Genomic DNA, 72,089 nt, shown 5'->3' with positions numbered 1-72,089 from the left:
AAAGTATTTGTTTTATTCTACAAAGGTCTTATAAAATAGATTTCAAATTAAAAATGTCATCAGAAATAATGAAAGTCATATATTAAAATAAAAGCAGCTACTTAAAAACTCTTTAACTACTATAAAGCATACAATACCTGAAACATACAGTGCCTCATGTTATTTAATTTGTTATAACACGAGACACTTTATGTTTGTAGAATTACTGATTCAGAAATTCTCATAATATAAGTTATTGTATAAGTCAAGTATGGCATTTTATAGCTATATTCTTAGAAAGCTTACGTCATTTACTGTGATTATAAGTTAACCCACAAACCTGTGCGACATCGTTGATAAACTAAACTCTTCCTTAGTGAGCCGGAGTTACAGCACATTTGTGGTTAAAATATTCATAGTTAAGAACTAAAGCTCCACTTCGGAAGAAAAGTAATGCAACTCAAATGAATCATTTTTACGGAGAGTCGTGTTCATAGCTGACTAACTTGAAACGTTGTTGTCAAGCTGTTTCTATGGTAACGCTTACGCACAACGGAAGTAGATCAAATTACGGTGATCAGCTTCATTATCTGATAGACATTTCAGTACACGATGGTGTTTATATATAACGTTACAAATGATTACTACTAAATGAGGGTGACAGTTTAAGGTAAAAAAATGTGTTTGTAGTATTCTGTATCATTAATATATAAATCTTTGCTTCATGATAGTTGATTGAAATATCCAGTAAACAATATAACTTAAGAATGTAATGTAATGGAATACAATAGGATATTGACTGTTGACAGTAACGAAGAAAAGAAGAGGAACAACTAAAACCCTTTAAATTCGTCAGTTTATAAATTGGGAGATTTGTTTATTGGATTATGGGTGACCCTAAACGTCATATAAATTAATGCGACTACAAACAAAGTCGTTTTATAGTCTCTGTTGTAAATTACTGTAAGGAGAGCGAGCTATGCTTCCTGAAAATGTTTACACCTATGGTTTACACTTCGAAGTTGTAGGACTAGCAGTTCGTACAAACTAATTTTGTTACCGTGTGGTAATTTAGGAACTGCGTTTAATAGTCAATACACCGAAGAATTCAACTTTATTACAAGAGTGAGAGAATAAACACTATTAATTCAAAATATTATCTCGAAACTTTCAGGAACATACAGTTGAAGTCAGAATTATTAGCCCCCCTTTGAATTTTTAGTTTAATTTTTTATATTGCCCAAATTATGTTTAAAAGACCAAGGAAATTTTCACAGTAGGTCTGATCATATTTTTTTCTTTTGGAGACAGTGTTTTATTTCGGCTAGAATAAAAGCAGTTTTTATGTTTTAAAAATATTTTAAGGTCAAAATTATTAGCCCCTTTGAGCTATATATTTTTTGATAGTGTAAAAAACAAACCATTGTTATAGAATAACTTGCCTAATTACCCTAACCTGCCTAGTTAACCTAATTAACCTAGTTAAGCCTTTAAATGTCACTTTAAGCTGTATAGAAGTGTCTTGAAAAATACCTAGTCAAATATTATTTACTGTCATCATGGCAAAGATAAAATAAATCAGTTATTAGAAATGAGTTATTAAAAATATTATGTTTAGAAATGTGCTGAGTAAATCTTCTCTCCGTTAAACAGAAATTGGGAATAAAAATAAACAGGGCGGCTAATAATTCAGGGGCTAATAATTCTGACTTCAACTGTACATGCGAGGTAAGGTGTAGTTTAGAAATACACCCCTTGATGTCGCCAAACACAATATTTTAATTGTGTTTCGTCCTTAACTTTGTTTGAGGAGAGTTCACGAGGCTTTAAATAATAGGACCTGTGGTGCTAAGTAGTCTACAGCATTCCAATAATATGTCTGAAGTATTAGGTCAAAGGCTATATCAGGTCATGTTTCACTTTGCTTCGTACTGCAGTGTTGAAAATGCAGGATTCCAATGACATTGGCAAATAATGTGTGAACTTTAAAAGTAAAGCTTAGCCTCAATTGTCCTCATGCAAACCTGAGATTTACTGAAATATCTGAACTGATTATTATTTCTGCTCAAAATAGCAGTATGAAGATATGTGTGTGTCTTCATGTCACACTGGAAAAATGTGATTTCCTTCTAATTCCCATATGAGAAGCAGGTTCAATGACATTCCTGCAAGAACAACAGCTGAATGAAGTTCACTGAAAAAAAATATTCAAAGACGACTCCTTAAATTTTCTAAAAAAAAAAATAAGTTAAGTGGCTGTAAACAATTTATTTGGGTTGAATTTAAACAAATTAAGTTGAACATTGCTACATTTAATTTGTTTAAATTCAACACATAAATTGTTTGCAACATTTTTGCAGACATAATTTCTTTCCATTTTTATATATTTTTAGTTTATTTACTTTTAGCTTTTTATTATTATTATTATTATTATTATTATTATTATTATTATTATTCATAATTAATAAATACTGCCATTACTACCATAACACTAAGTATTTCACAGAACAATAGGGTTTCTTTAAACAAAACTTAATAAATATGTTTTTTGTTTAATGAATGTCACTCAGCAGTTCAGACTTTAGGACTTCATTATAATTTCTACTTTTAAATTCATATAAGCTAGAACACTGAAAGAAATGATGTCTGCAAAATTTTTGCAAACTATTCATGTGTTTAATTTTAACAAATTAAATTTAGCATTATTCAACTTAATTTATTTGTTTAAATCCAGCCCAAATAAAGTTTACAATCACTTAACTTGAAAAAATTTAGTAAATCCAAGGAATCATCTTTGAATATTTTTTTTCTTCAGTGTAGTCAAAAATGAATGTTTATTGATGCTTTCTGTTTCAATAAAGTAACTTTAAACTAGGATTTTCTGTTAAGTGTTACATTTTCCAAAAGGTTTTTTAGTAAAATACATCTAAAATTGTTATTTTAAGAAATTATTACATTTGGGAATTAAAAAAATGGTTCCTATAGAATTGCAGTAAAAAACAAAACAAAAAAAACTCTATTTGAGGGGGAAAGCTTAAGGGGTAGTTCACCCACAAGTGTTTCTACACCTTCATTGGTTTTCTGAAGAACACAGGGTATTTTGAAAATTGTTGGAAATTATTATCATATTCATTAACATTTAAAGTGGGGGGTTATGGAAAACAGTGGCTATATGTCAGAATCTTTCAAATATCTTCCTTTGTGTTCAACAAAAATAAGAAACAAACATGTTTGGAACAAGAGGAGGGTGAATATGATGGCAGAGTTTTAAGTGAATTGTCAATTTAAAGAGTGAAAGCTCTTTCAAGTTTGTTTTCCAAAATTTGAAATATCATTACAATCACACATTGCATCTAAGCTGAAGTCCAGATTTTAAGGACATGACCCTTGCAAGACCTTCTCAGACCCCCGAGGGGAAACACTGGAATATTAAGAAGCTTAGAGAAATAATCAACGTTCAACTGGTTTACATAAGCCAGTTTGAAACAATGTGAAAACTCATATGATATTTAATTGCTTAAGATCATTTAAACCAGACGACTGGTCCATGTTTACGAGACAAAACAGTTAAGAAACCTGGCATTTATGCGCTAAGCGTGTAATACCAGCACAAAGCCAAGTGCAAACCAGAGTTGGGAGGTGGAAACATGCGGGGCTTACCAGGATAGCGCGCTTAGTGCAGTCACAAGACCCGACCATCCATGAACAAAAACGTCCAGGCGTTTATTTCACTGCTCGGCTACATTTAAAGCAAGTATATTTGGATACGTGAAGGTTCCCCATCCTTTCCATGGGGTGCGTGGCGCGATGGATATCTCCAAGAACATTTACGCGTCCAGCGCTTTGCCAGCTATGATTATTTTAATAAACCGCATAGAGGAGTTTTGAGACACTTTTTATAGTTATCTGAACTTATGTGATGAATTTGAAACGAAAGGAGGGGCGAGTGTCAAAGGAACTGACCACGAGTTGAGAAGAAAAAAAACTAAGGGAAAGATGTCTACATTTGCCACCCACACGATATCGATTGTATTACATTCAAGAAGCTTCGCACTTGACGTATAAAAACAAGACGCATGTTCTCAAGAAAGACACGAGACAACAGGAACTTTTGGAAGATATATTTTTCTCTGGCAACTTTGCGTCTACATCATTAGAGGCAGAAGCACCTACCAATATATAATCGTGTAAGTCTCTATTTATTTTAGCCTCTGTGTGTGTAATTAGTGATTACGCTGAAGTGGATCATTTGTATAATTAAGGAAATTAAACGTGGACAATGCGCAATGGTTAGATTTAGGTTACCTCTAGGTTGTGTTCATTTAAACATTTAAAATTTTATTTTAACGTTTATTTTATATTTAGCTATTATGCATTTATTTAGTGTAGATATGTCGTGACTTGTACACAAATCTGCCTATGATAACGCAGGACCACTGCGCCAATTTTGCCAAGTGCGCATTTACGCGCGTATCAGAACTTTGAGGCTATACGACGATTTAATGACTTGCTTTCCTGTTTTGTTCGTTTATCAGTCTGGAAAGCCATGCGGGCTGAGAAGAGATGGCACATCTTGTTGAGTATGATTCTTTTGCTCATCACCTCCAGCCAGTGCATGGACAGCAAGGAGGTAAAGGAGTCGGAAAGGAAAACTCTGCTTAATCTAATCCTGCAAGTGATCGGGGAAAAGCCCGCGTCCAGACGCGTCACCAGTGGCCTCTACTCTGTATCTCAAGATGTGAAGTTTTCCTCGCGTGAAAACACTGCACATTTGCCCAAGCCGGACAACAGCAGACCAATAGGTAAGCTGATTTGAGATCAGGTGATAAATGTAATCCTGGGCATTACCTCCTTCCTGTTTCTGCATATCAAATGCACTTTTAACGACTAATCGCTGACAGCTATTCATATTTAGTGTTGATGCATTGCAGTGACAGTAACATAACCTGTAATATTTGGCTCAATGTTAAAAGTCCAGTTTAAAAAAAGCTGTGAAATTGGATTAAGGGACACTCTTTTGATCTACAGAGGGTGGTAAAATGACTGCTTATGGTCTTGTTAGGCAGATCACATAATGCTGAAATCACCAGCGTAGATCTAAGAGCTGCTCAGAGAACGTTTATAAGCTTGGGAAATCATGGAGCTAATTGTCACATGTAATGGTGTGCACCTTTAGAAAACTGTGCTAGTGTGCTGCTGCATTTCAGTGGAAAAAATGTTGTGTATGCCTGAAAATGTGCTTCATGCATAACTCTTAAACTATCTGGGTTGTTTATTAATGGAACAGTTCACCCAAAAATGAAAATTCTTTCATAATTTAACCACCCACAAGCTCTCTTAGATGTGCATGAATTTCTTCTATCAGATGGGCACAACTGAAGTCATAAAATAATATCCTAATGGCAGCGAATAGTGTATAAGTTGTAAAGCTCTAAAAAGCACATCCATCCATCATAAGATTAATCAATACAACAACAGTGGGCTTCACGGGAGAGTCGATTACAACATATGACGTATAGTCTACGTTATATTTCACTTGACTCTCCTGGATGCGTAAATGGCAGATGCTGGCAGCCATGAAAAAAGTTGATAGAGTATTAAGCATGGATATTTTATCCACACAAAAACCCATCATCTTCCTATATAAGAATATAGGAATCACATTTGTAACATGACAATTTATAACTTTTGTAATGTTAATGTATTGTTTAGTCACATTCTGCTTCTGTATGCCTACAAACATGGATTATTTTCAGAAAATGAGAGATACCTGTAATTTTGGGTCATTTGCTTTCTTGTTTTCATATTCATTAAGATGTTATTTCACTCCCCAAAAATGAAAATTTGGTTATTAATTACTCACCCTCTGTCATTCCAATGGCCTAAGATCTTAGTTTATCTTCAGAACACAAATCAACAAATCAGAGAACTCAGAGAAGTCCAGAAAAGGAACTAAAAACATTATAAAATCTTACCATGTGACTTCAGAGGTTAAACTGCAATCATACAAAGCTTCAAGAACACTTTTGTGCACCAAAAGAACTGTAAAAATGAATGTTTTCTCCTCAACAACAGGTCTTGGTGAGCATTTTGTGCTGCTGACTCTTATGACAGTACCTTGTACTGCCCATAGAGCTTGGGAATCATTCAAATTTTATCGATTCCAATTCTTTTTCTGCCTATCGATTTAGATTCTCATCGATTCCCAGTTTCGATTCCATTTAGTTCACATTGTACTACAAATACTCATATTACTGTAATTGAGTAGTTTTTATCAGCAATTTTAATTAACTAAGCAGTTTTAAAAATGTGTACTTTTACTTTCCCTTGAGTACATTTTTTGTGCAGTATCAGTACTTTTACTCCACTACTTTCCTTCAACCTGCAGTCAATACTTTATTTTTTTCTTGTCTATGGGGATTAGAAAAAACAGTTCTGTGATTCCTGTCCAATTAAATCGTACATAGAAGGTAAATCGCATCATAATAAAACATGAGCGATTTATAATTGAAGCAAACAGTTTGAAAGCATTAAAATGCCCCAAGACGATGTCCAAAATCTTAATACGCATTGACCAAGAGACTGTTTAGATGAAAAGATGACAGATATTTATTGTATGATGACCGAAATGGCCTTAAACGCCCAGCAGGCACAAGACGTCAACATGACATCAGATTGACGTTGTTCCCCAACATCATGGGCACATTGCATTTTGTTTGGAAATGAAAATCAGGTTGACGTCAGAACCCAATGTCAGGCCTACGTCAGTGTGTAATGTTCAACCTAAAATCAACCAAATATCAACGTCTAATAATGTAACAGTTTGACAGTGTGTAGACGTTACCATTATGACGTCTACCAGACATTGGATTCTGATGAATAAATGTCAGTATTTGATGTCAAAATGACGTTGTTTTAAGATGTTCGCTCAATGTTGGATTTTGGTCACTTTCTAAAACAAGCTAATATCAATTAAATATTAACGTCATTTGACATCGTTATTAGACATCAAAATAATGTTGTCCTTAGACGTTGGCTAGACATTGAATTTTGGTCACCTGAGATCACAACTTAAATCTAACCTAATATTAACGTCATATAATGTTGTGTGCCTGCTGGGCAATAACTAAATGCATTACAGAATGTTACATTTACACAGTTCCACAAATTACATGTAAATGCATCAGCTTTTTATAGCGTGATACTCATTACTCTTGAGTACTTTTGAAAGGTATACTTTTTACTCATACTTTGAGTAATATTTACAACAGATACTATTGCAAGTAGAGTAAAATCATACTCAAGTAAACCGAAAGTATACTGAAGTATACTGAAAATCATACTCAAGTAAAAGAACCATTACTTGCCACTTTTACTTGAGTATGATTTTCAGTACTCTTTCCACCACTGCCATTCACACCTGGATTTTAAGTGCATTTCTTATGTCCACTTTCAATCAATTTCAACCAGATCTTTTAGTCTAATACTGCAAAATACTAATACTACTTTATTCATCAACTAATGAAATGATTTCCGATCACACGTTATTCTGTTTTACAGTTATAACATGGATATATGATTTAGTTTAGTAGCACAATGCTTGGTCATGTTGGTTGTGACACTTTAGTTATTTCAATAATTGCACTTAGCTTTGCCATTATTTTTTACTAGGCATGGGGCGATAACCGGTTTCAAGGTTTACCATGGTTTGGAAAAGTCAGGGTTTTTAAAATGACAGTTTTCTGTTATACCGTTCCTAAGGTATATGTAAGATTTACATGTTTTTCATAACTATTTTATTTAGTTTTTTTAGGGCAACAGTATCTGCAGCAGAAAAGAAATCTTCACATCAAAAACTACTCATCCAAAATATTTAAAATATTTGTTAAAATAAAATATATTGTGTTACCGTGATACTGTGAAATTTTTATCCAAGGTTATCATACCGTCAGAAGCTTATACCGCCCATGCCTATTCTTTACCAAATGTAGCCACACTTTTGAGCACCTCCCATGGTCCATCATTAGATTAATGTTTAGATTATTATTCAAGTTTTGGTAGCTCATCAGTACAGAAGGTCCAGCCAGATTTCCAAAAATTATTTAAAAAAAAGTGCACCCAGAAATTGAAATATAAATTTTATAACAAGTATTCGATTCTTAAAGTATCTGACTCCAGAATCTGAAAAACCCTAACTGCCCATTGTAAACAAACACTCTGACAACGTGACAAGAAAGAGAATAGAAAACACTAGCAAACAAAGACATTTCTACTTCTTTTGGCACACAAAAGTGTTCTTTGAACTTTGTATGATTACAGTTGACATTTTTGGTTCTTTTCTGGATTTTTAGCATGCTTAAAGTTATAACACTTGAAATATTTATTGGTGTAACTGCCTAGTGTTAAATGTCAACTACTGAATGGCCCATGTCATATAGCTGACCAATGTGTTTTGATGGATTTAGAGATATTTTAGAATTTGTCCAGCACTTGAGAATAGTTTTGTATTTGATGTTATTATGTGGTTTCATCATTGCTGTGACACCCCATTACTTTGACGGTTTAAAAAAGTGACAGTGACAGTTTTCTGGTCGGCCTGATTCAGAGCTGGGTTCTTAAACATCCACAACAAAAGAAAACAAAATTGATGTGCATTTTTATACTTAAATTGTTTGCCAAAGGACAAATTACACCCATAAACATCTGCAGTCTCTGATCTGGATGACCTTTGAATGAGTTTGCTGCCTTTTCAAGTTTTGCAACGAGACTGATTTTATTCCAATGAAGAAATGCTGGTTTTAAAATCCTGATACTGATATCATGATCCTTTACATAATCCAAAACAGCCAACACGGTGTATGGTGTACAATGTGAATAATAGACAATCTGAACAGAACAGCCTATAAGTATAGGCATTTAGTCATGTTATGTAAGACTCAGGTGCAACAACATGCGTATGGACTGCGTATATTTACACTGATAGGTGCTTGATAATGCATCATCTTGACAAACGTCTAAAAATGAAATGACCCACAAGCGAGGTATACACATAGACATTGTAACTACAGAAAGTCGCTGTATTTTGAATGAAAGAGCAACTCATTCATAGTGCAGTGTCGGTTATCCTGTGTTCTGAGGCGGGTTAAAATTAGCCGCTGCATGGATTTGTAGACCTGACATTGATAGGCATTACAAGTTTGCATGCAATAATCTCCTTACTCCGATAGGCCGGAACTGATACTGTATGGTCTACATGCTGGGACATTGTCATAGGGTCGGCAGGCCACAGATTGTGCATAATTAGCAAGGACCCCAAGCCTCCAGCAGATTTACTGAGTGCTGGATTATCAGTCTGGGATTGCGTTCTTGCATGCATGCTTCAAACAGGGCTGTCCATCATTCTTACGTCAAGCATGTAGTCACCACTGTCAAACATATGGCGTATATGTGATTATAATAAGTTATATCATCATCTTAATAGGGGATGTTTTCCGAGAAGTTATTGCACATTTGTGTTACAGCTATTTATAGGTTTGAGATCTGATAGACTGTTAAAAGACTGTTTGTAAATTCGTCGTTATACACTCACCGGCCACTTTATTAGGCCACTTTGTATGTCCAACTGCTCATTAACGTAAATTTCTAATCAGCCAATCACATGGCAGCAACTCAGTGCATTTAGGCATGTAGACATGGTCAAGACGATCTGCTGCTGTTCAAACTGAACATCAGAATGGGGAAGAAAGGGGATTTAAGTGACTTTGAACGTGGCATGGTTGATGGTGTCAGACGGGCTGGTCTGAGAATTATAGAAACTGATGATCTACTGGGACTTTCATGCACCACCATTTCTAGGGTTTATAGAGAATGGTCAGAAAAAGAGAAAATATCCAGTGAGCGGCAGTTCTGTGTGTGCAAATGCCTTGTTGATGCAAAAGGTCAGAGGAGAATGGCCAGACTGGTTCCAGCTGATAGAAAGGCAACAGTAAGTCAAATAATCTCTGAAAGCACAACACGTCCAACCATGAGGTGGATGTGCAACATCAGCAGAAGACCACACCGGGTGCCACTCCTGTCAGCCAAGAACAGGAAACTGAGGCTACAATTCACACAAGCTCACCAAAATTAGACAACAAATAATTGGAAATACATTAAGTCTCAACAACATGAAAGCATGGATCCATCCTGCCTTGTATCAACGGTTCAGCTGGTGGTGGTGGTGTAATGGTGTGGAGAATATTTTCTTGGCACACCTTGGGCCCATAAGTACCAATTGAGCATCGTGTCAGTGCCACAGCCAACCTGAGTATTGTTGCTGACCATGTTCATCCCTTTATGACCACAGTGTACCCATCTTCTGATGACTACTTCCAGCAGGATAACGCGCCATGTCATAAAGCACAAATCATCTCAGACTGGTTTCTTGAAAATGACAATGAGTTCACTGTACTCAAATGGCCTCCACAGTCACCAGATCTCAATCCAATAGAGCACCTTTGGGATGTGGTGCAATGGGAGATTCACATCATGAATGTGCAGCCGACAAATCTGCAAAACTGCATGATGCCATCATGTCAATATAGACCAAAATCTCTGAGGAATATTTCTAGTACCTTGTTGAATCTACGCCACGAAGGATTAAGGTGTACTGTAGCTAATAAAGTGTCCGGTGAGAGTATGTGGGCTGAAGTCATATTTTCAGGTTTGCAGACATTTTAGGAAGGCTGTCAACGAGACAAATATTTACTAAAAAGATAGTTTGCACCGCCTAATAAAATTTACCCTATATTTAGTCCCCCTTCACTTGTCACAAGCATGTTTCATTTTCTTTATTCTGTTGAACACACTGTAAAAAATATTTGACAAATTCATGACAACAAATGTTTTATGTTACTTTAACTTATTTTAATAAGCTAATCAGGTTTCATTCATTCATTTTCTTTTCGGCTTAGTCCCTTTATTAATCCGGGGTCGCCACTGCGGAATGAACCGCCAACTTATCCAGCACATGTTTTACGCAGCGGATGCCCTTCCAGCTGCAACCCATCTCTGGGAAACATCCATACACACTTATTCACACTCATACACTACGGACAATTTAGCCTACCCAATTCACCTGTACCACATGTCTTTGGACTGTGGGGGAAACCGGAGCACCCGGAGGAAACCCAACGTGAACGCAGGGAGAACATGTAAACTCCACACAGAAACACCAACTGACCCAGCTGAGGCTCGAACCAGCAACCTTCTTGCTGTGAGGCGACAGCTAATCAGGTTTCAATTTTTTTTTTTATAATAGGTTTAACTTAAATAGTTTTAGTCTGTTTTACTAATGTAAGTGTGGAGATGGCTAGAAATTTTCATTGGATTCAACTAAATTTAAGCCAGTAAGATTTTTTTACATTGCACAACAGAATATATTTTGGGTAATGTTAGAAACTGGTAATCATTGACATCCATAGTAGAAAAAAACAAGTGTTATGGTGTCAATAGTTACCAGCTTCCAACATTTATCAAAATATCTCAAGTTTGTGACGAGTGAGAATGATTAAATAAATTATTTAATCTTTGGGTGAACTATGCCTTTAAATATGCTAATAGTAGAAGTCAGTGAGAATTCTTTATACAAATACTGTATGTCTTTATACAGACAGTTACTGTAAGTAAACAGACTTGAAGAATGACTTCATGCCATGTGCTTGGCAGTGTATTTAGTGACTGAGCTGGACTCAAGCTGATGACATAATCATTCCCAGACTAAATACTATACACTGAATCACATCCAATGATACAACACAGTAGTATTTTTTTTTCATACATATTTATGTCAGAAGAACATTTAAAAAACAAAAGAATTCTTCAAAGTAAATTTGCAGTACAATCAAGACATGTATAAACTCCAATTTGGTCTGATTGTAACGTGTCCTTTTTAATATTCATAACTCAAAATGGAAAACTGGCAGTTTATAAAATAACTTGCAGTCTTTTGTTTTTCTGCTTGAGTTGTTATGAATGCCGGACATATTTTAAAGTTGGCAGTGACATTGTCTGTGTATTTTTAAACTCATTTACCAATTTGTGTGCCGGAAAGTGTCCGGTTTTCTGTTTAACCTAACCTGAAGCAGACTTTAAAAGTATGACGGTAAATCTAAAAGATTTTGAAGGCTGTCAAAATATGAAAGTGATTCTTTTTAGGAAACAAAAACAAAATAATAATGGTTGCCATTCACTAAACATGCATACACACAAAATTGTCTGCATTTTCGAAAACAAATTATGCTTCACTGAAAACGTTTATACTAAAACATATACAAAAAAAAAAAAACGAAATCGCATGTACTGTATGCAAAAGCACATACTCCGGATGGCAAAATAATCATGTTAGCAAGTTTTTCTTTAAGGCTGCACTATGGAGTCAATCTAGGGCCATATATACTTGCAAAATTAAAAAGAAAGTTTTGCGAACAAAAAATAAAGTATTGAGCATATAAATAAATAAATGCAAATCTCTAAAAATCGCAAAGCAAAAATTTATTTAAAAAAAAAAATTAATTTTGATAACAAAATTAAAGAACTGCAAAGGGAAAATTAAGGTGAGAAATAAAAATAAATTTGCAAATAAAAAAGAACTGCAAATAAAAATCAAGCAGTGCAAAAAAAACTAAATTATTTGCAATAAAAAAACGATATATATTTACAAAACATTTTTATAGCATTGCCTTTACAAAACCCATCCAGTCAATTGCAATGCTCATTTTGATTAGCTGTTTAGTTAACTGTGAGTTTGCAATGCTGTTTTCACTGTGCACTTCACATTTCTGCGGATTTCACTTTGTTGCAAATTACAATTTTATTTCTCAAAACTTAATTTTCCCTTTGAAATTCTTTATTTTTGTTGGCAAAATTAATTTTTATTTAGCAAAAATGTATTTTTGCTTTGCTATTTTTGGATATTTGCACATCTTTATTTGTTTTTTGCTTAATACTTTATTTTTTGTTTGCAAAAAATTATTTTATTTTGCAACTATATATGGCCCTAGATTGACTCCATAATGCACGATATTGCAAAAATCTGACATTGCGATATTTATTGCGATATGAATATAATCATTTCACCAGATGACTTGAATAGCTCAGTTTGGAAGGAACTTATATATAGGAACAATATTTTATATTGATTGGGATGATTTCATAGGCCAGATAATCTGCGCTAATTTAGCTGCCTTTTTTTTTTTTTTTTGGAGTCTAACTTTATTCCAGTATAAGTTGAATAATCAAATTCAAGTTAATAAAACTGTATAGTCTTCATTGAATAAAAGATAAATGCAATATATTTTCATTGCTATCATTTCTTGAACACAAATTATTTAAAGGCCCTGAAAACACTATTTCACTCTATTAAGGTTAAGCTTCACAATCACTCAACAAATATAGTTCTAGGTCAGCTATTGTTCCACTCAAATTTCCTGAGGGATGAATAAACTGAAGCTGAACTTGACATTACAGATCCTGCGATGCGACTATTGCGAATGATCACATTGCGATATCGATGCTGAAACAATATATTGTGCAGGCCTATTCTATTTCATTTTAAAGAGTTCACACTTAGATATTGCTTGATATTGCTTATGATATCAAATTTCATTTAAACAACACTCTTCCAGCAGTTGATGCTCGCATCCAATGTCTTATTTGTTATGGGGGGCATGCATGAAATGTTCCTGAATGAAAGTGAAAGTGCCAAACTGCAGATAAAGTCCACAAATTAATAATGAAACACCCGAAATTACATGAAACTCAGAAGAAAATGTGGATAGCGTGCTGACACAATGACGTTAATCGAATTATGTGCTATAACCTTAATCATTTTATTGTCTTATTCAGATTTAGGCAAATAACTCAATTACTGATGTCCATGTAAATGTAGTCACTGTCATGGTTTCAGTGTATAAGTGATTTAAGCGTATATAATTCAATATCTAGTCATGTCAATCAAAAGCTTTATGCTTTATACACAAGGCAAAATATTAACAGTTTTTTTATTGTCTGTCTTTTTCAGAGATTGTCGCAAGAGATATAAGCATGAAAGACAAATTTATAGAACATTTTACAGGTAAACAAAAACCAATTTCAACATGTTTCATTTGCAAAGATTATTCTTGATGTGAGGCTTTGTATCCAGCTGTTCAGAATACAGCATAAAAACATGCTATTCTTACTGCTGCAGCATATGTTGTGAAGCATATTTGTGAAGTATGTGAATTGTCCTGTCTGCAATTGCTACATGTACATTGTGTAATTTTGCATCCCACTAAGCGGTGCACTCGACCTGACCTTCCACTTCCTGTGTCAAGAATGATAACCAAAGTACTATCCGCTTCTTGAGTCGTTATTTGATTGGGCTGCCAAAAGTTTGTTCCAGTTTTACACAAAACCGGACTGCAGAAAGTGTCAAGATATAAACTAGACACCATTTATTAACTCACATACTCTACAACCTGATAAGGCCATTTTAAAATATAAAACATTGCCATGTGTGACCTATAAAATGATAATTCAGGAATATTACCCATTTTTGTTTTGATATTTTTAAAAAGATACTTGACCGTATTTATAGTGCATTCTGTGCAGTATTCAGATCTAAATCTGTTTACATTCTCATTATATGCCACTTTTCAAAATTGTCTCATTGGAAAAGCATTTTCATTCTGATAACATTCTGAAAAAGGTTGTTTGTTCTTTATTCAAACTACTTATTTAAAGTAATTTGAATCAACAAATTTGCAAAAACTAATAAGTTAAAGGTGCAGTAGGTGATCTGTCAAAATGCTAACCAATAGCATAATTTCTTTGAAACACAGTCCCAGTCTTGCCAACTGTTTTCAATGAAAAGGCAATAAGCTTTGCCCGAAAAGTCCCTAAAATGTTGCTAGATTATGTCATACGTCAATTAGCATATTACTGACATCATTATGTCCAAATGTTAATGTTTGTTTAACAGCCTATGGTTAATAAGGGGGTATTTATATTTGCACTTCGCTTTATGTAAGCATGTCAGTTTAACTAAATTTATTGCTGTTTGAATACAGTATATCAGTATAGATATGTAGTGAATTAGACAAGTTCCGAAACTGTCACTAAAAACTTTGTGATTGTGAACAAGAAAAGATTAAACAGTCAAATTAAACTGTTAAATTTAAAACAAAGGAGAAGCAGATCGGTTTGGCTATATAAGAAAAATACCTCAAACACTTAGTGCTAAATCATTTGCTGTCAGTACGCAGAGGGGTGATTTGCTCTCAGGCTGCAAACGGAAGAGACTGCTGTACAAGGAATGGGCCGCCTGTCAGTGCTCTGAGAATCACATGAGAATCTATAAAAATTGCCAATAACACCCAAAAAAGTTGCTAGATTTGTCGCTAGTAGCTTTTTTGAAAATTTGTCGCTAGAGGGGTCTGAAAAGTCACTAAATATAGCAACAAAGTCACTAAGTTGGCAACACTGCACAGTCCCTCCCTGCCGTCTAAAGCCATGCCTCCTGAAAACACGAACGTGCACCTTAAAGATGGCAGTAGGCAACCTACTAGTTCATGTTATTCGCCAGTTAAAAAAACTTTCCAGTACTTTATAATACTATAGATCCGAACGAAAAACTGTATTATATCTAGCACGTTTCAGTTATGCAGCAAGCAAAACCTGTCATAATGTGCAATTTTGCTTCCATGCAACGATCACTCGTCTCACACTCTCACGCGCTTTGTCCTAAAGAGACTACTGTAGTGGTTGGCCGGCGGCGTGCAGGAATTACACGTATTTATACGTAGCCACACTTACCAAATATTAAGAGTAGCATGGTAAACAATATAGGGAGCGTGTCACAAGTTGTCATTGTGCAAAAATGAACTAATGTAAATATAAAATCAACTTCACCTCAGTAAAGGCTAAGCGGAATAGCGTTATTTACTGATGTTTTGTTATTAAACTTATTGTTATTAGACATTACTGATGCTGTAAAAAGGTCGCTTATGAAGTTGAAAATAGGCGCATCGATATTTCACCTGAAGATTTCAGTGACTGAACAACACTTTCGTGCATATAACCCATTCATAATACAACACAATCTATATAAGCTTTGCGAGACTAAAATAGTTTTAAAACATTAAGTAATACTTTAGCCATGGTGTTGTGTTTCCTCCAGCGTGCAAAAGTAACTCCAATATTGATTCAGGATTTTAAAAAGTTTTGATTCAGCATTTGTTTTTACTGCTGTCACTCTCTCTGCTGTGTGCACGTAATCACGGTGCACATGCACACGCACATGTCTGCAGGAGTGTGCAGATGAACAGGAGTGTGCAGATGTACAAATCTACATTTGTTGACAGACAGTTTGTGCGATGTATCAGAATAATGGAAATTGTCAGGCAGTCAAATTTTAATTGGATGAACATTTTTTTGTCTTATGCCTTTCCCAGAATATAAAAATACATTTAAATACATTTCGATAATTTACTTTAATCATTACTATTAGAGTGTTTGAAGAGACTTTCAACCAGCACAACAAAAAATGTTTTTGAAGACAATCACCTACTGCACGGTCTGCACCTTTAACTTATTTCCTTCATGTTGTCCCAACACAGATCGATTGTGTGGAACCCAGCCTTTTCTACAGTAAATGTAAAGCCAGTCAAATACTATAAGTTAAGCTTGCCGTGAGCTGACCTAAATAAGTTGTTTTTAAAGCCTCTTGTGAAATACATTAGGCCAAATGTTAGCCAAATCACATTTGAGATGATTAATCGTTTCAGAATCTTTGTTCACTTACGATAATTAGTGTGAAAATCTGTTAGCCGGAAACTCATACAATGAAACTTTGTAAGAGCTTTGGCAGAATCGGAATCATTAAGTCTCTTGCCCTTGTGATTGCATGTCAAGCGTTGGCATTCGCTAATTCTTCTTCTGGGTTTCTGCACATGTCAAAAAGTGACTCCGTTACAGCAACTCTAGCGTTTCAGCACATTTACCTAATGAGTGAGCAGACATTTTGAATTCAGAGGGATCAGAGTAACTAATCCATAAAACCTTATCATGATTGCAATCTTTTTCCCAAGCAGGACCAGTCAAGTTTCCATCTGAATGCAGGACACATTTCCACAGAATTTATCACAACACAAGGGATTGTTCCAGACCGACATGTATGTATATCTTAAACTTAATAGAAATATCAATTGTGATTTTTCTGCTATGAAAGATGCACAAAAATAATATATATAATGAAAATGTGCTTTTTATTTGCTCACAAAATGTACAATTTTTTTCTCCAAAAGATTAAGCTGAATCTGTGGTCCTTGGTGATTCATAAAAAATGACTAAACAAATACTGGCAAAAATAAATAAATAAGCAAAGTTTATTTAAAAACTAATTTCTAGAGGATCACGTGCTTATGCTTGCAGCTGGTCCCGCATTATCCAATTTATGATTCACCAATCAGACGATTCCTAAGCCACTATAAATACCCTGAGTTCCATACTATAGTCATCTTCATTTTGAAGAATCCCCCCTTCCACCCCTACTCCTCCTCCTTTCCTAGATGGGTGGCACGGTGGCCCAGTGGTTAGCACTGTTGCCTCACAGCAAGAACGTCACTGTTTCTAGTTCTTACCAAGCCAGCCAACGTTTCTGTGTGGAGTGTACACTCCCCTTCTCCCCATGCTCATGTGGGTTTCCCCCGGGTTCCCCGGTTTCCTCCCACCGTTCAAAAACATGCAACTTAAGTAATTGACTAATCTAAATCGGCACCATAGACATGCTCCTATTAAGTAGTTATCTCTTAAGAGCAATCACTATCTGTTCATTAGCTACTACAGCAGGGGAGATCTACTGTACCTAAGCTCAAACTCCCCTCTTGCCTTGCAAACGGGAGGAAGCCCCAGGCTTGAAAATCTTTATCAGTTTTATCAGTGCTTTTTGTTCAGTACAGCCACTGTTGGATAGTGTACGCAGGTAATCTGACTAAAGTCATGTAGGAGTGACTGTCGGGCACATTCTAAAGTGAGTTCAGTTGACCTTGAAGATCTGTAGAACTGTTTAACACAGTAAGGTCTAATTTGGCCCGACTGGTTCATCCAGTTCACTATAAAGATGAACCGGTTCAAAAGAACTTCACTTCATATGACCTAGATGTATGTAGGGATTAATTTTGTTTTGCCCAACTTGCTTTTTAGATTCTCGTAGTGGTGGATTATGAATCACCACAGAACATGGTTTCAGCTAAACAACAGTGTACTGGAGAAAAAAAGTCTACATCTTTAATGGATTTGATTAACCTAAATATTCATACTCACAAAGATGCCCAAACTAGGGCCCACAAGCCAAAGCTGGCCCAAGGTAACCTTTAATTTGGCCCCTCATGCCATCTGAGAATGTTTAGAGATTGATTTCAAATTTTATGTAACCTTATACTTATTTGTTTTATTGTCAAGCTACAAAAAAGCTATCTGAAATTAAATGTTTTCATGTAAATGGTGTAAATGAGATTTATTTTAAAATGTGCATACCACAGAGAGAGGACAGACTTTGGTGAGCGAATCAAGGCAAAGGCAGATTCTGCTTGACTAGTGTGTTCAGCACTGAACTCCACTGTGTTATAAATGTGATTGTTTATGTTTTTATTCCAATAATTTAAGTTATAAAAGTTATACTGCATTAGTTAATACGATTCAAAGTAATGCTTTTTATTTATTTTTTTTAATGTTATGAAATAAATTAGGAAATTACCAATGCCGTTTTAATGTAAAATAGTTTGGTATATTTATCTTTGGCCCATAGCTATCAGAGATATTTGGTTTTTGGCCCTTTATTTAAAAAAGTTTGGTCACCTATGCTCTAGAAGAACTGTTCTTTATTAGTTAATTGCCATCAATGACTAATGTTAACTGAAAACTTACATACAATGTTTACCATGCATTTGAATTGAAATGGCTCATTATTATTTAGATCCCAATGTTCTTCAGATATCTTTTGTATTTTGTAACGGAAAAATGTGTAGAGGTTTGACATGACATGAGTTGATTAGCACAGTAAATGTTGTTTTTTTTTATTTTAGGATGAGCTGACCCTTTAAAAAGACATGAAATGTGTTACATTTTGATCCTAATAAATCAAAAGTTTGCTTGTTTGTTTGTTTATTAGTTTGTTTGATAGAGGTTTTAATAACGCTGCCTGTTTCTATTTTTCAAAAGTTAAAAAAAAAATAGTTTTGACAGGGCGTTACACTAAAAATGCTCCTCCGCCCTAAGTCCTCATGGACTTTGTGTGTTCAGGAGAGGTTTACATTTTTCCACTAAACAACACTTTTCTAACGGGCTGTCTAAACTGTTACTCTGTTTAGAGAGAGTAGATGTCCAACCTAATCAGGGTCCTTCAACGCCGTTAAATTCTGTATTTTACAAAACAAACCGGAGACAAACTGTTTGCCCAGAGTGAGGATCAGATTTATATTTTGGGTCACAAAAGTTGCCTGATTTCCCCTAGACATTGGTTATTTTGTTTAGTTTTTTCGTAAGTAAAAACAGTTGTGTGTTTGTGGCCAGAGATGTTTTGTGAACTTGCTCCATGACCCTCCTTCTCTGGTTCTCCACGGAGTACGAAGTGTTGTGAAACTCAACTTTAGATACCGTGGACGTTTCTTTCATAAATAAGGAGCTATGAAATATTGCAATGTAGTAGTGAAAAAGTGCAGAATGTGTTTAGGGATGAGATATTATTTGGTATGCTGGGATTTGTAAACAAGTTCATGCAAAACCGATAACCGACCAGCTGTATTTCAGCACTTGGCAGCCACGAGGAACTCTGGGAATGGCAAAAGCATAATAATTCATAAGAAAATCAGAGGTTTTGTCTTCCAGAGCATTTTTATGGCTTAAATGCTCCCTAAACTGTAGTAAACTTGAAACGTGATCTGTTTTTATGTACGGTAACAGCGAATCCAAAGCCATTCGTTACTATATACTGTCAAGATACTTGTGTTTGAGTTCTACTTTGACAATGTCACTCTTAAACAGAAATGTAGCTCTACCTTGAGAGAAAATGATGGTGACAGTGTTTGGAAAAGGTCAGCAATGGGATGTTCAGACTTCACAAACACCATTAAGGGTGGAGGCATGTGGTGCTTGATCCCACACAGTCATTTTAGGCCATCAAGTACATTATTTGGGCACAGATTAAGCTATTTGCCGGGATCCATCTAACCCTTAGCCATGTTCGCATTCTTTACGTCATCCCATGATGAGAGCTCCACTTAAAGCGGAATTTCATCAGGGCGTTTCAAGTGCTGACGTTTGCTTCATGTCACGTCACGGCAGAAGCTGCGTTTCATCCCTGTTGTCAATGTCTGTTTAACATTCTTGCTTCTTGTCTCTGACAGATTATAAAAGATGTGCAAGATTGCTAACAAGGCTAGCGATGAGTCCCCTTTGCACACAATCATAGAAAATGCATGTAAGTACAAAGATTTGCAGATGTTTTGAACTATTTTTAAGATATCCAAGTGGAATGTGTTTTGTATTGAATACAAAAACCTGTTGAAAATACTTTTTTTTTAAAAAACTAAGAAAAAAATTAAGTGCACAGCATTAATGAGTGCACCCATTTAGAAATTTTGTATTTTTATCCATTTCACAGTGAATATATAGACAATATACACTTACCGGCCACTTTATTAGGTACACCTTACTAATAACGGGTTGGAGCCCCTTTTGCATTCAGAACTGCCTAATCCTTCGTGGCATAGATTTAACAAGGTACTTTAAATATTCCTCTGAGATTTTGGTTCATATTGACATGATAGCATCACGCAGTTTCTGCAGATTTGTCGGCTGCACATCCATGATGCAAAACTCCCATTCCACCACATCCCAAAGGTGCTCAATTGGATTGAGTTCTGGTGACTGTGGAGGCCATTTGAGTACAGTGAACTCATTGTCATGTTCAAGAAAACAGTTTGAGATGATTCACACTTTATGACATGGCACGTTATTTTGCTGGAGATGGATACACTGTGGTCATAAAGGGATGGACATGGTCAGCAACAATACTCAGCTAGGCTGTGGCATTGACCACAGCTCAAAGGTACTAATGGGCTGAAAATGTGCCAAGAAAATATCCCCCACACCATTACACCACCATCACCAGCCTGAAGGCAGGATGGATCAATGCTTTCATGTTGTTGATGCCAAATTCTGACCCTACCATTCGAATGTCGCAGCAGAAAACGAGACTCATCAGACCAGGCAATGTTTTTCCAATCTTCTATTGTCCAATTTTGGTCAGCCTGTGTGAATTGTAGCCTCAGTTTCCTGTTCTTAGCTGACAGGAGTGGCACCCAAGGTGGTCTTCTGCTGTTGTAGCCCATCTGCCTCAAGGTTGGACGTGTTGTGTGTTCAGAGATGCTCTACTGGATACCTCAGTTGTAACGAGTGGTTATTTGAGTTACTGTTGGAACCAGTCTGGCCATTCTCCTCTGACCTCTGGCATCAACAAGGCATTTGTGCCAACAGAACTGCCACTCACTGGATATTTTCTCTTTTTCAGACCATTCTCTGTAAACCCTAGAGATGGTTGTGCATGAAAATCCAGGTAGATCAGCAGTTTCTGAAATACTCAGACCAGCCCATCTTGCACCATCAACCATGCCATGTTCAAAGTCACTTAAATCACCTTTCCTCCCCATTCTGATGCTCGGTTTGAACTGCAGCAGATCGTCTTGACCATGTCTTGACCATGTCTACATGCCTAAATGCATTGAGTTGCTGCCATGTAAGTGGCTGATTGGAAATTTGAGTTAACAGGCAGTTGGACAGAGGTACCTAATAAAGTGGCCGGTGAGTGTATACACAAATATACTATTGTAAATCCTATAGAATGACAAAATATAGAATAGATCAATATAGACAGACAAGCCAGCCAGCCAGCCAGCCAGCCAGCCAGACAGACAGACAGACAGACAGACAGACAGACAGACAGACAGACAGACAGACAGACAGACAGACAGATAGATAGATAGATAGATAGATAGATAGATAGATAGATAGATAGATAGATAGATAGATAGATAGATAGATAGATAGATAGATAGATAGATAGATAGATAGATAGATAGATAGATAGATAAACTAATAATATTTGTATTAGTTATATCTTCCAATTAATATTAATAATAAGAATAATTGCGTATTGTTATTCTCAATGTTTGTTTTCCAAAGCAAGAAATTTGCAGCATTTGCACTAGCATAGTCTGCTCCCGGTTACTGTTGGGAAAGTTTTGCATGTTTCTTTAACTGAAACCTTAGATGAAATATTGAGTAAGATATAATGTCAGTTTAATCATGGCCATCTGCTACATTTGGAGGCATGCAGTTAATGCACGGTTCACGCAGGCAGAAAACAACTTCCAGACATCTTCCACTTTTGACTTTGCATTGTAACATACATTCCTCGATGAACCAACCACTTTGAAGACAAAATACATAAAGTGATGCGACACTCACTCGTGGGGCCGTGTTCAGGCAATTTAAATGCCGATTTAATTTAGTATGACTTTAAGAGATTGATTTTGAACTTCGTGTTTATGTCTATTAATAAAACGCAGTCCACAAGCTTGGATCTATCAGTTTTATACAACTGAATAAGCATGTATTGGACTGCATAATAAAATGATGAAATAACTGCATGTGTCAGAGACTCAAGCATTACTCATTTAATTCCTAGAAGCATATTTAGAATAATTCAAGACCGAACCAGCGCTCGAATCAGTCAGTCCTGACCTGTGACATCATCAATGAAATGAGACATTCAAAGAACTTGTTAGTGAAAGGTGAAAGAATCCATTACCAATGTGAACGTCAAATAATGCGGCTGGTTTTATTAGGTTATGATTACTCTTAAGCCTGTTTTTCCTCCGAATCAATTAGAAATGAATAAATTGCCTTTTATGAGGTGAATCAGTGATTTCCATTTAAGTGGAGAGAAATCTGAAGTTCATTGTTTCTGTGTTTGACAGTTTGACTCGCTGGAAACTTAATTTTGTCACTTTTATAACTGCAGAAAGTACAGCTTTAAATGAAAAGAAAGATGTGTTATTGTTAAATATTTAACACCTAATTCTCTATGCGCCACAGGTCCTGAGGATATAAAAGAAGAAGCTCTGAGGATTTTGGAGTCCATTATTTTTTTCCAAGGAAGTGCCTTCAAACCACTGCAATTAACTGTCGTTGTTTTCATTTACTGTCATTTCCATTTCCAACGAACGATTGTTCTGAATGAATACAAATTATCATTTTTTGCTTATCATAATTTATATGTTTGTGTTACGATGCTATTGAAATATAGTTTTGTTTAATAGCTTTGCTTTTGATATTATGAGTTTTAAAGAAAGTATTATTTATCGTTATTGCCAGTTATTTATTTAAATGATGTGTAAATATTCTGTCCTGATTACCAGAGAGGATATTGGAATATGTATCTCATTAAAGCCGTCGTTACTATTAAATATATTTCTGTTTTGTATTGAAATGTATTATTTTAAATGCAAATCTACATATACGTTATTTCAACTAGGGTTGGGTCGATAGACGATACCATCATCCATCGCCGATGGCTGATAGACATCACAATGCTGAGCTGGCATCGCAATCCTCTGCCCCTGTCGCAAACCCGCTTGAGAAAAATAAACACTTAGGCCTTGTTTAGACTAATACATCTTCATTTTAAAATGGCATTATAGAATGAAAATGATCCACGTCCACACTGGTGTTTCATCTAGCATTTTTGAACAGCCCTCCATTCACACTATACCACTGAAATTGCACATCCCGTGACATGGCAAAGATCAAATGATCATGGCAAAGATAAAATAAATCAGTTATTAGAAATGAGTTATTAAAACTATTAAAACTATTATGTTTAGAAATGTGTTGAAAAAATCCTCTCCCGTTAAACAGAAATTGGGGAAAAAATAAACAAGGGGGGCTTATAATTCAGGGGGTTAATAATTCTGAATTCAACTGTATATTACATGGGAGACTTGCTTTGTTTACCAATGTATAAGTGGATCTAATTGGACTTGCATTGTAAACATCAAATAACAGTTAAAAAGATATTCTTTTTTATTTCATGTATTAAGTTTTTAATTACGATACTGCCGAAATCATTCCACATAAATCCGCAGATTATCTATAAGATTCTGCGTAGAAATAGAAAACAAATTCTGCAGATTCTGTGTGGCCCTAGTTATGGGTAAAACAAAGACCATGCGTGTTAGGTAGTTGAAACGGTAAGGTACAAATAATTAATTCGTTATGAATTAATTAATTATTCATAAATAGTTCATTCGCCGCCACCTACGACGACAATGCCATCGTTCATCGCGATGTTTCACATTAGACATCATACGATGCCAAATTGGTCGACATCGCCCAACCCTAATTTCAACCATCCATAGTCTTTACGAAATGATCAACATTTCATACCATGCTGTCATTTCCATGATATCCACCATTGGCACTTAAAGAACTTCAAACGATAAATTATTTCAATGACAAAAACACATTGTTTGTTTGATAACAATGGTAATATTGCACTGATGCTTTGAAAGAATAAAATCATTCAAGCACAATTATTGCTTTTCTTTTTTATTCAGATGCTCATTATGAAAAGGTTTGATGGGATGATAGATTTCTCTGAAACATTCCTGGTTGTGTTTAACAAATTATGTGAGCTTGAAATTATCATACTTTGGGTCTCTTTGTTTAATGATCGATTAGAATATGGATTGTCAGCTCTTATGAAATGTTCTCCATTCCGGTGATTTGAGCAGATTTCTTAATCGCTGACAATCCTTAACTTCTGTGTCAGGGGAGACATAAAATCATAAATCTCTCAGAACATTAAGTGTCATTCATAAATCCCACCGGTGGCCACCAGGCAAGTCTCTGTCAACCATGAACGTCTTGTTTAACTCAGATGCTTACATGCTTGTGTATGTAACACATCTTTATAACGCTTTTTAATTACACTCCTCTATTTTTGAGTGAAAAAAGGATTTGCAGTTGTTTTGATGGCTTGGAGTTATAGCTTTATAATTGTTTAGCAGGATTTAATTAAAGTAACGTCTCTGTTTGTTTTCGACATCCATACAGATACAACATTGCTACAGTGTGTCTTTAGCACTGGAGTAAGATGACATCCGAGTCTTCACAAAAAGCACATAAACAAGAGTGGACTCATAAATTAAGCAAATAAACAGATCTGTTCTTGTAGTAGCTCTAGATACTTTGGAGATCAACTAAGACTGTGGCTTTATCTCCATCTCCATCATAATCAAATATTTACCTCATCTTATGTGGGTGGTTATTAACACAAACACGAAATACAGCCCTAATTGTTGTTTAGAAAGTGTCATAAACATTTTAAAAGTGGACACTTGAAAGCTGCGCCAGAACTCACAGTGCTAGCTCAAGTTCTCACGACACCATGTCTCTCAAAACATATCAAAATAATTAGCATCTTAAATGTCTGACAGGATCTTGTGTTAACGGACACATTTTTCTTTTGCTTGTTTAAAAATGAAATATTTGTCATTCTTATGGTTATCGCTGATCTCTGAGCTCCATTTATAATGCTAATTTGTATGACAAACAAAATGTTTTTTTTTGCTGTAATGCCATATTAAAACCATTTTTTGTTTGTTGTTCTGTTTAAGTGAATGGATCTTAACAGAACTGTTCACTTAGAGTCATAATGTCCAAGCAATTTGATGTCCAAAAGAACCTTGTTCCACTTTTTGGAACATGGATGATAAAGGTTTATCACAGAACAATCAACATCAATATTTTTTTTAAGTGTGTACACTGACATTTACGGTTTTCAAGAGATTCCACTGTGATTTTCCCCAAATAATCTTTTTGTGAACATTTCTTCAATGAATTCAGTTTGAAGACCAAACTTCTCCACTTCTAAATAGTTTTTTTGTGATATTATTTATATATATTTAAGGTTTGTCATGAAACAATCAATGGCAATAAAATTCTTTAGATTTTTCACACTAAAGTTGTCACAATCTGGTGTTTCTATGTGTAGTTTTCCATATGTTTGTTGTGTCAGGTGATTCCCAAATTGTGCTCCATTTGCTCTTTACTTGCTTGTCGTGTGATTCCCTCGTTCTGTTTTCCCCCGGTTTGTTAATATTTATTAGTTCTTTCTGTGTTTCACCCCTGTTTTTTATTAGTTTTATCATTTATTCATTCATTCATTTTCTTTTCGGCTTGATCCCTTTATTAATCCGGGGTCGCCACAGTGGAATGAACCACCAACTTATCCAGCAAATGTTTTATGCAGTGGATGCCCCTCCAGCTGCAACCTATCACTGGGAAACTTCCATACACTCTCACATCCACACACATACACTACGGCCAATTTGGTTTATTCAATTCACCTATAGCGCATGTCTTTGGACTTGTGGGGGAAACTCACTCGAACACAGGGAGAACATGCAAACTCCACATAAAAATGCCAAGTGAACCAGGCGAGGCTCGAACCAGCAACCTTCTTGTGTATATATACCCCCTAGTTGTATTTTTTTACTTTGTCTGGTATTATATTGTCACAATTCCTTGTCCTGCCTGTGGGTCATGTTCCAGTTCCTGTTAGAAGTGTGATTCAAAGATATACGTGTTTTGTTAATCCTCGTTAATCACGAGTATTACTGGAAAGGTGCAACCGCGACAAAATAATTTTTTTAGATAAATGTTTACTGAACAGTTCTTTGAGGAACTAAAATGGTTCTTCAACTGTATCTATGAAACACTCTTCAGGAACCTTTAAGAGCACGGTACAAATGCTGGATTCCACACAATTTCCTTATGTTGTCCTGACACAAATGGATTAACTTAATTTAATTGTTTTCGCAAATTTAAGCGGATTAAAAGTCAAACATTTAAGTTGTCCCATAAAAACCTAAAAAATTGAGTGGATTCTACGGTGGCCGAGAGAGCTTAACGTGCTGCAATTTAAGAAACACATGTATCAAATAACATCAGCAAATTTTAAAAGATCTTCATTCGTTTGACAGTGCACATGCTGCAAATCCTCACAATGCATACACAAAAAAATGCTGCATTTTCACACAATGCAAACAAATTAATAAAATGCTCTGCATTTTCTAACAACACTTGCAATGGAAAGGAACATAATGGAAATGTTTCAAGGGGACCCAAAAACGTTACAGATGCCACAGTACCGTGACTATTGCTCAGTGAAGCTGTAGGTGATCTTTGAAAGGTGAGTTTTTTGTTTGTTTATTTATGTTAATATCCCAATTCCCTTGTCTTTTGTATTTATTAGCTTAAATAACCATATTATTCTAAATAGCAAGGTCTGTCACGTTTCTTTTCCAAGTGTTGTGAGAAAATGCAGCACATTTTCATAAATTACGTTGTGAGAAAATTTAGCGTGTTTTTCTTAAAATGTGTTTGTGTTGTGAGGATTTGCAGCATGTGTGCTTTCAAACTGATGAAGATCTTTTCCCAATTTCTCGCCGATTTTTGTAATCGAATGTGTTTTCTTCAATTTTAAATTAGTAGTTTGAATGAGCAGCAAAAATAATTTTTGAGTGAGTGTATAGATGCAACCACCAATCAATCCCAAAAAGTATTTTTTAAGTGTGTATTCATCTATGACATAGGATTTTTTTGTTGTAGCTGATGCCGAGTTCAGACTGCAGACTGCATTCTGTTGCTGCTGTGTTTACACCGCAAGATGAATCGGCGGCAGGGGTTTCACACTGCATGACTTTACAATAGGAAGAATCAAACTATGTATCACAACCAAACGCACACGAGAAATTACATGGAAACAACGCAAGGTCACGTAGTATATTTTTTGTTAATAACTACATAATGAGAAAAAAAAGCCTTTAGTGGGGTAGAAAATGTACATATTTTACTTATTAACACCTGAATTTGAAGGGAATTTGCAATTTTTCTTTAACTTTTTTCTTTTTTTCGACCTCGTTGTGGTATTGCTCAGATGACACGTCAAACAGACACAGGTGCTCCTGCCAAATTTCCACTAGTTTTTCCTTAATTTCTTAGGTCCAAATAGACTGAAAAATAAGCCCTTTTAACTAGGGATGTCTAGATCCGATCACGTGATCAGAAATCGGGCCCGATCATGCGGTTACACCCTTGATCAGAATTGAACGTCATCTCCTGATTACCACTCAATATATATATATATATATATATATATATAATATATTATATATATATTATATTATATATATATATATATATATATATATATATATATATATATATATATATATATATATATATATATATATATATATATTTAAATATTATTTTTTAACACATCTATAGTTATGCAGTGGCACAGAGTTAGACCTCTTTCCTGACTTGACACAGAAACTGCCATGCACGCAGCATGACATTACTTTGCTGCAAAGACACTATTGGTTAAACTCCGTCAAAGTAGAACACCGAAACTTGAAGCTTGAAGTGGAATGCAAAAGTATGTCTGCGGTCTGGTCGTATTATAAACATTGCCATAGCAAACTGTGAGATAGGTAAGCTTGGGATTGCCTGCCGGGTATTTTAAGTTGATGTGATTTGTTTTTATATTATATATTTATATTATATATACTAGATTAAGTACATATATGTTCTATAATATATAAGTTCTATAATAAATATATATATATATATATATATATATATATATATATATATATATATAGTGGGAACCTAATCGGGACTTCCCTACTTTTAACTTCTCAACCTCCCACTGGCCTGCAGATACCCATACTAGTGGATGCTGCTCTCTCATTGGCTATAAGTAATCACCGATGTTATTTTCAATCAGAACACATTTCAAACAGCATGATTTTAAATCGCCGGCAAGTCCAGAAATTTTGCACGCCAAACATCTCACAGGTGTCGGTGACCTATCGGCGATTCTCTCAGATCGCGTCTTTAATAGTTCACACTGTGTGATTGTTACTCGTGTGAATGAGCACCAATTTGCCTGAGTTCAGGCATTTGTCGGGGATTTCTCAAAACCTGTCTGTAAGTCAAAATCAGGGCTAAAATCAGGCAGTCTAAACTCGGCATTAGTGTGAATACAATGTCTTTATACACTATTGTTTTCAATTGCATTCAAAATATCTATTTATAAAAATGGCAAAACAATTAATTTGTCAAGACATAAACTCTTTTAAGGGTTTTTAAAGCAAGGAATCTAATTTTACATTGCTGACGTCACAGTCTTGTCATTAAGGTTCGCTCCAGCGCTCTACAGTGAAAATCTTGGAAACTAATACCAAGAAACCATTTTCCTTCCCCATTCATCATTGTTATCTTGTGTGACATGCCTTGAATGGTCTTTTAGATCCTTCTTTGAAATAGATGTTGGCTTTACTGGTCTACAGGGAACATAAATCCTCAGACATTTAACTTGAAATGTCTGGCAACAAACAGTTCAGCCACTACGTACATTTTTTTAATGCTCCCCATTTACTGCTACAGTAGCATCCTAATTAAGACTCTGTCTGAAAGCATCAATACATCAATTGAGACTGAGATGATTAGGAAGTCAAAATGGCAAGTGTCATGGGATTTCGCAAACAGTCTAATCTGATTCCAGCGCTATAAATAAGGTGGGGTCTACCAAGTCTCTGCAGAGCCTTCTTCTCGTCAGGTGGGCATACACAATCTATCTTGATCACAATGGGATATCACTTATCACAGAGACAAACAGCAGAGATTAAGGGACGAGACACAAGATGCACAGGGGAGGATATGTGGGAGGGCGCTAACACAATTACACCCAAACACACAATCCTCCAGTTACCGGCAAGCTGCCCAGAGATAAGTCTCACAAAGGCAGGTCGTTCCCTTATTCAGAGTTCTTCATCATTGAACCATCTAGCCCTGGCTCCATTCATGAAGTGATGAATTGGAGAGGTCCAATAGTTTCCCTGCTCATGATTCTCATGACCACATCCTCTGTGACTCACAAGAGACTGATGTGGACAAAAAAAAAGTTAAAGTAACACTGCTCAGAGTCTATTTGAGTCCAAAGTGTTAAAATGTGTTTTCTCCAGGTGCTCCATTGTTTTATGTAATTTCGGATGTTTCATTAATTTTTTTTATTTCAATCAATTTGTTCAACAGTTCCACTTTCAATCAGTAACATTTCATTCATGCCCCTGCAACAAACTCTGAGGTACTGGATGAGAATATGAAATAGGGAGTTATTTTAATGGAATATGATACCGCAGGCCAAATTGAAAGAAAACTTCCGCATTTCTAAGACAGCCATTTTGAAAATATGTATTCAGTGATAGAGGGTTTGATGAGTCTCCCAGGTGTTCACTGTGTGTGCACTTGGAAATGTGGGTGTCTTTCGTTTTGGATTGACTCACTAGATGCAAAGAATAGAGTGTCAAATAATGCGACAAAAACAGGAAAACTCCACATGAATTAATGCGATTTGTGTTTACTACGATTCTGATTTTAGTTGGATTAAGGTAATCAAAAATCTTTGTTTACATGTTAGAATCGTAATCAGAGTATTGTCCTAATTGTATTAAAATCGAAGTATTGGTGTCCATTTAAAAGTACTGACTGAATTAAAATCGATTCAATTGATCTTTTTTTCTATAGCGCATTTACAATGTAGAACAATGTCAAAGCAGCTTAACATAGAAGTTCTAGTGAATTGAATCTGTGTCAGTCCAGTTTTCAGAGTTGAAGTTCAGTTTAGTTCAGTTCAGTGTGGTTTAATTTTCACTGCTGAAAGTCCAAACACCGAAAAGCAAATGCATCGATGCGCAAATATACAAGTCCCAAACCAAGCAAGCCAGTGGCGACAGTAACGAGGAACAAACTTTTAGAAGAGAATGGTAAAAATACTACTGACTTAAATCAGTCTTATGGTCAGCTCACACTCACTGTGAACTTTAATAATCCTAAACAATTGAAGAATATCACCAACTTGGCTCCCATCTCTCACTCTAAGATCTCAGCTGTCATAATGTCAGACTGAACGACAATAAAGATGCTCCAAACAGGAAATAAAACTCATCAGGGGTTTGACGTCACCCATCCGTGACACTTTCACTTGTCCCATGTTCTGAAATGATACCTCGCAGGAAACATAAGCAAACTATAGCGCCAATTTTGCACACAGTGTGACTCAATGATAAAACCAGGAAGAAAAAAACTGTTTTGATATATTTGGTTTGAAGTTGTAGAGTGTATAACCGATTAACCGTTAACCGAAAGAGTGAGTTTTTTTTATAATAATTTTTTCTGGGTTTTCACCTTTATTGTATAGAAAAGTAGACAGTATTGTCAGGAAAGCATGAGGATCAGAGAGAGGGGAAGGATCAGCATAGGACCACAAGGCGGGAATCAAACTGGGTCGCCGGAGTGCATGTGTCGATGCACTAACCACTACACCACTAGTGCCGATGAAAAAGAGTTTTTAACCGATTAATGGTTTCAGTTAAATGATTAAAAAATATTATTATATATTTAAACTTCACGCCTCGCACTTTTGTCGCTGCGCACTGTGTGCTCGCAGTTGAAAAAAGTAATCTCTGAGCAGAAAAGACGTGTTACGTCAGTCGATCGAATTCAATCAAATTAAAGCAGAGGTGGGGTTTCCGTTGACAGCGATTGATTTGAGGTAGCCTGCTATTTATTCGATGGAAGAAAAAAACATGTGATTGAACAAACAGCATATGCCGGCTCTTAAAAAGGATTCAGTCAGTATTTTTGTTTTGAAATCTAAATTTGTCATTTAGGTGAAAAATAGCTAGGGCAGGAGCCTCTTAGTTTATCCTTTTTATTCTGTTTATTCTGTTTTTCTAAGTTGTTGGAAACACTGCAGGTGCTTGAAGATGTGCTGTTGTCCTGATGTTCTGTATGCTGTTGTTCACATGTTAAAATAAATCAGTATTTTAAAATGCAATATTTAATGTGTCAGACACATATATATATATACATATATATATATATATATATATATATATATATATATATATATATATATATATATATATATATATATATATATATATATTTCTGGAGAGACCAAAATACCTCCAAGAAGGTACATTTTTTTGCAGTTTTTGTTCTCGTGAATCCACCAGAGGTTGCTGTCAACCGACTTACCCTCCCCTTTCTTAAACCAAACTAATAGTGTTTTCAAAAGCACCAACTGACCCATCCAACCCCTTTCCTAAACCCAACTGCAGTGTTTTAAAAAGCAATCCAAAAAAAGAAACGTTTTCAGTTTTTACCACATTCTCACCCAGTTATTTACTTTTATTTTTTTCTTTAGCTTTTGTTTTTGTCCTACCCGCTTTCTAGAACCGTTCTTCACCGGACTTGTTGTTGCAGTCAACACCGCTCTGCGTCTCAATTCCACGGACATACATGTCGAGCTACCAAACAAACTGGTAACAGCGGAAAAGCCATCTATACGGAGGTAAGCGGTCAACTGGTAAGGGACAAAAGGAACGGCGTCATACTGCCCCATAGCTTTCATTTTAACAATGAAATGCAGCCATACTTAGTTCTGCGCGATCTTAAGAAATGTATATGGGGTACGCTTTCAGAATAAGTGGTTATTGTTGCAACATGGTAAAAAAACAATAACATTAGGCCCATGTGAAGATCTACTGTTGGTTAAAATGCTACATTTTGTATAGGCTTGCAATGGTGGACTTGAATATACTATGAATTTGTCTTGGTCGGTAAGTGATGACGTCACAATACAATTATTTGTAATTTTGAAGTTGAATTATTTTGTTTGAGACGTATGCTTGCAATCTGTCAACATTATTAGACTATTTTTTCACCGTCCTCTGTAAACAAAAAGTGCGTCAGCTCACGTGTGACTTCGCTGCCGCAAAAACATCATTACATAAAGAAAGAAATGACATTTTTGAGTGAGGAGTACCTTATAAATACAGTATGCTGACTCTTTCAACACCATTTGGAGGTATTGCTGAGGAATGTATATAAAACAGTGTAAAGCATAGTCCTCAAACTCGATTCCTGAAAAGCCGCAGCTCTGCACAGTTTTGCTCCAACCCTAATCAAACACAGCTGATGCAACTAATCAAGGTGTTCAAGATTACTATCGACTATTAAGCAGGTGTGAGTTGGAGGTGGTTGGAGCTAAACTATGCAGAGCTGCGGCTCCAGGACTTGAATTTGACACCACTGGTCTAAAGACTTTTGAGAATGCCTTAATGTTTCTCTCCTGAACTTGAAAATACAATGGGCTGAATCATAGAGATGCTGGATTAAGGTCATGTTGGGGGTTGATTTCGATTAATCGTACAGCCCTAATATGAGGTGTTAAATTGTAAATTCACCTGCCAATTTAGCAGAATGGCTGGCAGCATCAGTAACGTGTCTTACAAAAGAAATTTGTCAACGTTGTTTACATTTTCAGCAGTAGTTTGCTAAATATGATTTACTGTATGACTGTGTGATTGCCAGCTAATGTTAACCATCTAATCCGATAGACTGATCACCATATGAGCACAGACAAGACATAAAACACAAACCTAAATAATAACTAAACTGTCTAACATAATTTACACCAATATAAACCAGTCTGGCACAAAAAAATGGAACAAGATGAGGAAAGGATGCTTGTACTGAAATGAAACATGACGTACCCCATAAATTTGCCTTTGAGGCAACACTCTGCAAAGTAAACATTTTAATCCCATTAGACAATCCTGAGGGGCCCTGTCCTGTTATTTATAGCTATCCCGTATTCTTTTAAAACCCACACATCTTCTTCTGAAAGACCCTTGATCTGTTTTGTGTGCTCTGACGATTTACGGTTCATACATCACTGAGGAAAAGGGAGAAGGGCTAGCTTTGTGTTTGCCAGTTTATGACTAACACCAATTGAAGAACAAAACATGAATATGAATGAGCTGACACTCCGATCAGTACTACCGAGACAAATACTCTGACATGTGAGGCAGAAGACCGTGCAGACAGTTTGTCTCTTAATTAATTCAGAACCTCCTCATTACGAGTTGTCATTCACTGGATTTAGCATTTACATTTTTGTGGTGTTAAACAGGGGCCTCGAGTTTTACTGGCCCTAACCATGTGACTATAGAAAAAATGGCTTTTCTCTTCAGGATATGTTTTGGTTTGAAAGGTTGCCAGATCTTCTTTTCCACCTTCCTGACACGTCACACTGGAATCATTCAACACCTCCACTCATTTAGCATCTGTTTGCTTGTGATACTCGAGTATGAATGAAATGAGACTGGTGATGTCAGTATTCTGTTTCCATGAAGACATTATAACGAAGGATAATTTCTAACAATTAATCAATAATAAATACTTGTCATCTAAAATGCAAATATGCTTTCCAACATTTAAAACCGAAGCCATAATATTGAGTCGACCGTTGACAGGAAGCAACGTCAGAGCAGCACAGCGGCTAACTAGATTCCTTACCACATCTAAACGATGTCAATTGAGTAATATATCCCCATGGTGGGTTTTACGACTTTCTGTACTTATGACATCACCATGTGTGGGTGGAAATTGTTCCATTATCAGGTCCCTAAAAATAAAACACCAGATGGCCCTTATAAAATGATTGGGAGCCTCAGATAGGAGACTCACGTTTGATAACATCAAGAACTTTGTCTACAATGTCAGTCTGTGCAGATTCAGAACTCTGCCATGTTGCATTTGAGAGCAAAACTATGATGCTTTTGACTGTTATTCATTCAAATTAACATAATGTGGCATTTTCAAACAAATAACTGCCAAAACAATGCATGATCGCAGTATTAATAGGGAATTGATAGGAAATAAAATAGGTTGCTGCAGTTTATTTTTTTACTTAATTCAGCATTACATGCTTTGTTAGCAATTTCAAGGAAAATTGTTTCTGCGTTTGTTTTTCGGCTTTATGTTCCATGCAAAAATGTATTTTGTTTTAAATTGGATTCATAGCACAATAGAGGCACCCTGAGGACAGATTGAGTACTGTGATACACAGACATACTGTGTTTGTGGCATTGTCTGTCAGTATCTGTGGTATGGAACAAAATTAATGACAAAAGTATATAAAATAAGAGCTTGTTGAATAGCACTAACTAGGGCTGGGCGATATGGCAACAAAAAATATCATGATAACATGTTTCATATCATTCGATATCGATAATTATCGAATATTTTTTGACAACAAATTTAGCAATATTAGTATTTTTTGTTATTCAACCACTTTATTTTAATTTACCAACATTACAAAGGCAAATAGTTTTAATAGTCAAAAACAAAAATATGATCTCTTTATAAAAAAAAAATAAACATAAGTGTTAAAGAGAATCTTAAACTTGATAAATAAAATGTTACAAAGTGTGTGCAATGGTAAAGGTAGATCAACATCTATAAGGTGGAAATAATAATAATACAGTAAACCTCAAACTCTGTAAACAAAAGAAATTATGATAATCAAATCTGAGTTTTCAAGTAAAGGAACCAGCCATCGTTATTCAAATACATACTGCAACATTACAAATTGAATGAATTTATTTCCCCCAATGCTAAAAACTCTTTCAGATGAGGAGCTAGTGGCTGGGATGTACAAGAAAAGAAACCAAAAAGCCACTCTAGCGACATCCTTACATCCTTTTTTATTTACAATCACCTCACTGCTACTATATGCCACTCATTTTAGCGTGTGTTATTCTGACCTGAAGTGACAAGTGCGTGGTTTCCTTTACCATTTTCCATGGCATCTCTCGTAATGAGGCAACCATCAAGCCTTTTCTCAGAGGATGACAAATGGAGAAATCACTACTGCAGCTCTGATGCAAGTTTATGGAGAAAAGTAAAAAGCACTGCAGTGTTTGGGTGCACTGTGTTTGTCTGAGGTAATTAGTCTGCCATTACTGAAATGTGTATATTCCATACAGGGTGTGAAGCAGATTGGTTAGTTCTACTTACATACATCGCGGAAAAGTTCAGATGTTTTTCAGCTAGGCGTGCCTGGAAAATGTGTGTGCGCGCTCAACAGACACATTTTAATAAAACTATTTACCTTATTCTTTGCGTACGAGTGAGTGCAGCCATTTGAATCTTTTTGGCTCGAGACTTCCGGTCTCATTCACTTCCATTCATTTTAAGACGTTAAAAACCGCTCATTCAGCTGCTTGATGTTGCAAACTGATATTTTCTTATTATATTATTCTGCTTTGTCTGTTAAGTCATGAAAACACTTTTGTTAGAGCAAGTAGTTTGACCGTTTTGTGCTGTTTATTCTAAAACAATCGCAAAAATGAGTACACTTCTGCATTGAAGAATAGGGTCAATAGCCTTCATACCGAACTTTTTTTAATCATTATTGACAATGGTGTTTGGTCAATAAACATCAATACCGATTTTATCGCCCAGCCCAAGCACTAACTGAAAAAACAATGCACTGAATTAACAAGTGCTTGCATTATTATGACTTGATTTTTTCAGGTTGTGAAATTTAACAGCTGTTTATTTAAGATGTGAATATTTCAACTAAAATTATTTCACACACATTTTCATGCTTAAATTTAATACTTCAGGTTCACCTTCCACAATTTATTTTCCAAAATTCACTTCTGTTTAAAAATATGATTTATAATATTCAAAAAGCATTTTTCAGTTCAAACATTTGCTTCTATAAATTCAGTGATTCAAATTCAGCATTACATCTGGGAACTGCATGAAAAGCAATAGAGTGCAGATTAAAGATCTCCAGTTGCTGTTTCATCAGCAGGACGAGATGAACCAATTTAAGCTTCTAATTCAGTAAATTTGAGGGGAAAATGCTAATAAAGGCACAATATAGCAGGCCCTCTGGGGATCTGAATGCTATGTGGGTAAACCTCACTCCTCAGATCTCAAGAGGTGATCCAGCAATATATGTTATTCTACTGTCTTTAGCCTCCTTGTTAGACCACATTTCTCATGCCTTATCATCGGTTTGTGCCCTGCTCAGAGCACACGGATGGGCATCAGACCTGGGCATTATGCACTTGCACATAAACTGCCTTTTGATAAATACTTTTGTCATTATTTTTCTCCATAGTGAGGGACACATTTTATTTCATTTATAACTGGAATATAACATTCATAATTATATTAAATACATATTTTTCGATAAAATATTAGCTGCAAGTTTGAAAGCAAATGTAAGTTACACATCAATAAGTTGGCGTGGAGTGATGCAATTTAGAGGTTGAGGGAGGAAAAGACAGATCAAAGTGAATGTTTAGTGATGATCAAAGTCAGATGTTTTAATAGGAAGATATACTTTTTTTGCCAGAAAACACTTCCTTTCAAATATATGTCCATTTATAAAATCTAGGATGTTTGTCCTGTAACTTGATTATTGGAAAAACAACACAATACATGAATGTTTTCATTGGTGTTATCAGATCAAGAGATAAACTGCTCAAATTCCGGGAATAGCCTAAGTAACGTGGAATTCACAACAACAAAACTCACAATAGAAGCACTTAGTAAACTTACATTCTCTAACTTCAATCCCGTAACCAAGATTTTGAACTTAATCTTACTAAGTTACAAAATCCCAATTGACCCCAGTAGTTTGGGTCAGTGTGGCCTCAAACAGAACAAGTCTTGTTCACACCGGATCATGTTAGGTTTTTTTAAAGTACTGCTAAATTCTGTTTGAATAGTAAAGTCAATACTTCAGCTGAAGCCAATGACAACGCCGTGGTCAAATAAAATTTAAATGTAGCCTAATGTATTGAAGAATTCTAACCTTAAAGGCTTAGAGATTATTCCAAAAAATAGAAACTTACCCTCATGTCATTCCAAACACCCGAGTCATCATCATAATATATCCCGCATGCTTTTCCCGCGCCGATTTCTGCTTGAAACAAAGCACGACAGCCAAAGTCTAGATGGAATACAGCTATCAATGTTTAATTTTTTACATTTAGGTAGAGGTAGACGTTAATAAAATAAAATGTAATGGGTAATTTAATAAATAATATAAACAATTCTCGTTAACTTCCAACCGCAGCTGTGTCCCTTCTAGCAGCGCTCTCGCGAGCGCGCATTTTGAACTGCTGAAGAGTTATTGAATAAAGTTTTGTTTTATTTTGCACAAACTCGAGCATTCTCGTAACTCTATGGCGATTAACCACTGATAACACGTGTTTTGATGATGTTCTGTGTGCCTTTCTGGATCTTGAAAGTTTTAGGTTGTTTATGGAGGGTCAGAGCTCTTGGATAGTCACCAAAAATTTGGACCATTTCAGTGTGGTCATGACATTGGCCCATGAACAATTCCTGCTTATCAAACTATTCCATAACTAACAAGAGGTGATTCAATCATGACTTAATGTTAAAACAGCTGTCACGACATTTATCTATATGTGGCTCTTTTTGGATTCTCTGAAGCTATAGAAATGGAAAACAGAAAATACATTGGGACTATTGTTTTTGTTTACACCCCTAAAATGGTCTATAACTTGTGCTCTGAAGACGAATGACATCAGGGTGAAAGACAGAATATTCATTTTTATGTATTCTATATTGACTAAGCATTCATGAGTCTCACTCTGCCTTGCACAGGATTACACACAAGTTCTTCTCCTAGGTCAATTTATCTGGTATGTTCTTACCGAGTTATCAACTTAATTTGTCATTCTGACAAGTGGAGTTCCGCTCCAGAGTTACTCTGTGCCATGAACTCAGGAACAAAAGCTTCATTATTAAGGCCTTCAAAATATGGGATCAGTCCATGTGAGTCATCAACTGCTTCAATCTGTTTCTGCAGGTTTGCGATTAAACCTTCTGTGTTGCATCACTAAACACCCATGTAGACTTGGATTTTGACTTAAAAGATGATTAATGATCAAGTAAACATCTTGTAACAAGTTTTGTTTTGATCACATGCTTTGAATGATGCTTTGTCATGTTCTTGCACACGATGTACAAATTAATGTTGTTCAATTTAGTTTCTGATAATTTTATAGAATAATAATATTCTAATCTGCTTTTGTTGTGAGCAATACTGTCAATATAATTAAAAAGGATTCTCCAAAACACACTAGGAAAGAAATACTACACCACTTAGATGTTCCACGTTAATAATGATCAAACGTGCAGAAAGGAAACTGTAATCTAATACTATAAACATATAACAAACAAAGCGTGCTCTTAAGAAACATTTCCTAAACACACTGATCAACTTCAGAGAAGATTTAATATCTCAAATGCATTTCCTATGATTTTTTAGTTATGTAAAGAGACATAATTAAGAACTCCAGGCTCCCTTTGGGACTGACCACAACAAATGCATGCTTCATAAAAAAATGATCCAACATCAGAAATGCAATTATCAGTTATATTCCCTCGTAGATCATTAAAAAAAAAAACATGTCAGCATTTTTAACTATTCAGTAGAAGTCAGTGGAAACCAAAATTGTTTGGTTACCAACATTCAAAATATCTTTATGTGTATGTTTCTTAGTAGGATTGGGAAAACATAAAAGTTAGTGAATGATATCAGATTATGTTTCCCCTTTAAATAAACCTTTATTAAGTGGACAGTAAGCAATGGACATTATCGACTCATCACAAGTCATATTATGATGCACCTATGGTGAAAATCTTTTGTGAGCTGTTTGGACAGAACTGTGTATGTATAGTGTGTCCTCAGTCATATTGGGGTGATATAAAGACAATAAGTCTCTTTTTTTTTAATTTCCTGATGTTAAAATAGGATCCAAATCCCTCTCATTTTGAGTCCCACCGCAACATGATGTAGGAGTGTGGTTTCCCCGCCTAATTGATTGACAGCCATGTTTTAACATGTCTCGATAGTAATGCGTATAATCATATCAACAAGACAGGATGTGCACAAAGCAACTGGGATTAAAAGACCTGTTCAGCTCTCTGTGATCATCAATCATCATCAAATGTGATCAAGAATGAGTTTTACAAGTTGAAAACATTTTCAAAACAGGGCATGTGTGTAATGAATTACAGCGATTTTACCATGTTTACTTTATCACCACAGATGTGCGTCAGTATAATTATAAAAGAAGACGCTTCAATTCTGGTTTGCGGACGTTAAATCAGGTTTATTTTGTACATTAACATAACGGATATCCATACAGCAGTGAATATTATCGTGTATCCTGTCATTTGCCGTGCAAAAATAGTGCAAAGTTAAACGCGCGTGCTGTGTGTGTCTTTGTGTGAACTTTTGTAACGACATTCTGTGTCTCATCATTGCAGAAAGGCTTGAATTAACTCTACAACACTTACATCGAGTAATCATTGGAAAGTTCTTACTGTAGCATTTCTCACAAACGTTACGCGAGATCTGCTTCCTTCATGTCTGTCACTGTGTTGTTAATCTGACGCAGCCGGAGATGGAAACACACTCTGACAGGCACGTAGGAACGATGGGTGATAAGAACTAGCATTAAAGGCACAGGCAACAAAAACAGCAACATTGTGTTCAGAGCAGAAAATTCCAATATTTTGTAAGGTATAATAAATAATCTGATGGGTGTTTTGAGCTGAAACTTTACAGACACATTCTGGAGACACAAAAGACTGATCTTAAATTTTGAAAAAGGGGTGCAATAGGTGCCCTTTAAATCATGATTTGAACCAAGTAAAAAACGTCATTTAAAGCATGACAGTTCCTAATATTTTAGCGTCAAAGTGACTTCGTGATGAAAAAAAAAAAGTAAACAATTATATAAAACATGCAGGAAAAAACAATGAAGGAGAGATCTTGATTAAAATTACAGGAGGGGAGCAAACAAGACATTTTTGTGTAATATTGACTGACAATATTAGCCATTTGTTGATTGATAATTTTAGAAAATGCATCATCCTTCTGTATTCACATAAAAAAATGAACAAATAAAGAACACTATCAAGAATAGCAGCAAAAAGGCTTATCACACAAGACAAAATAAATACTAAACGTATGCTTTTTCAATTTAAAATCTAATGAAAATATGTTTTACACCAGATAAAATCATACAAGGATCGCATGGGGCTAATACTAAAAAACATGCATTATCAAAGAATGGGATCTGTATCATTCCAGCAGACCGCTGCATTTCGCCATCTGTAAAGCACATTTGAACCATTAATAACACCACATGTTTGCATTTCTAAATTACACACACACATTCTAATAAACGTTACTGATATGCAACTCTGAGCACTGATAAAATAAAACGTACTTCGTTCTGATGCAGAGCTCCAGCGGAGGGATGAGGTCATCATCTGTGTTGTCATTGTACGCAGCAGCCTTAGCAGCAGAATGTGGATCTGTTCAGACACACACAATACTCTTTAAATACAGACTTATTATGAACCCTAATTATGGAGCAGGTGTGCAAAGGTTGAGTTTATTTTGTTTTCGGAAACACTACAATCGGGTGTTTTGTTTTGTATGTGCACTTATGTCCAGAAAAACATTGAAGCAAAGGAAAACACTCACAGACTGTTAATCTAATTGGTTCCTGCTGGTTGGCCAATCCATCATAATAGTACAAGTCAAACTCGTCCTCCGTGCAGTGATCGGATGCCAGATCTTCAGAGAGACTAAAGAGAACACTGAAATGGCTCTCGCTGCACACCACCCAAATTGGAAACGTGGGGTTTTTCAGGTGAGATCCAACCTTTAGAAAAAGAAAAGAAAAAGGTTGAGAAATATAGAAATATTTTGGGTTTTTTTGGTATCAAGTATAAATATTTCATTTATTACCTTGCATATATTATAGTGCTCAAATAAAGAGAGCAGCCCAATGTTAGATCGTGCTTTAATTCCCTTCAGAAGGGTAAAATTTCCATTTCCGGAATCAAGCTTCATTTCATCATCAAAGACATTTGAAACGGCGCGTCCACAAAGTAATAGATTTACCAATTCCTTAAGAAAAATGAAAAGGAAATTATAAGATTTATTGACTTAATCATATCAGAAAACTGTACACACAGGAGATATGCAAAAAAGCAACCAGAATAATACAGCGTGTTAAATAACGTACAGTGTGTTAAATAACGGGTCTTAAAAGAATCACCCAAAAATTATAATTTGGCCATCATTTACTCATTCTCCAATTGTTCCAAACCTGTTTGTGTTTCTTTATCCTGTTAAACACAAAGGAAAATATAAAGAAGAATGTTGGTGAGGAAAAAAACATCCATTGACATCCATAGTATATTTTGTTCCTACCATGGATGTCAATGGATGTCAATTCTTCAGAATATCTTGTTTGTGTTCATTCATAAAAGTTATATATAACCAACTTAGAGTTGTGATAAATATAAAACAAGGTTTGTGCACAAGCGCAAGGTTACGCTTTTGTGTATTGGATCTTTAAGTCAGGTCTAAAACGTGTCAGTACAGCAAACCTGTGTGCAGTAGCCATGAGCTCCAATAAGAGTGGAGGTTGGCACATCCATGTCATTTCGTACACTAAAACACACACAAAATAAACAATTAGCTCTGTGAATGTGAGAATGTAAATAGACTTTAATGAGTTAAAGAGGTGGAAACTCACATTGCAATAGTTCTGGAAAGAATGGCTGAAATGGTAAGTAGGATACAGCCAAAGGGACCAGATTCAAACTAAAAGGGGAAAAGAAAATTGCTAATAATTGCCTTCATCAATCATATAAGGAGCATTTAAGCATGTGATGTTTGCCTTAATGCATGTGATCAAATGCCTATGCATATAACATAATTGCATATAACTTGAGTAAATTCAATCATTATAACTGCTAAATATAATTACAAACTACAAATATATTACAATTAAAATTATAAACAAATATAAAAGCATTATTGTATTATATAGGTGTATTTGATAGTAAATAGTAATAATCAATATAAAATCTATAATCTAATATGAATATGACAATACTGTGCATATAATAATATTAGACATTATTATTATATAAAATATATATTTAACAAAAATAAAAGGTATACAGAATGTGTCACAAGGCATTCAAGCGCAGACGTACCTGTCTAACATGCTGTTCAAGAACTAAAGTGAGATCATCTAAGGTCTCGACAGTGACGTATGTTATCTATGTGGAATATGGAGAAGAAAAAAAGATTAACAATAGAGATATAGTAGCCGTCAAAAAGATTACGCCGCAATTAAGAGGCAATTTAAAGGCCAAAGAATCATCTTACCATTTCTAGAATTCCATCAGATTTGTAGCGCCCGATCGGGGTGAACACAGTTCTTCCTGTGTTTCTGAGGGAACAGATCCTCCATGGTTAAGAAATAAACAACAGTTTTGTAAATATAAATGACAATGCTAAATGTGTGACACTTACATTGCAACTATTGCTCTATTCATATTCCCAGCTCTCCACAGTACATCAGCCAAAGCCAGATAGAGACATTTTGTTCTTACAATGTTTGACACCTCCAGTCTCCTGGTGATATTTAACAAAAATATATGTGGAACATCAATGAAATGTAAATGTCATAATTAATTTGTATGGTCTATTTAATCAGTATACAATCTGATTTTGATATTCTATCTATAGCAATAAAATATTTGTTGATGCCTGAAAATAATCCCAAAATACAATTACAATTCACCTCAGTGCTATATGTCGATGCACTAACCACTAACGCCGTCATCGTATTTTAATTCCGACATCAATCTTTTTATCAGCATTGCCGCTTAAGACAATTGATTAATTAGTTTAAAGTCCCCATGAACCAGAAGCTGCTACCGTTATTTTTTTTCATATTGTGATGCAGTTCCTATAAAAACAGAATATTAAATGAGAAAACAGTGGGTGTGGCTTGTTTTTTCTACTGCAAGAGGAATGAATGCAAGAGGAGTGGAGGCATTTCATTCAGAAAGATGGGGTAAAGGGTTTGGGGAGAGTTATTACAACCTAACAGACACCTTCTCACCATTTCTGTTTGTTGTCAAAACTGACAGCTGAAGGGGTGTGGTTAAATATGCTAGCCAAGCCCAATTCCTAAGATATAAGCAACCTGATAATTCTTTCTTTCTTAATGATATGCACAGATGAATTGTTCACCACAAAACTAGCAATGTGAGCTATCAAAATCATATGGTTAGGTTTTTAAAGATTTTAACCATTTAAATGTTGGTTTGTTTAAATAATCACATAATAATAATTTTCCATTCCACACAACATTTATTTAGATTTTTTTTCTGCACACACAAATTTATATTTGGCCTGCAGTGCTCATAAGCAGAAAGTAGGACAAAACATTTGTTTGCAAACGATACATTTTGTTTTTGATACCAGTAAAAACGATTTTGAAACCCTGTCAACAAAATGCAAGCTTGTTTACAAAAAACATATGAATTTTGGCTTAAATGGCACTGGGATTTATTATTGTTTAGAGTTTTAATGGGTTTTATGGGGCATTTTTTTCCTGAGAGGTTGGTTATTTGTATCTTATAAAATAGATGTATAAAGGAAAATTAAAAGATACATAAAAATACAAAATGTCCATAAGAATGGGGGTTACTACAGAAAACAGTAATGAATATTGATATATCAAATTGCTGGCTAAATATCTGATATCTAAATATTAATGCATACTTATGTAGTCACACCTATAGAGTAGCTTTGAAAATTAAGCAATAACAACTGAAATCAGAATCAGAATCAGTTTTATTGCCAAGTGTGCACACACAAGGAATTTGTTTTGGCTACAGAAGCCAAAGGTTTTAAAATAACAATAAAATAAAAATATTGATTTTAAATCATTTAAAAATGTATTTAAATTATAACTTAAATAAAAGAAAAATTTGATGTGTTAAAAGAAAACCGATGCTCACTGATCCATGGAGTCACTGCTTGATTCTTCAAACAGAAGCTTCTGTAGAACACATGCCTGAACTGCTGCAAGGACACCACAGGGTCCACCCTAATGAAACAATCCCAAAATACCACATGACACAAATGTTTGCACACCAAAACTACAGTAAATCTGGAGTACAGTACCTTCTTCTGTACAATCCCGTATTTCAGACCAGAAGTATCTGAAAAGGTAAAACTCTGCTGCTTCCACTCCTCTGTGAAACAAGCCATGGAAGAACCAAAGATGATCTCTTTCAGAGCCTGAATTGGATATGACAGCGCAGATATAATAGAAGGTCGGGCTGATACCACTTAAATTATGGTTTGAGGAAACTAACAAGATAATGTACTTACAACAGCAGTCATCTGGTCCATGGGAGTCTTGTCCAAACTATATTCTGGCAGGATTTTTCTAGAAATATCACACAAGCTCTCTTCGTTCTCGATGTCATCTGTAAAATTATAAGGCATTTCAGAAGAGTCTGACTTTAAACAATAGGCTATTTTAAGCATATTTCAGCTGCAAATCTGTAGTGTTACGAGATGAAATATTGAAAGTGACATACAGAACTGCACTTCAGTTATATTAAAGCAGAACAACATTATTCTGTAGTTGAAACTGGCTATGATACAAAATGTAATCTGCTGAAGATTTTAGGTGCTCTACCTAAAACCATTTCCAACTCATGGAGTCTGTCCAGATTTAGGCTGGGTGCCGAATTCTTTCTGGAGAGGAAACAATATAAAGGAAACAATAAAAGTTAATAATCACACAGGCTTGACTTATCGCAGTTGAGCATGAATACAAAAAGCCTCTTTTTGCAATACAAAACTGCAACGTCTTAGATCCATATTGTTTTATATATAAAGGGTCAGATCCATATAAGATTTATGTATACAGGTACATCCATAGCCATGTCTACAAATTCTGGGTCCTTTTATAAATATGGAATACAGAAATGGTTGTGGGTCTCTGTAGTCATGTGGGCACCTAGAATTATTCTCATCTCACTAGATATGATCTTTGATACATTTCAACGACTGATTGAACTAATATACAATGACATTTTGACAAACAACAGAATAGGTCTGTGTAACATATTTAAACATTACAAATTTTCTTACTATTTAAATCTTTACCAGAATAAATATTTAAACATTATTAAATCGCTACATTTACAGTACTTTAGAAGCAAAAATATATTATAAAAGATAGAGCTGCACAATATATCATTTGAGCATCGATATCGCAATGTGTGGATCTGCAATAGTCACATCATAAGATATGCAATGTTGAGACTGAATTCTAGTATTTATATGGAATTTATACAAAAAAGATTTTTCTTACTTATCATTTTTGTCTTGTTTCTAGTCCAAATATCTACATTTCAAAGCAAAAACAAGATTATTTAACTTGCCCCACTGACAGATAGTTTTGTTTGCTTTAAAGAAAAACTTGAAAGGGAAAAGTTGAAAACAAAATAATATTTTTACTACAGATAAGAATTTTTAAATATTTGGACTAGAAACGAGACAAAACAAAGTTTGCATTGTGATTTCTTTACAGATCAATTTTTGCACCTGGATGCTGTTAGACTCCATAGAAAACCATCAAATAGTGCTGATCAAATTATCTTATGAAAATATCCCATATCGCAATATTTATATCAGAAAAATAAAATATCCCAATATCAGACATTTCCAATATCGTGCAGCCCTAATACAAGATATGTCTTGTTTTATCAAAATTGTCTAAAAATTAAGTTAATAAAAGTTTGTACGATGGGTAGGCCCACACAGAATCTGTGCACGCAGGAATCCACAGATTTTTGCCCATTATTGGGCCTATTTATTTACTTTTGTAAATGTGTGCAAATTTGTATTTATTCAGTTTTTAAATTAATTTCACTAATATTATTGTGATAGTAATATTAAGATGTTCATAGAATTTGTTTACAATACAGTATAAAGTCATATTTTCTGTCTTTTAGTAGATATATTATATGAGAAGCTTGCTTTGTTTACCAAATAAGTGGATCTAGATGGATGCATTGTAAACATTAAATAAAAGTAAAAAATGCATTGTTTTTTATTTCATCTATTGAGTTTTTAGTTATGATACTCCAAAAATCATTCCATATAAATCCACAGATTTATTTTACAAAATTCTTAGCAGAAACAGCAAAAGAAAATGTAGGCAGATTCTGTCTGGCGCGACTGACGGGTTACTTTTTAAAGTCAATCAATTGATCTGTGCAAGGAACTGAAGCTTGAAGCTTAAGATGCAAGATGCTTGAAGCTTAAGCTTGTTGATGAAACTATTGTTTAAAAGGTTATAATGATTTTAGTAATGTTTATAATTTTGCAAAGACATATCTTTTCTATCATAGCAACAAGAATTACATTTGTAGGTTTTATTTTTCACTTAATTGCTGGTAGCCACTGTTTTACATTTTATGAATCACCATGGACCACAGTTTCAGGTCTTCTTTAACATTCTACTGAAGAGGAGGGGAAGCACTTAAACAGGGCATAGCTCGAGTAAATTAACCCAAATAATAATAAATAAAATTGAACTACCCCATGTAATTTTTATTATCAATGTATATTGTTTTATAATGTTTAAATATTTGGATTTGTAAATGAGACAAAAATTATGTTAGAAAACTATGATCTGCAGTGAAGTATTATTCTCAAAAGACAATCAAACTGTCTCACACTAATTCTAATACATAATGAAAAGACCAAGACAAATTCAAACAAACTTACTGCTTGGCTTTTGTCATCCTCTCATGTCCATCATAGTCAATATTTCCTTTATGTAAATTAGAAATCATACTGCTTTCTCCTTGAAGAAAGGCTGATGGTTTAGACTCTGTTTTGGTAGTATTGAAGCCATTAGTCCAGTTTGATGCTTGTCTGCAATCCTCCATTGCTGTTATAACAGATGAAGGTGTTTTTCGTGTTGGACGCCTTCTGTAACTTTCCTATAAAAATGGAATGAAAAAATGATGGAACCAAAACTCACATATTCAAATGAATCACAACATCACTTAGATGCATGAATTAGATTTTTAAATTCATTCATTTAAATTTTATATATAAAAAAACATCACCTGCGAGGAGCTGGAAATGGGACCTGCCATAATCCCTCGTCTTATCCTGCTGCTTCTGTTCTTCTGGCTGTCAGTGTCTAGAAGCTTCTTCTCAGAGAGAAATCTCTCTTTCGACATGGCTAACAGACTATCCTGGCTTGATAATGAGAGGTCCAAACTTGTCTTTGTCTTGTCTTGTGTCTTTTCAAAAGGTGTTTGGGAAGGCACAATAACATTTGGCACACTGCTGCTTTCAGATAACCTGTCCAAAAGTGAACATTGTAGCTGTTAAAAGAGTCTCAAACAAATGAATACATTAGATTTTAATTATTCAAATACCTTGGACTGTTCGATGAGAGATTTTGCAAACAATTTTCTTCTCTTTTAATGTTCCCAGTCATATCTATGGAAGTACTGGACAGGGTTTGATCGAATTGATGTGCTTGAACGTCACTTTGCTGACGACCTTTGGTTTTGCCACCTTCACTCATTCTGTCCTTCACAATCATCTCTAACATTGACTTCAAGGGATGTTCTTCAGCCTAAAAAATCATATAAATTTTGTGAGCTTTCTTATAGAGTCAATCTAGGGCCATATACTATATATTCAAAATAAAAAAAAGTTTTGCAAACAAAAAATTAAGTATTGAGCAAATAAATAAATAGATGCAAATCTCCAAAAATCGCAAAGCGACAATTTATTTTGCTAACAAAAATAAAGAACTGCAATGGGCAAATTTAGTTTTAAGAAATAAAAATGAAATTTGCAAACAAAAAAAAGAACTGCAAATAAAAAAAAAATCAAGCAGTGCAAAAAAAAAAAAAAAATATTTGCAATTAAAAAAACTATATATATATATATATATATATTCATTTTCTTTTCGGCTTGGTCCTTTTATATATATATATATATATATATATATATATATATATATATATATATATATATATATATATATTATAGCATTGCCTTTACAAAACCCATCCAGTCAATTGCAATGCTCATTTTGATTAGCTTTTTAGTTTGCGTTGCTGTTTTCATTTTGTACTTCACATTTCTGTGCGATTCACTTTGTTGCAAATTTCCTTTTTTTCTCAAAAATTTATTTTCCCTTTGCTATTTTTGGAGATTTGCAGTTATTTATTTATTTTTGCTCAATACGTTATTTAATGTTTGCAAAACTTTATTTTTATTTTGCAAGAATATATGGCCCTAGATTGACTCCATACTTTCTGCATTTTTTATATTTTAAATACAGTGTAGTATAGTTGCTGATTATGTGTAATCTGAAATATGTAATGCAATTCCAAAAATGTAGAATGACATTATACTGAGGCATCATTTAATCATATAATTTACATTTGAACATTCACAATATAAACTGCCAACAATACATCTTCATTTCATGTCAAAATGTAATCCACGATTCTGAATTTGGGGACAAATACTCTACATGTTCATTATGACGTATTTATTATGAGCTTTTAATCAACTCATAAACCACATGCAGTTCTAATTAGGAAAATTTTAGTGGTCAACCCTATGTACTGTATGCTAATCAATGTGATACCTTATTCTTTTTGTAAAGGCCCTCAAGGTAAAGTATACTCCGCAGATCTGATCTGTTATTGACGCTTGAATGAGTTCGTGGAAGCTCTTCATCCATGCAAGCTATGGTTTTCTTGAGGCCCTGCAAAGACATTTCAAGATAGATCCAGTAAACAAGCACGTTTCCAGCGGATTCAAATGCACTTCACTCCAGTAGTACCGTCAATTTACGTAGCACAGGAGCAATGTTGTAGTTAGCCAATGAGTCAAAATGCCATGTAATACACAGTTGAATGTTTTCGTTGAAATAGAATCAGCTGAAAAACACTACTCTGTTAAAGTTACCTACCTTTCGACTGAGATACTCCCGTACAAGAGATGCAGAAACATCCTCCACATCTTTGCCCATCATAGATCACAACAGAGCGGTGTTGAGATAACGTTATAGCAAACTTGCTAGCTCCGGTTGTAAACAACACCAAAGTGCGCACACCTCAAATACTGTTGGACAAAATTTAGGTCATATTTTCATCTATACTGCATTTTCAACTTGGAAGTTTAATTATTTGTAATTTCTCTGGGGGATAAATTCCATATGATGAGGTAAAGATAGTTGCGACGCTTGCTAACTAGCGGTCTAGCTTTTCGCCTTGTTGCTATAGTTACCACCAAAATGTTGTTGGTGAGTGCATGGATAATGACGCAGCTGCGCCTCCGTGCGGATAAAACATGTGTTACGTATTTTTGACGTATTTACAGTTTCTTTTCACTTTTCTTTACACTTTACTTCATTACAGAAGCGAGAAGTGACTACAAAAAGCTATTTCAATATAAGGTTGGAGAATATCCTGTTTTAGCGATAGCCAGGTATGGAAAAGTTGTTTTAATTTTTGATGGTCATCTTATATGTGCTAATTATATAAGCTAACAATGTTTACAGTTTTATTTAATTTAAATAATTGAAAAGATACAGAAAATATTTAGCAGAAATACATGCACTGAGTAAAGCTAATACAAATCCATATTTGAGCTGGTTCAAAATAAGGTTTTATAAGAAAGGAAACTGATTTGCCAGATCTGCCTCATTTACTCTCACCGGCCACTTTATTAGGTACACCTGTCCAATTGCTAATTTCGAAAAAATGTCTAATCAACCAATCACATGTCAGCAACTCAATGCATTTAGGCATGTAGACATGGTCAAGACGGTCTGCTGCTGTTCAATCCGAGCATCAGAATGTGGAAAAAAGGTGATTTAAGTGACTTTGAACGTAGCATGGTTGTTGGTGCCAGATGGGCTGGTCTGAGTATTTCAGAAACTGCTGATCTACCTGGATTTTCACGCACAACTATCTCTAGGGTTTACAGAGTATGGTCTGAAAAAGAGAAAATATCCAGTGAGCGGCAGTTCTGTGGTCGCAAATGCCTTGTTGATGGCAGAGGTCAGAGGAGAATGGTCGGACTGGTTCCAGCTGATAGAAAGGCAACAGTAAGGGCATACTCACACTAATTACAGTTGGCTTGAACCGGGCCAAAGCACGCTTGTCCCCTCTCCCGTCTCCCCCGACGGCCCGCACTCACATTATATTCGGGCACGCTTATGTCATTGATGATGCGCTGTTCAGTAAGCGCTTTCGCTCAGCACAGTAGAGTTTTCTTTAGTTATATCGTTTTAGTCGTTTGGGATGCAGTGACACTCCAAGCGGATGAGCTACAACAGCAGAAGACCACACCGAGTGGCACTCCTGTCAGCTACGAACAGGAAACTGAGGCTACCATTCGCACAGGCTCACCAAAATTGGACAATAGAAGATTGGAAAAACGTTGCCTGGTCTGATGGGTCTCGTTTTCTGCTGCGACATTCAAATGGTAGGGTCAGAATTTGGCATTAACAACATTAAAGCATGGATCCATCCTGCCTTATATTAACGGTTTATGCTGGTGGTGTAATGGTTTGGAAGATATTTCCTTGGCACACTTTGGACCCATTAGTACCAATTGAGACATCGTGTCAAAGCCACAGCCCACCTGAGTATTGTTGCTGACCATGTCCATCCCTTTATGACGACAGTGTACCCATCTTCTGATGGCTACTTCCAGCAAGATAAAGCACCATGTCATAAAGCGCGAATAATCTCAGACTGCTTTCTTGAACATGACAATGAGTTCACTGTACTCAAATGGCCTCCACAGTCACCAGAGCTCAATCCAATAGAGCACCTTTGGAATGTGGTGGAACGGGAGATTCACATCATGGATGTCAATATGAACCAAAATCTCTGGGGAATATTTTCAGTACCTTGTTGAATCTATGCCACGAAAGTTTGAGGCAGTTCTAAAGGCAAAATGGGTGTACCTAATAATGTGGCCGGTGAGTGTATATGCTATGTGTGCAAAATGACAAAGACCCTTAATAGAGTCTTTTCACAGAAAAAATAACATAAAAACAGCCAAAACCCTTCAAAGTTGATGAATTTTATTATAATTTTGTACATAACACAAACATTCTGCCTAAAACCTAAAGTCACATCTTGCTAACCTACATACACAGTCCATACATGTCCTTGACTACATTGTAACATAAAAACATTTGGGGTTATGAAAGTTCCACGTGTACATTTTTATTCAAAACTGTCAAAACTCAGATCACAATGTGGAAAAAACAAACATCTGAGCATGAACAGAGGTGCTTAAAGGAATTTTAAAAATGTAACCACAGCCCCATTTACAGATGCTAAATCAAACTAAAGTTACCTCTCATTCATTCAGTAACGTGGGTATGAAAATCTTCCTCAGCGTCACAGTGGGTATATGCCGTACATGATGATAAAATGTATTTAACTAAGTTCAAGTTCAACTGTGCTACGTTAGAAGACCATGGGAACGGTATCTGTGTTTTGGCACAAATTCATCCCAAATACGGAGGTTTTTTTTGTTTTGTTAACAGTAAGTGCAGCATCTAATGTAAACAACAGATTGCACTTCATCATTGAGCGTATCTTTGGGAGGAATGGCAAAAAAAAATAAAAGAAACACCGCTCCTTCCTCCTCGGTTTTTGGCCCTACCGTGAGAAATGAACTTTATAAAAGAAAAAAGTCTGGGAAAGTCCAGAGAAGGAGAGCATCAGTAGTCCTCAGCTGGAAAGAGAAAGACAAGGAGACAGAGAGACACAGTTTGATTAAGAAGAAGAAGAGGAACCGAGTGGAAATGAAGCATGCGATCCATTCATGGTTAGTGATGCTATAGGAAATCCCAGCATGCAGTTGGTTAGTTGACACGATGAGCAGCTTACTTTCAATGGTAAGAATGCAGGTGCTGGCAGCGGTGCCTCGGCTGTTGACGGCTTTGCACATGTACTCTCCTTCATCCTCAGGGAACGTTTCTGGCAGGTACAGGCAGTAGGTTTCACCTCTCTCAATGTACTGATAATCCTCAGAGTCCGGCAGCGGCTCACCCTCAAACCACCAGGTGACCTCTGGTTTGGGTTCTCCTGTGATCTTCACTGTAAACCGCACAGGCTCAGCGTCTACAACAGACTGGTTCTTCAGGGGCTTTTTGAACCATGGAGCACCCGACCTGGCATGGTCCTCTTCGTCCTCGTAGGCAGCAGAGCCATTGATAATACTTCCCTCTTCTTCCTCCTCTTCGTCCTTTTTCTGACAAGACACATGACAAAGTGTTTCACACTGGGGAAAAATACAGCAAAACAACAGAAATCACAGGCATGCAGCTTTGTCATGCATTATTGTTGACATCAAGTCCATGCAGGTCCGCCATTTAGCTCTTAAACAAAGCAGCCCAGGAGAGGTTTACTTTTTGGAGAGCGGCGTCAATTTCCTGTTGCTCGAATTGCATCCTTTGTAATTTCTGCTCTTCGATTTTTCTCTTCTGCTCCTCTTCTCTGGCCTTTGCCATTTGTTCGAACCGTGCACGCATGTCCACTTTCTGTCTGAACGGGACGTCGTCTGCTTTAGCTGGGGATGTTTTGTCCTCATCTTCATCCTGTGGAAGAATGAGGAAAAGTCTTCATTTCAAAGCTCTTTAGCTTGTATTAAAAACTGAGGCATTCCCTTGTTCTTTTACCTCCTGACAGCGCTCAGCCTCTCTCTCCTTGATTTGCTCATCAATTTCTTTCCGTCTTGCTCGTTCCTCTTCGATCTTCTTCTGGATCTCCTCCTCTGTGAGCTGCTTGATCTTCTCAAATTTGGATTTCAGGCTTTTGGCCTGGATGGAGCCAGTTCGCTTTAACTTGGTTAGCTCCTCGTACTCTGTGCTCACCACCTCAGAGCTTTCATTAATCTCCTCCTGAATCAAAGCATGGGAATGTTAATAATACACACTTAAGCAAGTTGGAAAGTGAATGATTAATTGATTGGCATGTAAAGCTGACCTCGCCCATCTCTTGTCTCAACTGTTCAAACTCTTTCTTCTCCATCTCCATTTTCTGCCGTCTGGCCTCCTGCTTGCGCTTCCGCTCTGCCTCCTCCTTCATTTTCAGCATCTCCTCAAAGTTGATCTCCAGCTTTCCTGGGTGCAATCCTTCCTGTGACTCCGTGCGCACTAGACTTTCATCATCATCCAGCACCTGTCGTAAGAACAAGACACACGTTATCAGGGAATGGCATTTACTGTGATTTTTACAGATTGTTCATGTAAAAAGTGTTTTTCAGAACATGCCAATGTGTTATTAAAACAAGCATGAAATACAATGTGCAAAGCTAACAGCTAATGTTTTCAAAATATAATATTCTGCCAAAGTTGTCAAAGTTTTCAACAACGATTCTTCTGGTAACAGTTATAGAATGTTTATCCAGAGTACTCTGGCCTTTAATAATAGTTCTCAAAATGTTATGACAAAAACATTATTTATGGATATTTCTTGGAACTTTTTTCTGAAACATTTAGTTAGACTTTCATCTAACATTTTCTAAATGTTAAAACTTACAGAACTTATACAGAGACCATTTAAATGTAAGATTGCCATATTATTAGTAATACATTTCTAAAATGGAGTGTTCACTCAATTTAAGAAAAGAAATCAAACATTTAAAAAGGTGAACTAGGGCTGCACTATATTGGAAAAATCTGATATTGCAATATTTTAATTTTCTGCGATAAATATTTTTGATATGAATTAGGGTTGTAATGATACCATTAATTCACGTTACGATACTATACCGGCTGAAGTATCGTGATACTAAGTAGTATTGTGAAACTGTAATTCATAATTCAAATCTATGAAATAAAGAAAATTGCCAGAAATACTATATTTTATATGTTGTAATAGGCCTACTTGAATTGAATTCATAGTTCCCTTATTATTAAAAAAAGTATTTGCACATCACTTCACCTAAAATGCATTAGTTGTTTATTTTGTAGATAACTGACCAACAAAAAAATACATTAAAATAAACAAACAAATTATACCGAACGAAATTTGTTACAAAAAGAGCAAATTAGAGTATATGAAGTGGTTAAAAATTGTTTCAATGTTTCCTGTTGCTCTTTTGGGTTTTCATCTATTGTTTTTCAGTATTCCAAAGTAATTCAGAATTTCACTTTGTGCGCCTGCTTTTTATGTTCAAGAGATTGTTGCACTTGTTGTAGCTACTAAATCATATTGACAGGAACAGAAATGAAACAATTTAGATGTGCATTTGAACTCGTCGTAAACGAGCGTCGGAAAACGTGCAATAAGCTACCTCAAATGGCGTGAATTCCACACAATTTTGCAACCTTAAAGGGCTTCACAGACTATTTAAAAAATGGTCTATTGTTGCACAAGAGTATTAGCCTTTTAGTGACTTTTCCACATGCAACATTATGTATTGTAGATAGACCATTAATGATGATACTACCGTTTACAAACTAAAGTGGCACCGCCAGTATTTTGGAGCTATAGTATCACGATACTAACACAGTACCGGTAAATCGTGCAACCCTAATATGAATACAGTTTCACAAGATAGTTTGAATAGCACTACTTGATGCTTTTTCTGGGGAATCTACCAGTATTTAGGTACAGAAATCGAATAATCAAAATGCAAACAAAAATTCTTACATAGTTTTGTCTTGTTTCTAGTCTAAATATATATATAAAAAGTAAAATATTGTTTAGTTTTCACCATCAAAAGAAATATGTGAAAAATAGGAGTTTTTTGCTTGTTTTAAGGAAATTATCTACCAGTGCACGAGTAAGTGAAATAATCTTGTTTTCGCTTTGAAATGTAGATATTTAGACTAGAAACAAGACAAAGTTTTTAAGTACGAAATGTTTTTTTTTTTTTTGCATAAATCCTATAAATTCCATATAAATACTGTTATTAAATACAATTCTGTAGCTCCTGGTCAACTATAATTCAGAGTGGACATTGCAATGTGATGTGACTATTGCAGATGCGCACATTGTGATATCAATGCTGAAACGGTAAATTGGAAACGGAAACTTAAAAATCCTTCTGAATATGTTTTGTATATTTTTGGTCATTACTCTATAGGGTTGTGTAAAATTCAGCATTTAAGGATTGACATGTTTGTAATTGGAATCAAATTCATACCCCACAGAAAGATGAACTGCAACAGTTAATCATTTTAGAAGATGGCTTGTCTTTTCTATCTTATTAATCAGTTAAAACATCAAAAATATGTGATTGCCTGGTGAAAAGCCATAAAGATTCCGCTGTGGTGACACCAGATTAATAAAGGGACTAAGCCAAAAAGAAAATGAAAAAATGACTACCCTGCAGGCACAGGACTTCAACATGTCATATTGACGTTGTACCCCAACGTCGTGGGGACAATGGATTTTGTTTGGAAATGAAAATTGAGTTGATGTCAGAACCCAATGTCAGGCCGACATAAAAAACGTCTAACGTCCAACATAAAATCAACCTAAAATCAACAAAATATCAACATCTAATCATGCTACACATGTTGGATTTTGGTCACTTTCCAACACAACAAAACAAAATGAGACAAAATGAATGCTATAGTGAATTAGTTAAATGTTATCTATGTATATGACCCTTTTCAGACTTGTTTCTTAAGAAAACCTTTTTTGAAAATATTTTAATGTCAAAGTTCCACTTTTTATGCACCATAATCAATCACTGTAGCAATGTTTCTCTTTATCAGGATGTCAGATTCTGTTTGATAAAAAGATTCTTACTTCTTTATCTCCACATCCAGCCAAATTATCCTGATCCACTCCAGGGCTCTTAAAGACACAACGTGAAAAGCATAACAAACAAGCACTGCAGCAGGTATACCATGTGAGCACACTGGTCATTTAAACGTGTTGTGCTTACATTAATATATGAACTGTCATTAGAGTCTAAAGTTAATGTGCTGAAATTGACACTGGTTAAGAGCTATTAGCTAAATCACATGTGCTCAATGATATAAATATTATGAGCAGATTAAATTACAATTAGCATGCATAACAAAAAATGTTTAAACTATTAGTATTATTATTAATATTATTATTATTATTATTATTATTGTTTTTATTTACCAGAAGAGCAAATATATAGTTTTACTGACATAATTACAGTGCTCAACAAAAATGCGTACACCCTATTATCTATTTCTCAGTGAATTCACCTTATTCTTCACGTATGAGCGGGTTCAGCCATTGGAATCTTTTTGGCTCGAGACTTCCGGTCTCATTCACTTCCATTCATTTTTATATGTTAAAAACAGCTCGGTTTGCTGCTTGATGTTGCAAACTGGTGTTTTCTTATTATATTATTCTACTTTGTCTGTATTGTCATGAAAACACTTGCGTGTAGAGCAACTAGTTTGACCATTTTGTGCCGTTTATTATTCCTAGACATTTCTCCCATAGGCAGCTGAGTCGGAAGTTCAAAAACAATCGCGAAAACGAGCACACTTCCGCATCAAAGAATATATTTCTATGCATTTGAACAAAACAGATTTATTAAACAGATATATTTATTAAAATAATATTTTAGTGACCGAACATCTTTAGAAATAGAAAGATAATACATTTCAATTAATGCAAAATATTTTTAAAAATTACAAAAATTCAACAAAATTTTTTACTTTTTTTGGTTTCTCTTGAACTTTGCTCATATTTAAATAATGTATTTAATATTTTTCCCTAATGTATAAACTTGGGTGTACTAATTTTTACCATTAACATAAGTTATTTTGTTAGTTTAGCCCCAGATTAGGCTTCAGTACTGGCAAATTTAATGTTTGTGCACAAATATAATATTGTAAAGCTGCTTCCCATAGCAAATATTAATTTAAATGAGAGATTTGTGAGGGGTGTCCTCGTAAATGTTGAGCACTGTATGTTAAATATAAATGCATTAAATGAGTTAGTGCATGCAAACACACGGCACAAATACAGTGTGTTACACATCTCGTGTATGTCCTACCATGCTCTTTCGAGCTTCAGCAAAAAGTCTTTTCTCCTCTTCCAGGCGTCGCTTGGCCTCCTCCTCTTTGCGTTTCTGCTCCTCTTCTTGTCTCTGTCTTTCCAAATCCTCAAAGCTAATGGCCAACTTCCCGGGTTTGGCCCCGTCTGAGTTGATCATGGCCAGCAGGATGTCATCGTCACTATTTATAACCTGCGAGTGAATAGATTATGTGTGCGGAAAATTAGTTAGTCAAAAGTTTGATCTGGCATCCTGCTGACATCTTTAACATTGCCAAGTCAACAAAGCCTTATCTCTCTGATTTTCGATCGTAGGTGTTATATTGAAAGCTGAATATGTCTTGCATGCTTTTTTATGACAGTTTTGTTATCATACTGATACATTTATGTCTGTTTAGTATTGTGTGGGTCTCCAATAAAGAGAAATCATGCTAAAATTATGGTATCAGAAGGTCACACTGATAAAGTATGCATGGTTTCCAAACAAACAAACAATCATAATTTTACTATGGTAACTTTGAGCACACAAACTGACCATGCTCTTTCTGGCCTCAGCAAAGGCCTTTCTTTCTTCTTCAATGCGTCTTTTTCTCTCTTCCTCAACCCGCTTATGTTCGTCTTCCAGCCTCTGTCTTTCCAGCTCTTCAAAACTGAGTCGAAGTTTTCCAGGTCTAAATTCTTCCTTCTCTCCATGTGTATCCTGAGTGTCCTCATCTTCCTGGCCCTGTGATAAACAGTGCATTATTATTCAGATTACACATTAGCAGTGCACATAATTTGCACAATTAGCATAAGCGTCACATAAATGTTTCATTTTCATGTAAATTAATACATAGCAAATAGTGTATGAATGCAATCAAATGTTAGAGCTTTCCTCAGAACTAACTTAAAGGGGAACCTATTTTACCCCTTTTTCAAGATTTAAGAGTCTTTTGTGTCTTCAGAATGTGTCTGTAAAGTTTCAGCTCACAATACCCATCAGATTATTTATTATACCTTTCTGAATCTGAGATATTTGAGCTGTTTTGACATTGTAGCTGTTTTTGTTGCCTGTGCCTTTAATGCAAATTAGCTAGTTCTTCCTACCCACCATTCCCACGTGTGTGTCAGAGCCACAAAGATCTCTCTGTTTTGCACTGTGTAGCCTTCGTGTAGATAAACAGCACAGTTACAGACAAGAATGAAGCAGATCTCCCTTACTACAGTAAGAACTTTCCCAATGGTTATTTTAGATATTTGTTGTGAAGTTAATTCAAGCCTTTCGGCAACAATGAGTCACACACAATGTCGCACAAGCGCGCACACGCTCACACACCTTTAGCTTTGCACTGTTTTTGTATGGCAAATGTGACAGGATACACATTAATGTCCACTGCTGTATGGATATCCTTTATGTTAATGTACAAAACAAACGTGATTTAAGTTCACAAACCGGGATTGAAGCATCTTCTTTTATAACTGTACTGACACTATGTGGCTGTGGGGACGAATTACGTATCAGTATTATCATCTTTATTACAAACATGCACGGTTTTAAAAACATTTTAAATTTGTAAAAGTCATTCTTGAGGTGCAGATGATCACAGAGAGCTGAACAGATCTTTAATCCCAGTTGTTTTGTGCAAGTCTTGTCTTGTGGATATGATTATACACATTACTATGGAGACATGTTATTACGCATCTGTCAATCAATTCAGTGGGCGGGGAAACTGTAATCCTTTGTCATGTTGTGGTGGGCCTCAAAATTGCATGGATTTGGATCCTATTTGGATCCTGATGTCAGGAAATATAAAAAAGGAGACTTATCGTTTTTATATCACTCCAATATGACTGTGGACACACTATACCTATACACAGTTCTGTCAAAACAGCTTACAAAAGTAGATTTTGCATCATAGGTGCCCTTTACTGAACAACATTTAAGTAGTTTGTAACTAATTTGTCGTAAGAAAATAAAATACAGTTTTTTTCAGATGTTAGTATCAGTATTGCTTGTTTTTAGGATATCTATAGGCTAGCTTACACCAAAACAGTAACAAAATTCACGTTCATAAGATATAAAACTGATATAAACATGTTAGTTTGCCTAAATGGATCAACGGTTTTATTTACATGAATCACGTCTCCTCATACTTTAGTTTCTCTTCAAATCGTGACCAATCGAATGCTCTCTAATATCTGACATGCTCCGCCCCCTTCAAGACGCTTTACATTTGATGCGCTTGTGCTCAACATCTCTTCCAGTGGCAGAGCAGTGATAAAACAAAACACTATTGGCTGTTTTTTAAAAAGGGGTGGAGCTACACTATGTCCTACCCTCTCTTAATGATTCAGTTGAGATTACGTCAAACATCGAATAAAAATGCATATTTCAAAGCACTTTACAGGACTTCTAAGGTTGTTTTCCGCAAATATTCTGTAGAAGTAATGAATAAATTCTCATTTAACATTATTTAGTACATGTGCTTGCATAAACTAATGCAATGTTTATGATTTTTGAAAGACAAGAATGAGTATAGTTTATAGTGTGTTTATAGAGATTTCTGTCCATCCATTGAAGGTCCATTCACCAAAAAGACTTCAAAATGTTTGATTAAAAAAAATCCAAATAAATCAAGGGACGGGAATTTTCTGAGATTTGATTAAAAATATCTTAATTTGTGTAATTGGTAGGAATGAATTTGTAATTAGTTTGAGCTTGGACAACATGAGGTTGATTAAATAATGAAGACATAACTAGAATTTTTAAGTGAACTAACCCCTTAAAAGCCCAAATGTAAATTTGTTTTTACAAAATATACCCACCATGCCCAGCTTGGCCTCTTCAAAAGCTTTTCTTTCTTCTTCCAGTCTTCGCCGGGCCTCTTCCTCTGCCTGCTTTCTCTGCTGCTCCTGTCGCTCTTTCTCCTGTTCCTCAAAGGTCAGACGCAGTTTTCCAGGAGTCACCTGCTCTTTCTCTTTGGTTTGAGGCTCTCCATCGTCCAGCTTTTTTAAAGATTGAAGTTTTTTTTAGTCAAATGTGTATCATTTTTCATACATAGTTAAAACGAAAAACATATATTATAGTACAGTCCACATTGCTATTTAAAATCACCTGTTCAACAACAGAGCGACGTTTAGACTCTCGGACGGACCGTCGGTTTTCATCATACCGCTTCATCTTTTCCTCCTCGGTTCGCTTCTTTAGTTCCTCTTCTCTGCTCTTCTCCATGTCCTCAAAGTTGATTTTGATCCTTCCTGGTTGTTTCTGCGATTTCGCAGGCACCACTCGCACCAAAAGACTGTCATCACCTTCCTGCGAAAAAGCAGAATTATAGAAGCGACAGATAAAATGCCGGTTTTATCATTTAAAATATTATGAAATGTTAACTTCCTGTTTTTCATAAAATCAGAAACAAATGTGAGGTCTAATCTGAAGCAAAAACAAATGATTGCGTTAATATTTAACCTGCAACATTTCTGCAATCAAACATCCAGACAGGCTTCAGATAAGGCCTGACAGCAGAAGACATTCTTCTGGAGCAGTTGTGTTCGTTTGTGTCATACTAGACAGAGATAAGGGACTGCTAATTCAGTCGGAGAGTATGGCCAAGTGGTGTGAGAAAACAGTTGCCAGTCACATGTTGTCCATGCTTATTAACCCTGGCTCCAGAAAGTGTGGCATTCTTCCTAAATTTAACACCCACTTCCATGTTATATATGAATTGAAATGCCTTTGTAATGAATAGTGCGCCATTTGCACATATTTCACATAATGTTCAGCTATTTTTAACAGATGTTTTTTTAAAGTCTCACCAAGGGTGTATTTGTTTGTATTAGTAACAAAACAGTAATAATATCTAACATTATTGCATTTAAAATAACATAATAAATGTAATTTATTTCTCTGGTGACAGCTAAATTTTCTTTACTCCAGCCGCCAGTGTCATGTAATCTTTTATTTAAGCAATCACTACAATATGCAGATTTACAGTATTTCCTAATAATTTCAGTGTTGAAAATGGGATATATGTACAAAAAATTATTCATATTTTTTAACCAACTTAGACTTATCATAGCATTTGCATACTGTTACTCTCTGGTTGTTTGAAGTGCTTCTTTTATCTTTATTTGTAAGTCACTTCGGATTAAAGCATCTGCTAAATGAATATATGTAAATATAAAAATTGTAAATTCTCTCTGGATTTATAAATGCATTTTAAACAGGGCTCATACGGTCATGGAAAACCTGGAAAAGTCATGGAATTTTGACATGGCATTTTCCAGGCCTGGAAAAGTTTTGGAAAAACAGACAAACCCACAAGGTTTTGGAAAAGTCATGGAAATTACATTTTCATTCAGTCATTTAGCAGACATTTTTGTCCAAAGTGACTTAAGCTACTGTCACACTAGAGCTTGTGCTTGCAAAATTCTGTCATACGGTGCTGCGAAAAGGGGCGGGGTTAAACAATATGATTAGACATTAATAAAAGTGAGCGATTGCTCCATATTTAAAATTTCTTATTTTAAATTATCTCCTATTGGTCTCACGCAGTCCCCTGATGTGATTTCGCAGGTGAGAATTCACCAAGCTCTGCTGGAAATCGCATGCCTATGAATGGAAGTCTATGAAGAGAAAAGTGCAGTGTGATCGCGACTTTATAATAGAAGTAGTTTTACCTAATATTACTGGGTCAACAAAATATTAGGATTATCTAAAATTAGTTTGACAAATGTCTGTATATTGGAATGTAGGTTAGTTGTTTTCACTTCTTTTCTTTTCTTGCCCAAAAACAAGCTCTCACATTATTAGTGCTGTGTAAGCGTCATCTATTTTACATAGATATAAAAATAAATTGAAACTATTGCGTGTTTTATGATAAGCTGTGAGAAATTTAAACGTTTCTTATGATGTACCACGTATATGTAGACATTACATGAAACATTAGGTCATGAAAATTGACTTAAAAGTCCTGGAATTTTTGTAGTAAAAATGTGTATGACCCCTGTTAAAAGTAATGTGTTTGAATAAAACTTAATTAACGTGATGACTTTTCTTCCCAATTTAAAAATTCGAATGTCACAACAATTTAAAACATTTGTTATTCTAACAAATTGTCATTTTCTGGAGGAAAAAAAAACAAAATTTCAATATTCTTATCTGAAATTTGAAAGAGGAGTTATCAGCCCTTTATAGATAACAAATATTAACAAACCCATAAATAATAAATCAAGTAAATCCAGAGAAACGGAGAACATATAACTGTGTATTAAGTAGCGCTGCACAATATATCGTTTGAGCATCGATATCGCTAGGGATTCACGATATATCGGCAGTCATATCGATATCGGCTGATAAATACAAAAAAAATTGGCTGATATCTTCTCGATATGCCCGATATGCCTCGCGCATGTGTGGGTCGAACTTGTTCAGACTTGTTCATAGGCATAAAGTTTCCAGTTCGACTGCACTATAACAGAGTTTTCCTGACATTGTTTATTCCGTCAAAATCCATCCTTTCTTTGTGTGGTATTGCTGTGCATTAATAACATAATAAGTAACCATATTCCTAATCATTGTAGATATGTTTGATAGAGTATCATTGTGTATTCTGGTTTAAATTGCCTCAGGAAAACTATTAAATGTGTAAACATTATAGCGGTGATGCACACGTGCTGAACAACTTGTTGGGTTGTTTGTAATCTAATATGACTATTTGTTATAATCAACGCATTGCTTGCATTTACTTGTTTGTTAAATAAATCCCATTTTGTTATTTAACCTGTTATTTTAATGCAACAGTCAAGTTGCATGTTGATTTACTATGCGAAGAAAAAGAAATAATTAATTTTTGGCATGCTAATTTATGTGAAATCGTGAATATAAGTCTATATAATCACCTTGCAATTTTGAAACTGAGTAGGCCATTCAGTTCATAAGATCAGTTCAAACTTTTATGAAGTTTTTAAAATAAAACCAGTTGTTCAATGTATAAAAATATAAAATATTTATATAAATATGAAATATTTATATTTATCGGCTAATATATCAGTTATCTGCCTCCAAATCTTAAGAGTTATCAGTTAGCGATATCGGCCAAAAAATCCATATCAGTGCATCTCTAAATATCTATAATCTATAAATTATCTATAATATGTGTGTATAAATAACATCTATAAATATGTGTGTGTCCGCAATAGTCACATCGCAGGATATGCAATGTTGAATTGGGATCATAGTTGTCCAAAAACATCAGGTAAAACACACTTTGTGGAGACACTGCAGAACTGAACCACAATAAAGTGAAACTTTATCATCTGCTTGTGTTTTTAAGGCCCATGACTATGTGAGCATTTTTAAAGAGTTTAAAGCATGTTAGTTGAGCATAAAGAACTCTAATATAGATCAATTTTATTGAATAATTGATATGATGAAGACTATGCAAATGTTGATTATTCAGCTTCAATTACTCTCTCCAGAAAAGCGTAAGCATGGTTTATTTCACTGTGATATATGCTCCATTGTGTTCATATTTATATTTCACTCCCCTACAAAATCATCCAATCCATCTAAAGTAATGACTTGGTAAATAGAGCTATTTAAGTCATTTGGTGAAATTGTATTTATATCGCAATATATATCACAGAGGAAAAAAAACATGTCAATTTTTTTCCAATATCGTTATATAGCCCTAGTATTAAGTGCTTATATGAGTACAGCCCTCACTGATCTCTCTTTTAAATGAATATTTTGTATAGGATGCTTTAAAATATTATATTTGTGCATATACATCAGATTAGTCAGTGTTGAAGCCAAATCTGGAGCTAATCTAGCAAAAAAAAAAAAAAAACTGACGATAACGTTTTAAAAATGAGTACACCCAAATTTATATGTTATGGAAAATATTAAGTCCAAATTTTAAAAAGAAAAAAATCAAAAGAATAAAAAAAATATACAAAATTCAGTTCATTTTGTAGTTTGTAATATTTTTTTGCAATATTCTGCTTGAATTTAAATGTATTATCTTTCTATTTCTAAAGATGTTGGGTGACTAAAATATTATTTTAATACATATATCTGTTTAATAAATCTGTTTTGTTTAAATGCAGCAAAATATATTACCTATATTTACTGAGAAATGGGTAAAAAAATATTCATTTTCATAATGGTGTACTCAAAAATGCTGTGCACTATATATTAGGGCTGCACAATACATCGTTGCAGCATCGATATTGCAATGTTATCATTCATTTGCAATAATCACATCACGAGCATACACAATGTTAAGTCTGGATTATAATTTATCATTTCACAAGTGTTTTTTAAGGCTTGTGACAGTGTGATGGTTTTAAAAGCATTCAGGCATAAGAAACTGTACCAAACGAATAACGATTTAATTGTTAATAAACGAAGACTATGCAGTATTATTTGATTTGATTTGTTCATCTACTGTTTCATTTGATAATTCAATTATTAAATTACCCCTGAATACAGTTCGACTCATCGAAAGAAAAAAGAATCAAATGCTCTTTATGTAATTGGTATCTTTTTTTATTTTTTATTTATCTATGCCTGTAGATTGCTTCTCATATTTTATGCACATTTACTCCCCTACAGAATCTTCCCAATCAATCTAAAATGATAATTCTTTTCAAATAGTTATTCAACACATCTAGTGAAATTGAATTTATATCGCAATACGTTTCGCAGAATAAAAATATATAGCATCTCCAATATCGTGCAGCCCTACTATATATGTATATATATAGAGAGAGAGACAAAGAGAGAGAGAGATTTCTAGATAATTTCAAGTTCTGTCATTGCAATTCTACACGATCAAGCCTTTCCAGGATTTAATTACACTTCTATACATTGCTCTGACAGCTTTTAAAATAGCACTTTAGATTCCATGTCAGAGGATTACCTGAGTGATTACAGATACTTTGCTGGAGATTTTCTAATAGTAGACCTGATAAATCAGCCGCCTGCCAAGTCGCATTAAAAGCATCCCTGTATCGTGCCTGCAATCACAGTCTGTTATCCTGACACACTGCCTCACCTCCTCAGCTTTCTTGGCCAACTCCTTCTGGATCTTGGCCTTCTCGATGGCCTCCTGCGCGGCTCGCTTCTTCCTCTCCTCGTCTGTTCGCTTCCTCTCCTCCTCCTGCCTCTGTTTCTCCATCTCCGCAAACTTCCCCTTCACGCTGCCTGTGTCAGTAGACAGAAAGCTGACAGTTGGTGCTTATAGTGGGATTAAAGTGCTGTTACAATGATTGCTCCGCTTCAACCCCAATGTCAAACGCAGAAATCCCATCCTGTTTGGCCCCTACCTGTGATCTTGGGAACATAGGATTTCTCTATCTTTGTGGGTTTCACCTCTTCCTCTTCATCGCTAGAGGCAAGGAGCTCCTTTATCTGTGGAGGATCCGACAGTTGTTGTGAGGTTAGCCGTTTTTATCCAGGATCAGAAACCATGCTGGTCGTTGCAAGCAGACCTTAATCCTTGTAAGACACAGGCACATATGACCTACAGAGGCGGATGCTGATTGGGCCGTCAGTCGTGACATGAGCAGGGGATCAGTGGAGTTTGCATGCAGCAGGCAAGCATCACAGGGACTGTTTTACTGATTAAAGGCTTTTTTTTGAGTGTGTGTTTTTTAAATATCTGGAATTGGGAATTGATTCATGCTTAATCTTTCTCTAACACTTAATATACACAGCAAAAAGCGTCTTAATTAAGCTCAAGATGTGTTGTTAGTGTCAGAGCGGTCAGTGGACGGTTTCTTTACTGACCATTTGTTTCCTGCGACCGTACTCTCTCTCTTTAACGTACTGCTCTCTGCGCTTCTTCTGCTCTTCTTGACTTCTCTTTTGGTTTCTCTCTTCTCTAGCTTTCTGCATGGCCTCAAATTTGTTCTTCACGTCTTCTTTCCCCAACTTGGGAATGTAACTCCTCTGTACAGGCTTTGATTTTTTGAGCAGTTTCTTCGGACGAAAGGGAAAAGGAGGCATGCGAGAGAGTGTTAAAGGAGAAATTGAAAATTTGTTATTGTCTTTTTTTTTAATTAAAATAAATATGTGTGTTTGACCTGACTTTGTGTAGTTAGCTGTTACCTGCAGCTTTTTTTTATCCTTTTAATATAGGCAGGGGCGGATATAGTGATTTGGGGGCCCTAAGCAACTCCAGCCATGGGGCCCCAAGTCCTGAAATGCACCCTTTCTACTTTTATTTAATTTTTATTTATTTTGCTGGGTTTTTTATAGCACTCAATCTTCTTTTCTACATTTTATCTTAACGTAAGCTTTACATTTTAAATAATTAGATGTCTTAAAATTAATTAAACTAAACATTTTCAGTAATGAATTGAACTAAAAATAATAATGTATGTTTGTTATATAAATTTGACTGCTGGACTGCTCCATGATTGAGGGTGGTGGATTTGTTTTTCATAATATTATTATTACATAGCATTACATTATTACAATAATATTACATTTCATTGTATATGAAATGATATTTAATAACGTAAAACATTTATTTGTTTCACATTACAAAATTTGATAGAAAATTATGTTATATATAGTTTATAGGTATAATTTATACTTCTAGATATTTATTGGGGGCCCACAGATGTCCTGGGGCCCAAAGCGGCCGCTTACCTTGCTTATTGGTTAAATCCGCCCCTGAATATAGGTCAGAGACAAAAAAGGGTGTCTCAAGTATTAAAACAATAAAAGATAAATACAACTTCTGTCTGCATCCCCATAATTGCGTGTTATTTTATGTTTTATGTTGAATTATGAAAATGTATTACTGTAAAAAAATTATTTTGTGACACCACGAAATTAAAGATGGAACACATGAAACCATAGACTTTTTGTTTTGTCCTTAGGATACACTGTTAACAATTTCCTGTAGAATCTACAGTAACTTACTGGCAGTAGTTCACCAGTAACTTACTGTAAATCAGCAAGAATGCTGTATTTACATTTACAGCATCATTTATCTTGTTCTATGTATTTACAGTGTTGTTTATCTTTACTGTAAAATACAGTAATTTTCACAATGCAACTTTAAAATACAGTAACATACAGTATAACTGTCCTACAGTAAAATACGCTTCACATAACAGTTTATAATGTGTAATTTACTCAAATCATTAACAGTGTATGTACATATCATCATATTGCACATATAGGTGTTAATTATTAACTCAAATGTATTAATTTGTATTTACTTTAGAAGTTATTGTACTTAATTGTTTCTATACATAAGTTTACTTATATAATTCCATATTGTGATAGTCTCCTCATATACTGTACCTCTTGTTTTAGTGCCACATCTGACATATTTGTGATATCTATATCATATGATTCATCAGCCTTTCCTTCATTCTCCATTTGGCTGGCGTCTTCCTCTTTCGTTTTCTGAACTCTCTCTCGTTTCCTCGCCCTGCCAGTCTCCTGTTTAGGCTTTTCCTTCTCTGGTAACTCTGTCTCCTTTGGTTCATCTGCCGCGCTGTTCATCTCCACCTCTTCAGGCGCACAACTCATGTCGTGTGTTTCTTCTTCATGATTTTCCTCATTTACTGCGTTCTCTGAATCAGCATCAGCAATATCGTTCATGCTTTCTGTGTTGTTTATATGGGTGTCTGTTGACACATCCGCCATGCTCATCACTTCAGTCATGTTGCCCTGTTGTAAGATACGTCAGATGAAGCTGACATTGGGAGACAGACATACAGTAATGACCACTGCCAAAGAACAGCTACTTGAATGTTTATTTTATATCTTTCAAATGTACAGAAATGTCAGCTTTTAGTGTGTAAAGTGTTAGTTGGTGGTCTACAAAGGAACAGAGCTGAATGTGTGTGGGACCTCCACTAGAGACTTATGGGACACACAGGCCCTAATTTTAACACCCAGTCTGGGTCCAGCATGTGATTAGGGCTATTTTTACCTGGAGATACGAGTCTAAGAAGAGGTCAGCACCCAGATGGCACACATGAGACCCCTGACTAAACAACTCATTTCTACATCTTTCTTCATACAAGATGTGTGTGTTTTGTTGTCAGTTTGGCTAGAACTAAGATTTTTGCTTTTTTGTATCTGTGTGTGTGTGTGTGTGTGTGTGTGTGTGTGTGTGTTTTACGTGTTATGCACTTAATGCTTGTTGTGAAATTATATCTTTACATTTCAAAGGTTCAATATCTGACATGATTCATTCAAACTGGACTACAAACAGAGCGGCGTTAAACCATGCAGCACCGAAAAACATAATTTTAGGTATGACTGCATGTGGAATAATCTAAATTCCAACGCATGGTCACTCTGCTATTCATATATGACACAACTAGTGCAATCACACCTCTCTTTTAGAGCATGACGAAGACAATATGGCCCCCCAAACAGTGTCACCATTTGAACGCATTGTCTCTGTAAATGTATGCATTTTTCTTATACTGTAAAAAAATGATAGGATCATTTAGTCATGACGGCATGTTTTTAGTTTATAGTAACATATTTTACTAAGTTAATCATGTCCAAACTTAATTTTATATGTTATGCAAGCTGTTTGAAGTCAGTTTAACATAATATAAGTTCAATGGTTAATTTGATTCAGCTTAAAGATTTAAGGCAACCAGGATTTTTTACAGTGTATAACACTGGTTATGGTGTGGTCTAAACATCCATTCATCCACATAAATATTACTGCTAGACAGCTATCTTTATTAGTTCGATTTGATGATAGTTCGCCCAAAAATAACAATTTTGTTTTAATTTAATTTAATTTTTTTTCTGTTAAACAAAAAAGAAGATATTTTGAAGAATGCTTGTAAGTGGCACCAAATGATTTATAGTCATTTTTCCCTATGTAAGTCGATGGGTGCCAGCTACCAGTGGTCTTCAAAATATCTGAATATCTGATATTGAAAATATCTGATACCTGAAAATAACCAATTACTTATTTATTTGTTCAACAGATGACAGAAACTAAGATCAAGTGAGAGAAAATAAATGAGATATGTTTCATTATTAGGTGAACTATCCTTTTTAAGTTGCTTTCAGAGTTTGTTAGCTGCTGAGAATTATTCATTTTAGCTAGTATTGCAAACAATGACACCCTAAAATTGTCGAACGAATAATTTACTTTTTAGTTCAGTAATTTCTCAGATATAATAATGGTGAAGACCTTTCAATATGCAGATATTTAGCCTTTTAAATGTGTTATTTCTAGATCTTCTCTAAACACTAATGAATAAAATAATTTGAAAAGATTAATGACATAAAAATATCCCTTCAAAATAGATGATTTACAGCAAGTGAAGTAAAGATATGAGGTCGGCCATGTAAAACAGGCCGTCATCCGCATGGGTCTTGCCCTTTTGAACATGTTTTGTCCTCTATCGGCTTTATTAAATTATTCATATAAACTATAACTTAAAAAATACAAATATACAAACCTTACCTTGTTCAGTGGGATATTCTCCTTTTGTTTTTCATAAGATAAGATCTAAATCCCCAAACACAGGTTTGGTCTTCTCTTCCCGTGCGACAGAGAGTCAAATGAGCGCAGTCGGGTGTCGATGGGCGCTTTCCATAAAAATATCCGTGCCCCTCTCCATCCACCGCATTCCACACGCGCCACCGGCTGACGGCCTCAGCTGTCGCACCACATATGTCTGCTTATCTCCGACTCTTCCAGTCTTCTACACCAATTTATAATCGTTTTGACACTAAAATCGTTATATACTGTTGGTTTACGACGCATATTACCTGTAAGTGATTGATTAGTTACTCGTTTATCGTTTGTTTTAAAGTAACGCATAGATCCTATAGTAACGTATAATCGTTTCATGCGTATTGGATACGTTTTTGTTTGTATATTTTACTAATGGTTTTAATAGTGTCAAAAAGACCTCGAAAAGTAAAGAGAAAAAGTTTAAAATGCCTTTATTCACATTAAAAACAGCACCTTATGATTTTGAGTGTTAACATAAGCTTTTGTTATTAAATTACATTTTTGAGCCATACAGATAACAACACAATAGGACTACAGATGTTAAATTATATCACGTGACATTGACTAATTGCATAATGCTTTACTTAAAACTGTACATAACACCTCACTGTAGGCTATATTAAAATTATACTGTACTACTGAGTAAATCAAACAAGTCGACTTATTTTGCTATAAATACTGTATATGTACTGTACTGTACACTTATACTGTAATACTGCGTTCATATACTGTAAATTCATGCTATATGCTAAAAACACAGTCTTTTTGTTTCATAATTAAAAAAAAAAAAAAACACATACATATACTCTTGCTGCCACTTTATTAGGTACACTTGTCCAACTACTCATTAGGGCAAATTTCAAATCAGCCAATAACATGGCAGCAACTCATTTAGGCATGTAGACGTGGTCAAGACGATCTACTACAGTTCAAACCGATCATCAGAAGGTTATTTAAGTGACTTTGAACGTGGTATGGTTGTTGGTGTCAGACGGGCAGGTCTGAGTATTTCAGAAACTGCTGATCTACTGGGATTTTCACACACAACCATCTCTAGGGTTTGCAGAGAATGGCCCGAAAAAGAGAAAATATCCAGTGAGTGGCAGTTCTGTGGGCCCAAATGCCTTGTTGATGCCAGAGGTGAGAAGAGAATGGCCAGACTGGTTCCAGCTGATAGAAATTCTACAGCAACTCAAATAACCGCTCGTTACAACCAAGGTATGCAGAAAAGCATCTCTGAATGCACAACACGTTAAACCTTGAGGTGGATGGACAGAAGACCACACCTTGTGACCTCCTGTCAGCTAAGAACAGGAAATCGAGGCAACAATTCGCACAGGCTCACCAAAATTTGACAATAGAAGATTGGAAAAACGTTGCCTGGTCTGATGAGTCTCGGTTTCTGCTGCGATATTCGGATGGTAGGATCAGAATACAACGTCAACAACATGAAAGCATGGATCCTTCCTGCCATGTAGCAATGGTTCAGCTGGTGGTGGTGGTGTAATGGTGTAGAGAATATTTTCTTGGTACACTTTGGGCCCATTAGTACCAATTGAGCATTGTGTCAAC

The 72,089-nt window shown here is 35.3% G+C and overlaps 4 protein-coding genes across 6 annotated transcripts in view; 1 reads left to right on the top strand and 3 right to left on the bottom strand.

Annotated features, from left to right (window-relative positions):
• zgc:153738 (uncharacterized protein LOC558115 homolog) overlaps positions 1-429 on the bottom strand; it is a 9,728-nt gene extending 9,299 nt beyond the window's left edge. Inside the window, exon 1 of the mRNA XM_056463829.1 lies at positions 320-429. Within this exon, the coding sequence (XP_056319804.1) occupies positions 320-330 (11 nt within the window). The 5' untranslated portion in view covers positions 331-429. The remainder of the gene's footprint in view (positions 1-319) is intronic.
• A 3,215-nt stretch (positions 430-3,644) lies between these two features.
• alkal1 (ALK and LTK ligand 1) lies at positions 3,645-24,609 on the top strand. Its single transcript, XM_056463830.1, has 6 exons — positions 3,645-4,166; positions 4,515-4,781; positions 14,039-14,092; positions 17,091-17,171; positions 20,403-20,476; positions 23,155-24,609. Exons 2-5 carry the CDS (start codon positions 4,526-4,528, stop codon positions 20,465-20,467), a joined length of 456 nt encoding a protein of 151 aa, XP_056319805.1. The 5' UTR covers positions 3,645-4,166; positions 4,515-4,525; the 3' UTR covers positions 20,468-20,476; positions 23,155-24,609.
• Positions 24,610-39,592: 14,983 nt separating this feature from the next.
• Positions 39,593-50,254, bottom strand: mindy4 (MINDY lysine 48 deubiquitinase 4). The gene is made up of 18 exons (XM_056463828.1): positions 49,959-50,254; positions 49,632-49,751; positions 48,400-48,602; positions 48,082-48,322; positions 47,735-47,952; positions 45,633-45,691; positions 45,320-45,417; positions 45,110-45,226; positions 44,944-45,032; positions 43,445-43,546; positions 43,298-43,361; positions 43,123-43,188; positions 42,657-42,724; positions 42,508-42,571; positions 41,861-42,022; positions 41,594-41,774; positions 41,334-41,421; positions 39,593-41,215 (listed from the first exon to the last, which is right to left on the bottom strand). The coding sequence occupies exons 1-18, from the start codon at positions 50,019-50,021 to the stop codon at positions 41,167-41,169; spliced, it is 2,052 nt and encodes a 683-aa protein (XP_056319803.1). The 5' UTR covers positions 50,022-50,254; the 3' UTR covers positions 39,593-41,166.
• Positions 50,255-52,068: 1,814 nt separating this feature from the next.
• Positions 52,069-70,573, bottom strand: nexn (nexilin (F actin binding protein)). Of its 3 annotated transcripts, none has more exons than XM_056463826.1 (15): positions 70,464-70,573; positions 68,318-68,714; positions 66,788-66,979; positions 66,325-66,409; positions 66,054-66,202; positions 61,109-61,309; positions 60,820-60,999; positions 58,550-58,738; positions 58,016-58,207; positions 56,779-56,826; positions 54,001-54,195; positions 53,694-53,915; positions 53,424-53,612; positions 52,903-53,266; positions 52,069-52,747 (listed from the first exon to the last, which is right to left on the bottom strand). In XM_056463826.1, exons 2-15 carry the CDS (start codon positions 68,681-68,683, stop codon positions 52,734-52,736), a joined length of 2,586 nt encoding a protein of 861 aa, XP_056319801.1. In that variant the 5' UTR covers positions 68,684-68,714; positions 70,464-70,573; the 3' UTR covers positions 52,069-52,733. The 3 variants fall into 3 exon arrangements, with proteins under 3 accessions (XP_056319801.1, XP_056319800.1, XP_056319802.1); XM_056463825.1 differs by having other exon boundaries at positions 68,318-68,689; XM_056463827.1 differs by lacking the exon at positions 56,779-56,826 and having other exon boundaries at positions 68,318-68,689.
• Between the last annotated feature and the right edge of the window lie 1,516 nt (positions 70,574-72,089).

The sequence above is a fragment of the Danio aesculapii genome, chromosome 8 (genome assembly GCF_903798145.1).
Source record: "Danio aesculapii chromosome 8, fDanAes4.1, whole genome shotgun sequence".
Taxonomy (NCBI): domain Eukaryota; kingdom Metazoa; phylum Chordata; class Actinopteri; order Cypriniformes; family Danionidae; genus Danio; species Danio aesculapii.
Note: the sequence above shows the minus strand (reverse complement) of the source record. Positions and strands in the feature narration are given on the sequence as shown.

Coding starts and splice junctions, on each gene's coding strand:
- alkal1 (XM_056463830.1), top strand. CDS start 4,526: ATGCGGGCTGAGAAGAGATGGCACATCTTGTTGAGTATGATTCTTTTG. Junction 4,782..14,038: donor GGACAACAGCAGACCAATAG/GTAAGCTGATTT, acceptor TGTCTTTTTCAG/AGATTGTCGCAAGAGATATA. Junction 14,093..17,090: donor ATTTATAGAACATTTTACAG/GTAAACAAAAAC, acceptor TTTCCCAAGCAG/GACCAGTCAAGTTTCCATCT.
- nexn (XM_056463826.1), bottom strand. CDS start 68,683: ATGACTGAAGTGATGAGCATGGCGGATGTGTCAACAGACACCCATATA. Junction 61,310..66,053: donor TGGCCAAGAAAGCTGAGGAG/GTGAGGCAGTGT, acceptor GCTTTTTCGCAG/GAAGGTGATGACAGTCTTTT. Junction 58,208..58,549: donor CTGAGGCCAGAAAGAGCATG/GTCAGTTTGTGT, acceptor ATTCACTCGCAG/GTTATAAATAGTGACGATGA.
- mindy4 (XM_056463828.1), bottom strand. CDS start 50,021: ATGATGGGCAAAGATGTGGAGGATGTTTCTGCATCTCTTGTACGGGAG. Junction 45,033..45,109: donor ACGGGATTGTACAGAAGAAG/GTACTGTACTCC, acceptor TTGTTTCATTAG/GGTGGACCCTGTGGTGTCCT. Junction 41,216..41,333: donor GAGCTCTGCATCAGAACGAA/GTACGTTTTATT, acceptor TGTGCTTTACAG/ATGGCGAAATGCAGCGGTCT.